At 53.9% G+C, this 69,620-nt stretch overlaps 2 protein-coding genes and 2 non-coding genes across 7 annotated transcripts in view; 2 read left to right on the forward strand and 2 right to left on the reverse strand.

The window, feature by feature from the left end:
* Positions 1-12,551: 12,551 nt before the first annotated feature.
* Positions 12,552-17,408, reverse strand: NR4A2 (nuclear receptor subfamily 4 group A member 2). The gene is made up of 6 exons (XM_030952350.1): positions 16,524-17,408; positions 15,571-15,700; positions 15,319-15,482; positions 14,726-14,928; positions 14,131-14,309; positions 12,552-14,051 (listed from the first exon to the last, which is right to left on the reverse strand). The coding sequence occupies exons 1-6, from the start codon at positions 17,385-17,387 to the stop codon at positions 13,795-13,797; spliced, it is 1,797 nt and encodes a 598-aa protein (XP_030808210.1). The 5' UTR covers positions 17,388-17,408; the 3' UTR covers positions 12,552-13,794.
* A 21,872-nt stretch (positions 17,409-39,280) lies between these two features.
* Positions 39,281-39,352, forward strand: TRNAA-CGC. Its single transcript has one exon. It is a non-coding gene; the product is annotated as a tRNA-Ala (tRNA).
* Positions 39,353-39,565: 213 nt separating this feature from the next.
* On the reverse strand, positions 39,566-39,636 carry TRNAG-GCC. Its single transcript has one exon. It is a non-coding gene; the product is annotated as a tRNA-Gly (tRNA).
* A 7,757-nt stretch (positions 39,637-47,393) lies between these two features.
* Positions 47,394-69,620, forward strand: part of GPD2 (glycerol-3-phosphate dehydrogenase 2) — a 47,946-nt gene continuing 25,719 nt past the window's right edge. For 2 of the 4 annotated variants that reach the window (XM_030952740.1, XM_030952742.1), the window contains exons 1-6: positions 47,394-47,564; positions 57,428-57,535; positions 62,198-62,366; positions 64,187-64,311; positions 65,524-65,621; positions 66,519-66,682. In XM_030952740.1, coding sequence (XP_030808600.1) covers positions 57,434-57,535; positions 62,198-62,366; positions 64,187-64,311; positions 65,524-65,621; positions 66,519-66,682 — 658 coding nt within the window. In that variant the 5' untranslated portion in view covers positions 47,394-47,564; positions 57,428-57,433. Of the gene's footprint in view, positions 47,565-51,397; positions 51,489-57,427; positions 57,536-62,197; positions 62,367-64,186; positions 64,312-65,523; positions 65,622-66,518; positions 66,683-69,620 lie in introns of those variants that run through there. The other 2 variants (XM_030952743.1, XM_030952744.1) reach the window with 2 other exon arrangements.

The following is a 69,620-nucleotide window of genomic DNA, read 5'->3' on the forward strand; positions in this document are numbered from 1 at the left end:
TTTACATTTTTTAAAAAAGTTAGAAAAAAGAGCCCCATTCCTATTAATAAACGCAATTAAACTGCAAGCTAGAATGTTAATTCGGGCTCTTTGTGCTTCTTTATCTGGTTTTTCCCCTCCAAAAGCAGCTCCAGGATGAGGCTCTGTCCTTCTGGGGGTGTCTGAGGCCCCACAGACGCCACCAGGCGTGTCCTTTATCCCCACACGCGTCCCTGGGGGTGCCACTCTCGAGGACCAAACAGGGAAATGACCATTAACAAGATCCCTAATTGCATTTTGGGTGTGAGCATGGCTGTGCCAGGAGGGAGGCAGCAGAGGGGGGGACTCATTCTGTGTGCCCCAGTGTCACAGACATCCTTTCATGAAAAATCCTTTCTTTAGGATTTTTTCTTCTTGAGAAGCTGAGAAGCCTAAAGAACAAAATGTAACCAATGGTTATCTGCTGCTGTGGGATGCAACAGGTAAATCTTTGATCAGCCTATCTTAGATGTTTGTGATTAACAGCTAATCACAGCCCAGCTGGCTCGGACAGAGAGTCTGGGACAGCTGCCTTTGTTATCATTCTTTTCCATTCTTAACTTAGCGAGCCTTCTGATGAAACCTTTTCTTCTATTCTTTTAGTATCGTTTTAATGTAATATATATCATAAAATAATCAATCAGCCTTCTGAAACATGGAGTCAACATTCTCATCTCTTCCCAAATCTGAAAACCCCTGTAAGCACCGCCACACCCCAGCCCTCCTGTCCGTGTCCCCAGGACACACATCCCATTTCTATCCCATTTCTATCCCGTTCCCATCCCGTTTCCCGGCTCCGGTGCCCCCCGGGGCTGCTCTCCGATGCGGCTGTGGAGCTGCCGGAGCCCGGGGAGCGGCTCAGCCCGATCTGCAGTGACAGGTAAAGGGCACCGTGCGGGCCCGGAGCTCCTGCTGCCGCAGGGGGATGTGCTGGGATGTGCTGCACCCTTTGTGTGCCGGCACAGAGCGGGGGAATCACTGGTGATGGCTGGTGAGGCTCCCCTTGCCCTGCCTGGGCTCTGCTCCTGCCCGGTGCCGGCAGAGCCAGGCATGGAAACCGGGAACGGGGAGAGCACGCACACCACGGACTGCGTGCAGCAGGGGAATGATGCACTTTAACAAACCCCTCTGCGTGAAACCCAAACACCCCTAGCAACTGCAGCACAGCCTAAATCACGGGGACATCCTAAAACCCCTTCTGGTTTTGCACTGATCCAGCCTAAACCATGGGGACATCTTCAAAACCCTTCTGGTTTTGCATTGGTGCAGCCTAAATCATGGGGACATCCTAAAACCCCTTCTGATTTTGCACTGATCCAGCCTAAATTGTGGGGGCATCTTAAAAACCCTTCTGGTTTTGTCTTGATCCATCCTAAATCATGGGGACATCTTAAAAAGCCTTCTGATTTTGCACTGATCCAGCCTAAACCATGGGGACATCTTCAAAACCCTTTTGGTTTTGCACTGATCCAGCCTAAATCGTGGGGGCATCCTAAAACCCCTTCTGGTTTTGCACTGATCCAGCCCGGAGGAAAAGTTTCTCTTTTGCTGGAGCACAAGCATAATTCCAAAGTTCAGAATGCCTTCGGGCTCTGTGTGTCACAGAGGGGCTGGGGCGGGAGGGACCATGAAGCTCCTGTGTTCCAGAGCCCTGCCCCGAGCAGGAGCATCCCCTCCTGGAGCCCAGGCACCTCCTGGCCACGGGCACCGGCAGCTCTGCTCGCTTCTGAAGGAAAAGGCTCCAATCTCTTCCTTTAAAAGTTGCATTTTGATCCATCTAATGGGCTCTGTACTGGATAAAACTCCCAGACAATGCCACTGGGCTCAGCAGGGCTCCTGCAGCCACACTCCCAGGAAGAAAAACGCTGTAAATAGTGCGGTACAGGCCTCTATTTCAGGATGCACGAGGTTGGAAAGTACAAAAATCTATTGCTGCACTAATTCCTGCTTCTCCGGTTCCGTCTGAAAAATCCCCGCGCTCGCTGCCCGGCCTTTGCGAGGCTCGTGCTCGTGTTCCAACTTTTCCCACATATTTGATGACGACTGTTTGCACCAGCAGAGCGGCCAGACTACCTCCCTCACAGAGCAATTACACAATGAATTAATTATAGCAGGAGCAGATGAGAGCAGCACCGAAAATAACTCCGGGTCAGATGGATGCCGTGGGTCGAATTTATGTAATCAGAATGGGCACCCCCAAAACTGAGCACCCCAAAACTGGCCACCCCCAAAACTGGCCACCCCCAAAAACTGAGCACCCCCAAAACTGGCCACCCCCAAACACTGAGCACCTGTGACCATGTTCACAGGGGTCCCAGGCTGAGGGAAGAGACGAGGATCTGACTCCATGGTTCAGAAGGCTGATTGATTATTTTATGATATATATTACATTAAAACTATACTAAAAGAATAGAAGAAAGGATTTCATCAGAAGGCTGGCTAAGAATAGAAAAGGAAAGAATGATAACAAAGGTTTGTGTCTCGGACTCTATCTGAACCAGCTGACTGTGATTGGCCATTAATTAGCAAGAACCACATGAGACCAATCACAGATGCACCTGTTGCATCCCACAGCAGCAGATAACCATTGGTTACATTTTGTTCCTGAGGCCTCTCAGCTTCTCAGGAGGAAAGATCCTAAGGGAAGGATTGTTCATAAAAGATGTCTGCGACACACATCCCCCAAAAACTGTCCAAACACCTCAGGGAAGGGAGGGAAGGGCTGAGGGACTCAGCAGGAGCTGCAGCCAGGGCAGGGCAACCTGCACAGGAATCCTGCAGATATTCCAAACAGCCACATGGAAATTAAACTAAAGATAAGAAATTTGCCTGTTGGAGAGCCCAGAGGAGCCATGGAGCTGTTCCAGGGCTGGAGCCCCTCTGGAGCCAGGCTGGGAGAGCTGGGAATGTTCCCCTGGAGAAGGGAAGGCTCCAGGCAGAGCTCAGAGCCCCTGGCAGGGCCTGAAGGGGCTCCAGGAGAGCTGCAGAGGGACTGGGGACAAGGGATGGAGGAACAGGAGCCAGGGAATGGCTCCCACTGCCAGAGGGCAGGGATGGGTGGGACACTGGGAATTCCTGGCTGGGCTGGGATTGCCAGAGCAGCTGCATTTTTTGGAATTTTGTTTGGTTTTTTTGGTTTTTTGGTTTGTTTTGTTTGTTTGTTTGTTTGTTTGGGTTTTTTGTTGTTGGTTTGTTTGTTTTTTTTTTAATTTAGTCTCCTTTAGCATTTTGAGTTCACTTGTGCCCAAATCCAGAGGCATTCAGAGCTCAGCTCAGCCCCAAAGCCAGAGCAGCTGGGTTTGATAATCATTTGCTGCCGACACTTATGTTGATAAGGATGTTCTCCCTCTACAGCTTTACTTCCACTAAAAAGTTGATATTTTGCACTGCTCTAAGCCAGAAAAATTTAAGGGCTTTTTTGGAGATATTTGGCGGGTTTTATTTTCCCCCACACCGCTGTCTGGTGGGAATCTCTCATTTTCCCTGTGGAAATCAGGCACAGCTAGAGGCAAGGCAGAGGAATGGCACATGGTAAACTCAAATACAGATGTGCTCTCCCAACACCCGAAATTAAGGCATTGTTATTGCACCATTCAGGAATCCAATGGCTCCTAACCATAATTTAGCTAAGATCAAGTGTAAAATCTGTTTAATAATACCCAGTACATCCTCTGTCCTGGAGATCATATCCTGCATTTGCAGGGCATTGACTCCATAATCTAACAGGTCTTTTCCATCTCTGACTTCTATTAGCCTATGAATTATAACAAAAGGACCATTAGGCAAACCATAATTGTGGAAACAGCCTCTGACACGTGAGACTAACTCCTGCCATGGCAGGAAAACTAAAATTAAAACACAGACCACTGAAGGGAGAGCATTCCCTTTATCCAAGAGGTAAGTCACTCGATTAAAATCAGGAAACAAAACTCAGCAAAACTCACAGAAAAGGCTTTTTCTCCCCATCTCTCTAGAGAAAAGACTTTGGGCAGCACAGCAGGTGCTGGTTTGTCCCTGCAGGAGGGACGGGACTGGGATAATTTGGGATGTTTTCCTTATCTGCTGCCTCTGCCCAGCCCAGCCTGCACCCCGGAGCCAGTCCTGCCAGGAGAAGTCACATCTTCCACTGAGCCCCACCTGGGCAGCTCAGAGGGCTGGGCAGGGCAGGAGCAGCCAGCCTGTGACCGTGCTCACGGGGGCTTTGGGATTGGGGAAAGATGGGATCTGACTCCATGGTTCAGAAGGCTGATTGATTATTATTATATACATTACATTGAAACTATACTAAAAGAATAGAAGAAAGGATTTCATCAGAAGGCTGGCTAAGAATAGAAAAAGAAAGAATGATAACAAAGGTTTGTGTCTCGGACTCTGTCTGAACCAGCTGGACTGTGATTGGCCATTAATTAGCAAGAACCACATGAGACCAATCACAGATGCACCTGTTGCATCCCACAGCAGCAGATAACCATTGGTTACATTTTGTTCCTGAGGCCTCTCAGCTTCTCAGGAGGAAAAATCCCAAGGAAAGGGTTTTCCATAAGAGATGTCTGCGACAGCCAGCCCAGCAGTTGGGCAGGCAGGGAGCTCAGGCACCCACCCTGCAGCAGCTCTGGCTGCAGCTCCCTGCTGCAGAGGTCAGCAGCGCTGCAAACACCCCCGGGGAGAGGGGCTGGCAGAGGGGGCGCGGGCTGCACACAGCATGGGCAGCGGTGCAGGAGCCAGGCAGAGCCACCCCAGCTCCCTGAGCAGGGCTGGTCAGCGCTCCCAGCCCCTCTGGGCTCTGCCCTGCCCCGGCCAGGAGGCTCCTTCCTCCCCAGCATCATCCTCCTGCAGCACTGCACCCCACAGCTCTGCCCAAAGGGGCAGGATGCCCATCAGGGCTGGGGCAGCTCCAGCCCTGCTCCCTGGGCACCAGGGCTCCTCACCCTGAGCCCAGGCCCTGGTGCCCAGCACGGGCTGAGCCCCACAGCTGAGGCAGGGACAGCCCATGGGGTCCCACCCCAGCAGGATGGCACTGACCCTGTGCTGGGAGCAGCACTTGGAGCACCTGGCATGGTTTGGGAGCAGCAGAGCCCCCCAGCACTGGAGTGAGCCATTCCCAACACCTTCCTGACAAAACCCAGCTTTCAGGGCTCCAGGACACTTCTCCAGCTTAATTAAGAAACACTTTCCACATGCCCAACTGCCCCTTTTCCCCATTACTCCTAACAGGGCTGTTTTTGCAAAACACTTGTCAGAGACAGTTCTGCAGGCTCATCACCTGCACAGACAGAGAGGGAGCATCCCTTTCCTCTGCACATCCCACTGCTGCTGAGGAGCTGCAGGCTGAGCCCAGCCTGGCTGCATGTGCTGCAGCATGCTTGCAGCACAGCTGCTCGGCGCTCCCAGCCGTGCCAAACCGTGTTACAGAGAGGGCTGGTTGTTATTTATGGAGCAGAGGGACATCCAGGAGGGATTAGGAGGACTCTCAAGATCACTTCTGTTGGCAGCTGGAGCAGGGTTTGAGAACAGATCTTTTCAAACGAGTAAAATGGGTGTTTTCAGTGAGTAAAATTCTGCATTTCTGCCCCGGTGTGCTCAGAGCCACGTTAACCCTTCCATTTAAAATCAGCTCTGCGAGGGGCTCAGGACTTTGCAGCAAATGCTCTCCATGGGCTACAGGTGGCCACACCTGAGCTGCATCTCTGATTGCAATCACATCCTGAGGAATATCCACACAAAGGGCTGTGGGCCAAGCAGAGCCCATGGAGAAGCACTCGGCAAAGCCCCCTCGAGTTCAGCAGGGCAGGGTCACCCTCCCTGCCAGCCCTGCTGCGCTCCAGAGCCCCTGGCTCGGGCAAACAGCACGAAAGGGTCCTGCAGGGCCAGGAGAGACGGGGGGCTCGCCAGAGAGTGAGCAGGGGGCTCGCCAGGGCAGGGGGCTCACCAGGGCAGGGGGCTCACCAGGGCAGGGGCTCACCAGGGCAGGGGGCAGGGGGCTCACCAGGGCAGTGCCTCTGTCCCAGGCACAGGCAGCCCAGAGCCGCCCAGCCCCGGTTCTGCAGTCGCTGCCTCACCCAGAGCACGTCCCCACTTCTCATTGCACACTGTCCCTGAGGTTGCAAAGGACTCTCAAGGGTCGGAAAAGTGCCCCCAGCCTGCCCCTGTTTAGTTCCTCTTTCAGAGAGGACTTGGTGGGACCCTGCCTTGGGATTTGCAGCCTGCTCCCCCTGCACTCCCAGCTCAGGGCTGGAATTCAGCCTGGAGCACACGGTGCCGCGCCGTGGCATCTTCTGCACCAAAAGAAGCAGCTCCTGGTTTACTACTCCCTCTCCCTAGAGGAAGACCTCCACAGTATTAATCCCCATTAAACATTATTAATAACCTGGGGAGGAGCTGGGGCCGGATGCACAAAGCCAGGATTCCCTGCTGGAAGCACAGAGTCCAGCACAGACCCGTGGGAGTGCTCCCAGGCTGGCACAGCCTCTGATCCCTGCAGAAATGAGCTGCTCCAGCTCTCCATGGCACAGGCACTGCTGGCATTGCAGTGCCAAGGGCTTCTCTGCAGCCCCTGGCTCACTGAACCCACAGCTTTCTCCCCCAAGACATCTCCAAAGGCAGAGAGCAGAGGGTTCTAGCATCCTGCATGGCCAGGATGCTAAAATGAATTCATTCCAGCACCACCTCACCAATAGCAGGGGCTTTCTCCTGGTAACTTTGTCATTAAATCATATTATTTGCAAATCTGTTAAGAATACAACCCTAACCCAAATGTATTTTATGGAATATGCATTTCTCATCGTGGCCCTGCTGCTCACAGATGAAGAAAGCATTGTGAACACATGAGCTGTAATTGTTTGTTTCAGGAAATGCAAGGAAGTAGAACTGAAAGAACTGTTACACTTTTATAAGTTGTGTCTCCAGGAATTAGCACAAAGAATCCTTTTTACAGAGGTTTTCAGGAGAAAAGACATCAGCATGTGACTTCAAATAAATTTGTAATAGGCCCAAGTGTGTTTTGTTGTCCTTCTTTGTGCTCTCTGTTACACAGGAGATTTTTCATGACATAAATACCATGAATATATGAACTTGGGGTGCTGTTCTTTGGGACTCTCCATCATTTACATTTTACAAATATTTATATAAAATGTTGTGATGCTGTGCTGAGCAGCCCCGAGTTCCAGCAGTTTGTTGGTGCCATATACTCACATGCCCATGGCTGCAAAATCCACGACCAGATACTGGAAATCACATCCCTCAAAAACCCCATCCCTGCTCTTTGGACACATCCAGGGAAATACCCAATTTTGCAGAAAAAAAATGGAAAAAAATGTACAGTGAGAGTCACTTAATGCAGCTTTAGGGAAAGGTTGTGCTCTGAGAGCCCTGAGGCTTCCCTGGCTGCAGAGACAAACCCCAAACGCCCTGAGCCAGGAGCAGCCAGCCCTGACCCAGGGACCCCGCAGGCTCCTGCTCTCCACTGCTGTGTTTGCCATCCCCGACAGCAGCAGGGAAACTGTCCCAGCTGAGCGTCCCAAACGGCTCTGCAAGAATCACCCAGCCACGGGATGAGAGCACAGCTCCCACAGAAAGCACCTGGAGCACGATGGAGTCACAAAACCCCGGGGTGCCTGGGGCTGGAAGGGACCTCACCCCATTCGCCCTCCCAGACCGCCCCAAGCCCGGCCTGAGCCCTGCCAGGGATGGGGCAGCGCCTCTGCAGGCTGGCAGCGAGGGAGCAGAGGGCAGCTGGCACCAACACCTGGGGCTGTGCGGAGGCAGCGAGGGCTGGGCAGGGCAGGCTCAGGGCAATCCTGGAGGAGCACTGTGCCCATGCTCAGGAGGGCAGGGCTGTGCAGAGACAGGCTCAGGGCAATCCTGCAGGAGCACCGTGCCCATGCTCAGGAGGGCAGGGCTGTGCAGAGCCAGGCTCAGGGCAGTCCTGGAGGAGCACTGTGCCCATGCTCAGGAGCACCGTGCCCATGCTCAGGAGCACTGTGCCCATGCTCAGGAGGGCAGGGCTGTGCAGAGACAGGCTCAGGGCAATCCTGGAGGAATGCTGTGCCCATGCTCAGGAGGGCAGGGCTGTGCCTGGCAGGCACCAAACCCTGCCCCGAGGAGGTGCCCCCTGCCCCTGTGTGCTCAGGGAGTGGCCCTGGGGGGGCTCAGGATGTTCCTGGGGTGCAGCATCCCTGCCCAGCACACCACTGCTGCTCTGCAGGGTGGGAGCACACAGAGAAGAGTTCTGGCTGTTTGTGTTATCCCTGCGGCACAGCAGTTCTGGCTGGGGCGCTGCAGCTCGCCCTTGCATTTGTATGGAACATCAAAATGAAATAATAGTTAAAACTTTGGGGTTTTCTTTGTAGCAAACCAAATTAGTCAAGGAAAATGAGCTCAGTAATGTTACGTGGTGTTTATTAGCACATGCAAGTCCCTGTGCCCTCAGTGAGGCACACAACAGGCATGAAAAGCTGGGTTTGCCAGTGCTGTGGAGCAGAGCCATCCTATCAAAAGCATGAATTAATTCAGCCAGAGCACCAGCCCAGCACACACAGAACAGCCAGGGCCTGCCAAAGCCACCCCAGAGACCCCACAGCTGGGCAGGGCACCGGGCTGCAGCCCCCGAGGGCTCACACAGAAAAGCTGAGTGCCCACACACAAAACCTGCTCCAACACCACTTCCCCTCAGCAGGAGCAGTCATCTGAATTCAACTGCTCCAGCTCACCAAAGCAGCTCAGCCGTGAGTGAGGGGCTGAGGAGGAAAGGCTGAAGTGACCAAAACACCTGAGGTTTGCTGTGGAAATTCTCATCCTAATGGTGGTCTCAAAATTACAAGTGAGGTTTGGTTTCTGACAGGGAATTATAAAGATTTGAATAAAAGTTGGAAATTCTCTGACCAGACAAGAGGCCTGTTCAAAGAAAGGTGCTGCTCACAGTGGTCCAAAGGCAGATTTGTCCCGAGTCCCTCCGCCTGGCACCTGCCCTGGTGCAGCAAAGAGCAGGCAGGAGCTGGAGCCAGCAGCGCTGCCCTGCTCGTGTTCCATCCTGCTGCAGCTGCAGCAGCTCCAGCTGCGCTGGCATCCCCCAGGGTCTGCAGCCCGGACAGGCTGCCTTGGGAGCAGAGCACAAATCACCTTTTTGTCTAACCCAGCTCTCCCGGCCAGCCCAGCCCGGAGATTGTTGTGTTTAACCCCGTTAAAATGCAGCAATCCCACCGAAATGCAATAATGCCACTGTTTTGATAGGCATGTACTTTTAGATAAGATAAATTAAGAAAACAAACAAACCCACGAAGCTCCAGCTTCTCTACGTTGTGCCACAGCACCAGAGTGGGAAACTCTTCACTGCTCAGCCAGGGGAGCGGAGGCAGGAGGAAATCAGGAAAACAGAGGAAGCACACCATATAGGAAATGTCAAATATGTCAAAACATTCATGAATACCAACATCTCCCTCTGCACCATCCCCAGCTGCAGAGGTTACTCAGGGCTAACGTTTCACAAGTGCAGATTATGCAGCGCGGGGTTTACTTATACATAAAAAATCAGCTACAGGTGCATGCGAGGTGCTTTTTGCATGCAGCCAGCCCGGGGATTTCTCCCGCTACAGAGAAGCCAGGAGGGTAAAACCACATAAAACACGAATTTCACAGCCCTGGCCGCGAGTTCTGCTGGCTGCTCGTGGCACACGGGTGAGGATGATGAGGCAGGGACCCGCGGGTGAGGATGATGAGGCAGGGATACACAGGTGAGGATGATGAGGCAGGGATACACAGGTGAGGATGATGAGGCAGGGACCGAGTGCCGCATTCCCAAAGCAGCAAAGCTCCCGCCGGGAGCAGGAGCAGCACACACATCCCGTCCCGAGCCACCAGCTGGCAATTCTGCCAGCCCGCGTTGGTGGCACTCGGAGCCCAACACAGCCAGGGCATCATCGCATCGTCCAGAGCCTCCGGAAAACGCGGCTGAGATTGAGGAACGCGGCGGGCAGGGCGAGCAGCACGCACCTGGCCTGAACCAGCCCCCGTTCCTTTGCCAGGTTTGGAAATCTCGGCGTGGTTGGGAGAATTGGGCCTTGGTGCAACCTCCTCAGCCGGCCACAGCAGGAGGAGGAAGGCGGCCAGCCCTGGAGAGGAGCAGGGAGCCTGCTGTGTGTGCACGGATGTGACTCCAGACAAAGCAAACACACTCCACCCTCACACCTCGGTGCACCCGAGGGGTAACTCCGCGGAAAACAGCGTGAGCAGAACAGAAAGTTGGGTTCAAACCAGCCCAGCGGGTTGGGAAGGAGCTACAAAACCTGGAATGGCGAGGGAGCAAACCAGGATGGGTCTGGCTGCTCCTCACACGAGCCCGGCGGAACGAGCAGTAACAAATTCCAGCAGCAGCAGCGCACAGCTAAAATAATTAAGATAGCTATTGATCTGGAATATTGCAAGCCCGGAGAAGTGAAACCGTTTAATAAATCCTCCCATTGATACCACCAGTTAAAAAATCATTCCTTCAGCTCCACATTCTGCCTTGAGCTCCCGCTCTGAACGTTTTCCCCAACGTCTCTACACAGTGCTCAGCATTCCCTGCTCGCTCTCCTGCCTCGCCGGAGCCCGAAGAAGGGGAAAGGCAGGGAGGCAGGGAGCACGGAGCTGTGCCCCCTCTGCAGCCCTCACAGTGCTGTGCCCCCCTCACGGAGCTGTGCCCCCTCTGCAGCCCGCCCCCAGCCCCTGCCCACCTCGGTGTCCGTGTCCGCTCCGGGCTCGGCTGCTCCGCTCCTCCCGCAGGGGCCACGGCCGGAGGGAACTGCGGACCCGGGGGAGCTGCGGGGGAAAAGCCGAGGCAGGTGTGGAATGGCCGCCTGGGAAGGATAAATTCTGCTCTGCCCAGGTGCAGAGGGTTAAACCTGTTAGAAAAGTTACTGCGAAGGGCGCTGATTAAAGTGGTGGAAGCAGCTGATTTCTGGGAGGGTTTGGGAGCAGCTGGGGGATATTTAGAGGGGGATCGAGACGTTAAATTCTTTCTATAAACAGGTTCTTGTCTTTCTTTTGCATTTTAAACCTTTCTGGAGCATAGACATTTACACTTCCATATTTATTTACGCATATTGAAGGAACGTCTGTATTCTCTCTATATATTTAGGGCATGTCTGTATTCCATGCGCACTGTTCAGGTTGAACCCACAAGCATTCCAGCTCCGTGGCGATCCCAAGCTCCAGACCCCCTCGGGATGAGTTAGGCAACTCCCGCATCTGCCCCGGCCCCGCTCCTTGTCCCCCCACAGCACCCGCCAGCCATGGCACCGACTTTTATTCTTCCTTACAACGCTTTATTCTCGGGAATTTTCGCCTGACCGAGCCGCGAAGCCCCTTCCCCGGCAAACCGGGTACCCGGGGCTCGCCCGCACCGGGGGCTGCAGAGCCACGGATCGCAGGTCCCCGGCACCCCGGGATGGGGACAGGGATGCTGCTCCGGGATGGGGTTACAGCACCGGGATGGGGTTACAGCACCGGGATGGGGACAGGGATGCTGCTCCGGGATGGGGTTACAGCACCGGGATGGGGATGGGGATGCGGCTCCGGGACGAGAGTACAGCACCGGGACGAGGAGGCGGCTCCGGGATGCGGCTCCGGGATGCTGCCCGCCAGCCGCGGGGAGAGGCTGCCCCTCACCCGTGTCCCTGGGGTTTTGGGCACCGCGGGACGCGCGGCACAGAGGAGCAAAAGCGATCCCGGTCGTGCCTCCCTCGCCCTCCCACGGGCGCTATATTGTCTCCCGAGGCGAGAGGCTGAAGTTCCCTCTCCCCGCGACGAACCGGCGGAGTTTGGGTTCCTCCTCCCTCTCCACGCGCGGGACTCCCGTGAGCGCATCCCGGTCCCGGGCCCCGCGGGCGCGGTGCCGGTGCCCCGGGCGCGGTGCCCGTGCCCCGGGCGCGGTGTTGGTACCCCCGGGCGCGGTGTCCGTGCCCCGAGCGCGGTGCCGGTGCCCAGAACGCGGTGCCGGTGCCCCGAGCGCGGTGCCGGTGCCGCGGGGCTCCGAGAGCCGCCCCCGACCCAAAGCTCGGCAGGACCCGGGGCTTGGCAGGACCCCGGGTCCCGCAGCCCGCCGCGCTGCCCGTCCTGCCCCCCGAGGCTTTGGGAATGAAACTCCTCCACGAAAGGTGTTTTCCTGCGAAATTAGCCCCCCGGCGAAGGGATGCGTCTGAGCGAACGCCGGCGCGGGAGGAGGGAGGGAGGGAGGGAGGGAGGGAGGGAGGGATGGCGCAGGATGCGGGGTCTGGATGCGGCGGGGACCGAGCGTGCTAAAACGCGGGGAAGGACCAACCTCCGAGCCGCGGCTCTTCCTCCTCTTCCTCCCGCGGAGCCGGCGGCGCCGAGCGGGAGCGGCCCCGGCCATCGCCGCTCCGGGATCGCCGCACGGGCAGAGGCTTTTGTCCCCTGGGTGCGGCGGGGCTGGCGGAGCAGCTTCGCACTTCGGCAGAAAGGAGACGAAATTCGATTCGTTTACATGTTTTATTGTTGTAAACATTAAAATTGTCTTTCTCAAAGAAAGAGCTCTCGGGAGAAAAAATAATAATAATAATAATTATAATAATAATAATAATCCGCGTTTCTTACTGTCGTACACCATATTAAAAAAAGGCAGCGACTTTCCCGTGTGCCAAACCGGGGTATACAAAGAAAAATACTACAGAATATGGCAATATTAAAAATATTACTCGAACATAAAATAATATATTAACCGACAATTTTTAGACATAAAAAAACAAATGGAACAAAACAAACCAAGAATTCAAAGTGCTCAGTAATTTCCAGGGAGTTATGTATAGTATAAGCACTCTGGAAACAGTCAAAAGCTGCTGCATGCAAGATCTGTTTAGCTTTAGACAACAAAATAATCAAGATATAAACTTCTTCTTTAATCAACATCAACAGTACATACAACACTTACAAACAAGGGGTGTCGGGCGGTGTTTACAAACACTATGTGTCCCTTTGGGGGGGATTCCGGGGGTAACACTTGTGCCCACCTATTTTACAATTGAGAAAATGTTTGAAGCTTAGATAACTACCAGTCTTTATAAAAGCTACCAGACTACATAGTGTCTGAAATACTATTTATAGAATATAGACATTACTGAAATAGCAAGTGCCTATAACATTGTCACCCTGGAATCATCATGCTTCCCTGGTATGGACAGATTGGGTTTTTTTTTTTTTTTAATTCTCCTTTTTTTTTTTTTAATTATTTTTCTCCCAAACACATTTAGCTTTTATTTTTGATTTTTTTTAGAATTATTTTCCACGTTTCATCATAAATAGGCACAGAAGAATTTTTTTTTTTTCTTTAAAAAGCCAAACTGCATCTGATAAATTTACAAGCCTTCGCCTTCATGAATGCCACGCCACCCACGCAAGGTTTGGGGTCTGGGTATATTACAGCTTTCTTTTGCTGCAGAAAACTTTAGTCTTTAGGAGGGAGAGGCTTGCGGGTCGCCCCGGCGCTGGGCTTGGCACAGCGTGAGCCGGCGCCGCCAGGCAGGCTTGTCTTTGCACCAGAAGTCCTTAATCATAAACTCATTTAGAAGCCGAGAATAAAAAGTTTATACCATGGTATTTGTGTAGTCCATGAGCTGCATCCATGATGGCCCAGAGCCAAAATGCCCATCGCGTTCTGCCTGCAGGAGTTGGCAGCACCGGCCGGGTGGGAGCTGGCACCCAGGGGTGCTGCTCTGGGCCCACACCAGCTCCCCTTCAGGCAGGTGGAGCTTCTCCTCGGGTCAGCGGAAGCGTGCGGGAAGAGTCTTAAAAAGGTAAAGTGTCCAGGAAAAGTTTGTCAATTATTGCTGGCGGTGGCACCAAATCCTCCAGTTTCAGGTAGAAAATGCGCTGCAGCCCCTGCGTGCAAAGCGTGCGCAGTTCGGGGAGCTTCCCCAAGAGTTTGGACAAATAGTTGGGGCGATTCAGCCCCCCGTTATTGAAAGTCACGTGGTCTTTGAGACAATTTACAATCTTGTTCTGAAGCTCTTCCACCCTCTTGGGTTCCTTGAGGCCGTGCCTCTCTGCAAAGAGAAGGGTGCGGGACGTTAGGGGTCTGGCTCCGAGCAGGGCGGGCAGGGGAGCAGCAGGGGGAACACTCACCTGTCACCATGGCCAGGGCAGCGATGCACGAGAAGGCAGAGATGTCGATGTTCATGTTCTGCAAGTTGGAGGAAAACTCCACGATGGAATCGATCCACTCCCCAAAGCCACGGATGCACTGCAACCGGTGCAGGACCACCCCGTTGCAGAAGATCAGCTTCCCCTCCACGGGGTTGGACCTGGAAGGAAGGGGACAACCCCAGAATGAACTGATGGATGGATGGATGGATGGATGGATGAGAGAGGGAGGAAAATTAGATAGGAGGAAAGGAAAGAAAAAGACAAAAGATAAGAGAAAGACAAAATATAAGAGTAAAAAAGAGAGAATGAGCGAAAGGAAGAAAGCAAGACAGAGAGGGAGAGAAAGATAAAATAGAGAAGAGAAAATGAAAGAGAAAAAACAACAAGAGCAAGCAGGAAAGAAATAAAATAATAAGAAAGGAGATGATGGGGGAGAAAATCTAAACAACTAATTACTTGAGGAGCAATAAATGAAGGATTTAAGAGGCACCTAATTACCGAGGAGTTAATAAAACGCAGACCAGTGAACCCTGAAAGGGTCTGACTCCCTGGCCGTGCCCCGACCCCCGCTCACCTGTACGCCAGCCGCAGCACGAACAGCTCCAGGAAGGCGGACTCGAAGAGCAGGTCCTGGTCCGTCTTGGGCAGCTCGGTGAAGCCGGGGATTTTTTCCGCCCACCCTCGGATGATCTCCATGGAGCCGGTCAGGAGATCGTAGAACTGCTGGATGTGCTGGGTGTCGTCACCGCTCAGCTGGTAGTCGGGGTTAGCCTGGAACTGGAAATTCATTTTAAAAAGCACTTAATGAGGTTCTCTAAAGTCTATAACCCGTGAAATTGCTCACCCCGTCGCTGGCCGGGGAGCGGGCTGGGATAACAATTAAAGCTCTCTCTGACCGGTGAGGAAATTAGATGTTCCGGGGCAATTAATTCGATTAGGAACGGCGCTCCGAGGCCGCCGCTCTCCGTGCGCGGGGGGCCCGATCCCGGGCGGGGCCGAGCCGAGCCCCCGGTGCCGGCGGGGCCGAGCCGAGCCCCGGGCGGGCGGGCCGGGCAGGGCCGGGCCGAGCCCCGGCGGCCTCGCCTCTCCCCCGCAGCGGCCGCGGGGCCGGACCCCCCTCCCCGGGCGGCGGCGGCGGGGTCCCTCCGCGAGCTCGGTGCCGCTTACCCGGGAATAGTCCAGGCTGGTCATAGCCGGGTTGGAGTCGACATGGGCTCTCACCAGCGCACTGATCAGACTCACCGGGGGAGAGGGGGGAGAAGGCTCCTGGGGGCTCTTCGGTTTGGACGGCAAGCGGCCCCGCCGGCCTTTTAGGCTGTCTGTGCGCACCACTGCAAGAGACGGGGGTCAGCCCGGCGCCGGCCCGCGGGGCGCGCCCGACACGCGGACACACGGACGCGCGGACACACGGACACTCACCCTCCTTGACCATGCCGACGGCCAGGCACTTCTGGAAGCGGCAGTACTGGCAGCGGTTGCGGCGGCGCTTGTCCACCGGGCAGTTCTTGTTGGCCAGACACACGTACTTGGCGTTCTTCTGCACCGTGCGCTGCAGCGGGCGGGCAGCGGCGTCAGCGCCGGACGGGGAGCGCCCCGCGCCGCCGCCCGCCCGCCCCTGCCCGCAGCTGCTTTCACCGCCTTTTCCCCTTGTTTCTCTTTTTCTTTCCCCCTCCTTCATTTTTTTTCCGTTTTTCCGCTTTGTTTCGTTCCCTTTCCCCTTCGTTTTCTGTTCCCGCTTTCATTTTCCCCCTTTATTTTCTTTTCTTTTTTTAATCTTTACTTCTCCTCTTTTTAACCTTTATATCCCTTCCCCTTTTTTTTCCTTTGTTCTCTTCTCTCTTTTAAATTTTTCCTTTCTATAATTTCCTTTTTCCCTTTTCTTCTTCTACCTTTTAGATTTATTTTCTTTTCCCTTTATTTCCTTTCCCTCTTTATTTTTATTTCCTTTCCCCCTTTATTTAGTTTCCCTTTTTTTCCCCTTTTATTTCCTTTTCCTTCCCCCCCCCCTTCATTTATTTTTTTTCCCAGGGCATTTAACAGGAGAAAATTGACAGCGTTAACATCCAAGCTAACCTCGCAGCTCCTAGCCGTGTTTTATATGCCAAGAGGAGGAAAAGAGACGCTCGGTAAATACAAATCCGTGGGCATTCATATTATTTACATTCCTTGGAGACCTCCTCTATTTAAAATGATAAGATTATTCAATCAGGATGGTGAAATAAAGAGATCACTTAATTTTACCACGGGGAATTCCGTTCCGCATGGTTAGCTCAGACGCACTCCTCTGTCCTAACCGATTTCCATCCGCGGGCCCCGCGGGCTCCCCCGCCGCCGCCCGCAGCCCCCGCACGGCCCCGCACGGCCCCGCTCACCTTGAAGAAGCCCTTGCAGCCCTCGCAGGTGCGCACGCCGTAGTGCTGGCAGGCCGCGTTGTCGCCGCACACGGCGCAGAGCCCCTCGTTGGACGGCGAGCCGCGGGAGGGCGGCGAGGGCACCTGGCTGTCCAGCAGCTGCGGCGCGGGGCCCAGCGGCAGCCCGGGGAACGCCATGGAGCCCTGCTTGCGGATGCCGCCCGGCACGGCGAAGGGCTGCCCGTCCACGCCGTGGTGCGGCCCCGCCGGCTCGGCGCCCATGGGGACGTGCAGGGGCCCCTCGAAGCGCATCTGGCAGCTGGACACGGGCGTGCCGGGCGGCGACTGCTTGAAGGAGAACAGCGACAGGCGGGACACGGGCGTTTTGCGCTGCTCGATCATGTGCGTGGTGGCCACGTAGTTGGGGTGGAAGTTGTGCAGGGAGCCGGGCTCGTCCCACACGGGGCCGTGCTGCACCTGGAAGCCGGGCGTGGACGGGGTCGGGGGCGACGAGGGCTTGTAGTAGACGGAGCCCGAGTGGGACATCATCTCCTCGGACTGGGGGGGCAGGTGGCCGTGCTGCTGGTAGCCGTGCATCTGAATGTCTTCCACCTTAATGGAGGACTGCTGTCCGGACAGGGGCATTTGGTACAAGCAGGGCGGCTTCACGTCGTAGCTCGTGTTGTAGCTGTCCATAAAGGTACTGAAGCTGGGCAGAGAAGTGGTGGCGGTGATTTCGGTGTTGGTGAGGTCCATGCTAAACTTGACGAACTCCGGAGTCAGGAAATCGGAGCTGTATTCTCCCGACGAGTGGTAGCTGTAGCTCTGGGAGGCCGGGCTGGCTCCTTGAGGCGAGGACCCATACTGAGCCTGAACGCAGGGCATGGCTGCGAACGAAACAGCGGCAGGTAGGCTCGGCCCGCGCCGCCCCGCGCCGGCCACCGCGGCCGAGCGCCGGGAGCCCCGGGAGCGCCCTGCCCCGCCGGGGCCGCCGCCGGGGCCGCGGGGACGGAGCGCACCAACCTTCAGCCGGGGGAGCGGCGGCTTCGGGGCAGCCGAGGGCGGACAGCGTCGGAGCGCGGCGGGGAGCGAGGTGTCCGCGGGTTCAGAGCGCGGCGGCGGCTCCAGCCTGCCCGGCGCGACGGCTGCGAGAGACACACGGACCCGCCGGTGAGCGGACGGACACATGGACCGACACGCGGACCCGCCGGTGAGCGGACGGACACACCGACCGACACACGGACCCGCCAGTGAGCGGACCGACACGCGGACCGACACACGGACCCACACACACGGACCCGCCGGTGAGCGGACGGACACACGGACCGGCCAGTGAGCAGACGGACACACGGACCGACACACGGACCCGCCGGTGAACGGACGGACACACTGACACACGGACCCGCCGATCGGGCAGCAGAGGCGGGGGACTGACGCACAAACCCGCTGGTGCAGGGACAGACACAGGGACCCGGAGCGGAGAACAGGCATACGGATCTACCGGTCAGACAGCCCCGGCGGGGAACTGACACACGGACGCGCCGGTGGAGGGACAGACACACGAGGCTGCCTGAACGGCGACAGAAACACGGAGCCGCCGGCGCGGGGACAGACACACGGAGCCGCCGGCGCGGGGACAGACACACGGAGCCGCCGGCGCTCCGCCCGGCTCGGGGGAGCCCCGGGTCTGCGGGAGCGGTGCCGGGCAGGGCCGCCCCGCGCCCCTCGAGGAGCCGGTCGGGGCTCGGTTTGGTTATTTCTCGGTAAGCGGGCAGGCGGCTCCCCGCGGGCGGGCTGTCACCGGCGCCGGCTGCCGGGCTCCCTTCTGCACGCCCTCCGGGAGCCGCGGCGCGTCCCTGGGGAGAGCGGGCGCGGCGCGGGGCTCCCGGCTCGGCGGCGGTGCCGGCACCGGAGCGGGGCGCGGGTGACAGCCAGCCAGCCCGGGCGGACCCGGCTCGGCTCGGCTCGGCGCGGCAGCTCCGCGGGTGACACGCGCCCTCGGGCAGCGCCACCCGTCCCGTCCGGGGACCGACCCGAGCGGGACCCGCCAGCAGCTGGCACGGCGCGGCACGGGACGGGACAGGGGCGCACCCGCGCCTCGCGCGGGAGGGGCCGCGGGAGGCGGGCCGGGCCGGGCACTCACCGGGGAGCGGAGCGCGGGGCGCGCATCCAAGAGCGGGCAGCGGGCGGCGGGCGGAGCGGCGGCGGCGGCGGCGCGGGCGGCCGGACTGTGCCCGCCCGCAATGTGCCTTTGTTTATGTGGCCGCGGCCGCCGCCGACCAACGTGCGCCGCGAGCCCCCGCGCGTCACCGCGCGTCAGCGCCGCCCGCCAATCCGCGCCGCCCGCGCCCCGCCCCGGACACGCCCCCCCCGCGCGCCAGCGCGCCCTTTTGGTAAGTTTCCGAGCGGTGACGTCACGCGGAGGGACGCGCCCCGGCCACGCGCCGAGGCGGGGGCGTGGCCTCATTTGCATAGAGGGCGGTGCCGCCCCCGCCCCCCCGCGCGCGTCACCGTGACGCGAACCCCGGAATAGCGCGCGCGACCGCGACCCCGGCCGGGGACAGAGCCGGGAACGGGACAGAACCGGGGCAGAACCGGGAACGGGACAGAACCGGGACAGGGACAGAACCGGGACAGAACCGGGGCAGAACCGGGGCAGGGACAGAGCCGGGACAGGGACAGAACCGGGACAGAACCGGGACAGGGACAGAACCGGGACAGAACCGGGGCAGGGACAGAGCCGGGAACGGGACAGAACCGGGACAGGGACAGAACCGGGACAGAGACAGAGCCGGGACAGGGACAGGACAGGGACAGAGCCGGGAACGGGACAGAGCCGGGAACGGGACAGAGCCGGGACAGAGCCGGGACAGAGCCGGGAACGGGACAGAGCCGGGACAGGGACAGAGCCGGGACAGGGACAGGACAGGGACAGAGCCGGGAACGGGACAGAGCCGGGACAGGGACAGAGCCGGGACAGAACCGGGAATGGGACAGAGCAGGGAATGGGACAGACCCGGGACAGAACCGGGACAGGGACAGAACCGGGAATGGGACAGAACCAAGAATGGGGACAGAGCAGGGCCTGGACAGAGCCAGGCCAAGACTACAAAAGGAGCACAACGCGCCCCTGCTTCCACTGCCCACCTGGAATTGAGTCTATTTTATTTTATTAGTATTTTGCTTTTATTTCATTATTAACTTTATTTTCATTTTATTTTATTTTACTATTGTCTTTCTTTTATATGTTGCACTGATTTTATTTTATTTTGGATTTATTTATTGTATATTTTTTCATTTTAGTTATTTCTGGTTTTTTATTATTATTTTATTATTTTCTATATTATTGGCTTTTATTTTTATTTATTTCATTGCTTAATTCAATTCATTATTTTCGGGGCTTTATCTTTTATTTTATTTGCTTTTTTTTGTGTTATTTAATTTATTAATAAATTTATTAATAAATTTATTAATAAATTTATTAATACACTTATTAATAAACTTATTTATTAATAAATAGTTTATTTATTTTAGACTTATTCATTTAAATGGCTGATGTTGATTTACGTGAATGCACATCGTTGTTTTACAATTGTTATTTTATTTAGTTGTGCGTGTGCCCAGAGGCGGCCGGTTCCCCGTTCGCAGCGCGGGTGCCTGCGCTGGGAGGGCGCAGGGCAGAGCGGGGCCGGTGCAGGTGGAGGCGCCGCCTTCGTTCCAGGCCAGCCCGCGGTCCCGGCTCAGCGGGGCTGGGGGGACACGGCCCCCCCGGCTGGGCTCTGCCCTCCGGCCCTGCGTTTGCACCGCCGTGTTCCGCCCTGGAAAATAGCACACAGTGGCATCAGGGCTGGAGGGAGCACGGCCCGCGGCCAGAACCAGCTCCTGGCCCGGGATAAATGCCCACAGCCCAGCCCGGGATAAATGTCCTTAGCTAAGCCCGGGATAAATGCCCACAGCCCAGCCGGGATAAAACCCTCCAGCCTAGCCTGGGATAAGACCCCATAGCCCAATGCAGGATAAAACCCCCCAGCCTAGCCCGGGATAAATGCCCACAGCTCAGCCCAGGATAAATCCCCTTAGCTAAGCCCGGGATAAATGCCCACAGCCCAGCCCAGGATAAACCCCCCAGCCCAGCCCGGGATAAAACCCTCCAGCCTAGCCTGGGATAAGACCCCATAGCCCAATGCAGGATAAAACCCCACAGCCCAGCCTGGGATAAAACCCCATAGCCCAAGCCAGCCCGGGATAAACCTCCCAGCCTAGCCCGGGATAAATGCCCATAGCCCAGTGCAGGATAAAACCCCACAGCCCAGCCCGCGATAAAACCCCCCAGCCTGGCCCGGGATAAAACCCCATAGCCCAGCCCAGCCCAGGCTAAATGCCCCCAGCCCAGCCCAGCCCAGCAGCCAGCGCTGGCTCCCACAGCCCTTGCAAGATTTCCTGGGAAACCAAGGAAAGGGCTCCTTCCCAACCCACTCCTGCCACTGGGGCCACCCCACAAACTGCAGGGAAACCCCACAAACAGCAGGGAAACCCCACAAACAGCAGGGAAACCCCACAAACAGAAGAGAAACCCCACAAACAGCAGGGAAACCCAAAGTGCTCCCACCCGGAGACACCACGGTCCCACACTGTGCTCTCCTGATCCTACAGAGCTCCCGCAGAAGGAACATCCCAGGGCTGAGACACCTCAGGGCTGCCCAGAACGGCATTTTGGGGTCAGTAATGAACACCCCAGGGCTCTGAGACACCTCAGGGCTGTCCAGAATGTTCTGGGATCACTAAAGGAACACCCTAAGGCTGCCCAGAATGGCATTTCTGGGGTCAGTAATGAAACCCCAAAGCTGTGAGACACCTCAGAGCTGCCCAGAATGGCATTTTTGGGGTCACTAAGGAACACCCCAGGGCTGAGACACCTCAGGGCTGCCCAGAATGGCATTTTCGGGGTCAGTAATGAACACCCCAAAGCTGTGACACATCCGGGCTGTCCAGAATGGCATTTTCGGGGTCAGTAATGAACACCCCAAAGCTGTGACACCTCCGGGCTGTCCAGAATGGCATTTTCGGGGTTGTCTCCATGGGGTTCCCCAAGGAGGAGCTCGGCCAGCCTCCCTGAGCTGCAGCACCTCGGAGCCGTCTCCGTCAGTCACAGCCCAACCCGTCCACACCACGGCAGCTCCCAGCCAAGGCCCCTATAGGGCTAAGTGACACATCTAATTACCATATCCTTAGAATAGATGCAATATAAATTTCATTACTCACTTAAAAGTTCTAAAGTTAACAGCATAAACTTGAAGTTGAGTAATTAAGTAATCCTTATATAGACACTTATTAAAGTATTTATACATATTATCTTAAATCTACATCTATCATTTTGCCAATTAAAATTAGGACTTTAATTGCAATTAAGTAATTTAATTGCCAATTGAACAGCAAAATTGCTAAGTGACTAATTTTAATGCCTATTTTAATTACCAATCATGACTGGGGAGGGAGCTAATCAAGCAGTATCAGAGTAATGATGTGAAAAAAAGCGGAGAACAAACATTCCAGACTCGGCGCTTTTTTGAAAAGAACTCCAAATTAAACAAGCGCAAACACAGTCGCAGCCGTGCGGGGAAATGCTGGGTTTGGGAGCACAGAGGACGAGTTTAATTACAGACACCTCGCCCTGGCCCAGGTGCTGCACGAGGGGAGCTGGGGATGCCCCTCGGGAAGCAGCACCTGCAGCGCAGCCCCAGCACAGGGAACGGGCACAGCGCAGGCCACAGGGGAGCAGGACAGCTCCGGGCTGCCCGTGCGAGGAACGGCCCCACCCGCGCTCCCTGAGGTGCAGGCCCACCCTCCTGACAGGCTCTGGGTGCCACGGGGCAGCTTCTGCAGCCCACGGCTCCTGCGGGGTCAGGCCAGCCCAGCTGGTCCCACAGGCACAGGGGGAAGTGCCTCTGGTGCTGCCATTTCCCGTAAAAACCCCAAATCCCATAGAAACCCCAAAGCCCATAAAAACCCCAAAGCCCATAGAAACCCCAAAGCCATGGCAGCCCTGGCTGCCATTTCCCATAAAAGACCCCAAATCCCATAAAAACCCCAAAGCCCATAGAAACCCCAAAGCCATGGCAGCCCTGGCTGCCATTTCCCATAAAAACCCCAAATCCCATAAAAAGCCCAAACCCATGTCAAGCCTGGCTGTCATTTCCCATAAAAGCCCCCAAATCCCATAGAAACCCCAAATCCCATAAAAACCCCAAACCCATACAAACCCCAAACCCATAGAAGCCCCAAATCCATGTCAGCCCCGGCTGCCATTTCCCATAAAAACCTCAAATCCCATAAAAACCCCCAAACCCATGTCAGGCCTGGCTGCCATTTCCCATAAAAACACCAAATCCATGGCAGCCCTGGTTGCCATTTCCCATAAAAACCCCCAGTCCCATAAAAGCCCCAAACCCATGTCAGGCCTGGCTGTCATTTCCCATAAAAGCCCCCAGTCCCATAGAAACCCCAAATCCCATAAAAACCCCAAACCCATAGAAACCCCAAACCCATAGAACCCCCAACCCGTGGCAGCCCTGGCTGCCATTTCCCATAAAAACCCCAAATCCCATAGAAGCCCCAAAGCCCATAGAAACCCCAAAGCCCATAGAAACCCCAAATCCATGTCAGCCCTGGCTGCCATTTCCCATAAAAGACCCCAAATCCCATAAAAGCCCCAAACCCATGTCAGGTCTGGCTGTCATTTCCCATAAAAGCCCCCAAATCCCATAGAAACCCCAAATCCCATAAAAACCCCAAACCCATACAAACCCCAAACCCATAGAACCCCCAACCCGTGGCAGCCCTGGCTGCCATTTCCCATAAAAACCCCAAATCCCATAAAAACCCCAAACCCATAAAACCCCCAAACCCATAGAAGCCCCAAATCCATGTCAGCCCCGGCTGCCATTTCCCATAAAAACCTCAAATCCCATAAAAGCCCCAAACCCATGGCAGGCCCGGCTGTGCGGTCCCCCCCCCCGGCTCCTGTTTGGGGTGAGGGGCGCTGGGGCCGCTGCTCTCCACGGGAATGGGCGCTGGGCACCCCTGCAGCCCCGAGGCGGCACTGGGCTGTGGCCTGGCAGTGCTGGGGGCACTGGGGGCACTGGGAGGCTCTGGGGGGCAGTGGGAGGCACTGGGGGCACTGGGAGGCACTGGGAGCACTGGGAGCACTGGGAGGCACTGGGAGGCACTGGGAGCACTGGGAGCACTGGGAGGCACTGGGAGCATTGGGGGGCAGCACTGGGAGGCACTGGGGGGCACTGGGAGCATTGGGAGGCACTGGGAGCAATGGGAGGCACTGGGAGCATTGGGGGGCACTGGGGCACTGGGGGCACTGGGAGGCTCTGGGAGCACTGGGAGGCTCTGGGAGGCACTGGGAGCACTGGGAGGCACTGGGAGCACTGGGAGGCTCTGGGAGGCACTGGGGAGGCACTGGGAGGCACTGGGAGGCTCTGGGAGGCACTGGGGGCACTGGGGGCACTGGGGGGTACTGGGAGCACTGGGAGGCACTGGGAGGCACTGGGGCATTGGGGGGCACTGGGAGGGCACTGGGAGGCACTGGGAGGCACTGGGAGGCACTGGGAGGCACTGGGAGCACTGGGAGGCACTGGGGGGCACTGGGAGGCACTGGGAGCACTGGGAGGCACTGGGAGGCACTGGGAGGCACTGGGGGGGGGCACTGGGAGGCACTGGGAGGCACTGGGAGGCTCTGGGAGCACTGGGGGGCACTGGGAGGCACTGGGAGGCACTGGGAGCGGGAGCACTGGGAGCACTGGGAGGCACTGGGAGGCACTGGGGGGCACTGGGAGGGGCACTGGGAGGCACTGGGGGCACTGGGAGGCACTGGGAGCACTGGGAGGCACTGGGAGGCACTGGGAGGCACTGGGAGCACTGGGAGCACTGGAGGGAGCACTGGAAGCATTGGGGGCACTGGGAGCATTGGGAGGGGGCACTGGGGCACTGGGGGGCACTGGGGGGCACTGGGGGGCACTGGGGGGCACTGGGAGGCTCTGGGAGGCACTGGGAGGCACTGGGAGCACTGGGAGGCACTGGGGGTCACTGGGGGACCCTGTCAGCAAGGGGTGCCATGTCAGCGTGGTGGCAGCAGGGCCGGGCAGGGTCAGTGCTGCCCCAGCTCCCTCCAACACCCCCTGGCCGGGCCTGTGGCAATCCATGGATCAGAGGGGTTGGGAAAGCTGCAAAAGGCCCCAGAGACAGCAGAGCTGGGACTGGAGCTACGCAGCAGCCATGGGATTGTCAGCAGAAAAACTATGTAAGAAATAGAAAAGCAAGGACAAATAGAACAATGGTCTGTGTATTAATGCTTGTCTGGAATAACTCTTTCAGCTGCAGAAAAGCTTATCTAACGAGATATCAAGGTGTTCTAAGCTTAATAATGGAGTTGGATCTGCTGCCTGGGATGTGAGCTGATGACATCTTCCCATTGTCGTAAGCATGGAATGAGACTGATTGGAAATAGAACAGCTCGAGGCAGTTCCACTGCAGGCCCGTCCCGTTTGGGATTTGTCAGAGCCCCCAGCCAGCGACAGGGCTTGGGGGGCACGGCAGGGCCGAGCTTGTGCAGCATCCCCAAGAGGCTCCTGCAGCACCCGTGCAGCTCCTGCAGCACCAGTGCACTCCTGCAGCACCCGTGCTCCTGCAGCACCAGAGCAGCTCCTGCAGCACCCGTGTAGCTCCTGCAGCACCAGTGCAGCTCCTGCAGCACCCGTGCAGCTCCTGCAGCACCAGTGCACTCCTGCAGCACCAGAGCGGCTCCTGCAGCACCCGTGCAGCTCCTGCAGCACCCGTGCACTCCTGCAGCACCAGAGCAGCCCCTGCATCAGGCCCTTCCCTACACTTCACTGCTCGCACGCTGGCTAACCTGCTGCCTGTCTCAGCAGACAGTTTTGGCAGGGAAGGCATTTCTTGCCTCTCCGACAGCCCAACGTTTCAGACCAGCGGAGAGGTGCTGACACAAAAGGACAGTTGTGTACCAGGGGCTGGGTGCCCTGCCAGGCCCGGGGGTGGCGGGGGCAGTGCCAGGCCCCCAGCAGCCCCCCCTGTCCCCAGGGCAGGGACACACTGCGCAGGGACAGCTGTGCTGGTGCCACCACCCGGATCCAAGGGTCTGTCACTCCAGGGAGCCTTCCAGAGGGAAGGAGGGTGCAGTGTCCTTCTGTCCAGCGTCACACGGGGTGTGGAGCCCCCAAACGGAGAACGAGGCACAGCCTGGAGCTGGTGTTGGCCCCAGGGCAGCGGAGTTCGGTGTCTCAGGGCTGCAGCAGCAGCAGCAGCAGCAGCAGCAGCTCCCTGGCAGCCCCAGCCCCGGGCACTCGGCCCCAGAGCTCACACTCGTGTTCCAGAGCCCATCGGGCACACAGCAGCTCTGGCACAGCTCTGATGTCCGTGGGGGGCTGGAGGCACACATTGAAGCTGGATGTCCTGATGTGAGTCAGGGCGCGGGGCTCTCCCTGCCGGGCTGGGGTGTGAACCACAAGCAGCACTCCGTCATCCCTCTCAGATTTCCCACAAACTTCAGTGGAGCGTTATTCTCCCTTTCCTCCCGCTCCCGGCGCGCTCCTGGAGCTCAGCCGCGCAGGCGGTGTCCGCTGACGCTCGGTGTTCATCGCAGCAGTGCCCATTTCCCGGGGTCCTTGCCGGCCCGCGATAGTCCCGTGGAAGCCCCGAAGCCGCGCTGTCCCCGTGTCGCCGCCGGCCACTGGCAGCGCCTGCCGGGCCCCAGAACGCAGAGATGTTCTCGGTGTTGGGTGTCCGGCTGCGCCGCCGCGGGAGCGCTGCGCGCTGCGGGGCCGGCTGCGGCTGATATCGCGGGCTGAGAGGCTGAACGGGCCATATGGCGCCCGCTGCCGCCCATCTGCTCCCTGCCCCGCCGCGCCGCCGCAACATCTGCCCGCCCGCAGCCAGCTGTGCGGAGCCGCGCCGCCCCGAGCCCGCGCCTGCCTGCGGGGAACGAGTCCCGGACCCTCCATCCCATCCTATCCTATCCTATCCCACCCTATCCTATCCTATCCTATCCTATCCTATCCTATCCTATCCTATCCTATCCTATCCTATCCCATCCCATCCCATCCCATCCCATCCCATCCCATCCCATCCTATCCTATCCTATCCTATCATATCCTATCCTATCCCCACCCCCATCATCTCCATCCCCACCCCCGTCCTCATCCCCATCCCGTCCCCATCCCCATCCCGTCCCTATCCCCGTCCCCATTCCCATTCCCATTCCCATTCCCACTCCCATTCCCGTCCCCGTCCCTATCCCCATCCCATCCCATCCCATCTCATCCCATCCCATCCATCCCATCCCATCCATCCCATCCCATCCCATCCCATCCCATCCCATCCCATCCCATCCCATCCCATCCCATCCCATCCCATCCCATCCCATCCCCGCCCGCTGTACCTGCCTCCGCCGCGGGCGCGGAGCGGGCGGAGCGGCCGGGCCCGGGAGCGCAGCCCGGTGCCGGGGCCGCCGCGCCCCCTCGCAGCCGCCGCCGCGCGTCAGCGCCCGTCACGGCCCGTCAGCGGCGGCGGGTGACGGCAGCGCCGGGGAGCGGCCCGGGGCCGCCGGGGGGCTGCCGGCGGCGGGGGCGGCCCCGGGCTGCCCCGCTCCCTCCCGGGCTGCCCCGCTCCCTCCCGGGCTGCCCCGCTCCCTCCCGGGCTGCCCCGCTCCCTCCCGGGCTGCCCCGCTCCCTCCCGGGCTGCCCCGCTCCCTCCCGGGCTGCCCCGCTCCTACCCGGGCTGCCCCGCTCCCTCCCGGGCTGCCCCGCTCCCTCCCGGGCTGCCCCGCTCCCTCTCGGGCTGTCCCTCTGTCCCCTCTGCACTGCCCCGCTCCTACCCAGGCTGACACACTCCCAGCCCTGGGCTGTCCCTCTGTCCCCTCTGCGCTGCCCTCTCATCCCGGGCTGTCCCTCTGTCCCCACCGGGCTCTCCCCCGCCGCCGCTCAGCGCTCCCGCATAGCCGAGGACTGGGGAGCGGTCTGTGTTTTGATTTGAGGGGGGTTCCATTTGTTTTTTCTTTTGTTTGGTTGGTTTGGGCTCAGTTTGGTTTTTCCCACCCACCACGCAGCCCCGATGTTCCAGCTCCGCACTGGTTCAGGGAGCATTCCTGCTGGAAGTGTTGCACCGGCTCCAGCCCTGGCTCTGGGGGCTCAGCCCGGAGCAAAGGAGGCTCAGGGGGCCCTTGTGGCTCTGCACAGCTCCTGCCAGGAGGGGCACAGCCGGGAGGTCGGGCTGGGAACAGGGAACAGGGACAGGAGCAGAGGGAACGGCCCCAGGCTGGGCCAGGGCAAGTTCCTTTCTGATATTGTGGAAAATTTCTTCCCTGAAAGTGCTGTCCAGCCCTGGCACAGCTGCCCGGGGCAGCGATGGAGTCCCCATCCTCGAATGGATTTAAATTCCCATCCTCGAATGGATTTAAATTCCCATCCTCGAATGGATTTAAAATCTGTGTGCATGTGGCACCTGGGGACCGGGGTCAGTGGTGACCTCAGCAGTGCTTGGGGACTGGTTGGACTCGATGGTCTCAGAGAGCTTTTCCAAGCCCTACAATTCTGTGATTTTAGGATCCCACGGGCCCAGCCCTGCCCGGGGTGCAGCTGCTCCCCTCTGTGACGAGGAGCGCATCGCGCGTTTGATGTCAGACACGCGTCCCCTGCATGCAACTGATCCCAGCAAACAGACTATTTCAAGTGCCTGCTGAAGTTCTCTTACATAAAACATCTCCAGACTCACCCCCACGCACACACGCTCGCACAGGCGTCGGTTGGGTTCTTAACTTGGCAGAGCTCTCCTAAAAGGCTCGGCAATGCCAAAAGCAGTAACTACGCCGCAGAGTCTGTTACAGCTCCTCATGCTGAGCTCCTGCTCGCTGACAGGCTGCCAGCCGGGCTGCAAGAACGGAAAACCAGCCCCCGACTGTCCCAGGCACGGCACAGAGCCCCTGGCTGCAGGTGGGCTGGGGAAGGACGGGGACAGGCAGCCCAGCCCCGCAGGGACAGACGGACACAGCTGCCCCATTCCCGCTCCTCCAGCGGGGACACAGCTGCACTGTCCCCTCCGGATTCACCTGCAGGGCCCCGGAGCTGCCCCGGGATGCCCTCGAGCCCCACAGCAGCACTGGGAGGGGTGTCCCAGGGCCAGCTCCGGCCACGGGCTGTCCGTCTGTCCCCAGTGTCCAGGGTCCACTGGCCATCCCCTGCTGCTTTGGGAACGCACTCAGGGACTGTCTCAGCCCCAGGCTGTTCTGCCAGCTCTGGAAACCCCCAAAACACAGCGCTTGACTGGTGTATTTGTGCCACAAACGGCCAAAAATAGCATAATTGCCCATTGTTTTCCCTGTATTTTGGGAATTACTGACACAAGACATAGAAATCTGGAATAATTAACTGCTTTCGTCAAGTGAAATGTATTTTGTTGTTTTGAGTGAAATCCTTCCTCGGTTTGGGAAGGATTTGCTTAGCATATCTGGTATCCTTCCCCTCAGAAGCACATTCCCTGGCAGACACTGCCAAGCAGGAAAACCAGCGCGCACAGAAGCAGGGCAAAGGGGCAGGTCTGCAGTGCCTGGTCACAGAGGGAGGTGCTGCCGGCCCTGCTCCAGGTGGACAAGGCTGTCCAGGGGTCCTTGCACTCACAGACGGGTCAGTGATGAGCTCCAAAAGTGCCCCAGGGGAGACACTCGACACAAAGCCCAGGGTTCTTCCTCCAAGGTGTTCCTCACTGCAGGGGCCTGTGTGAGGTCTCTGGGGCTCGTATCAGGAGCCACATCCCCGGTACCAAAGCCCCCTGTGCAGAGCGGGGACACCAGGGCAGCGCTGTCACCCGTCCCGCTGCGCAGTGCAGGTGTGGCAGTGCCCGAGGGGTGTCTGCTCCCACCCAGCCACCCCGGGCTGCTCTGCGAGCCCGGCCCCAAACCACAGGCTGCAGCGCTCCCCATTTGCTGTGGGATTTATGGCTCAAAGGAAACCCAGGGGCTGCAGGGAACAGGGAACAGGAACACTCAAGGGCTGCAGGGAACGGGGAACGGGCACACCCTGGAACGGGCACAGCCAGGGGCTACAGGGAATGAGGAATGGGCACACCCTGGAACGGGCACACCCTGGAACGGGCACACCAGAGGCTAGAGAGAATGGGAAAGGGACACACCCTGGAACGGGCACACCCTGGAACGGGCACACCCTGGAACGGGCACACCCGGGAACGGGCACACCAGAGGCTAGAGGGAATGGGGAAGGGGCACAGCCTGGAACGGGCACACCCGGGGGCTGCGGGGAATGAGGAACGGGCACACCCTGGAACGGGCACAGCTTGGTACGGGCACAGCCTGGAACCAGCACACCCGGGGGCTGCGGGGAACGGAGCCCACGGCACCACCAGTGAGCGCCTGGCCCGCCCTGCCCCGGGGCTGGAGGGGCCCGTCCTTCCCCTTCGCCCACAGCTTAACAAAGGCATTTTCCACCGGGGCTGCGAGGCTCCCGAAGCAGAGCTATTCTGAGTATTTTCCACAGCATCTCTGAGCACTGCTGCGCTCATGGCTGGCGAGTGGGAGATGCACGCACGCACATCTCGGGAGTGTGCCAGCCCAGCCTCCTCCTTCTCCTCCTCCCTGCAGCGGAGCCGGGGCTGAGGTCGCGGCTCAAGCAGAGCCCCGCCTGTGCCAGGCTGTCCCGGGCTGTCCCTGCAGGTCACACGGTGCCTGTCAGAGGCTGTGTCCCCTCCCCAGGACATGTCCCAGCAAGGGGCTGCTCCAGGGATGGAGGGTTTGCGTCTCTCTGTTGCCCCAGACAGGACAGCCTGGTTTGCACAACACGGGGTTAATCTCTAGAGGGGACCCAGCATGAATTCATGCTGTGAACCAAGGCCCTGGCAGTGTCCCAGCCAGGTTGGACACTGGGGCTTGGAGCAGCCCGGGGCAGTGCAAGGTGGCCCTGCCATGGCAGGGTGGGACACAATGACCCGTGAGGTCCCTTCCATCACAAACCATCCTGCCGTCCTGGGTTTGTTGCTGCTGAAATGGCTCCCGAGGTATCAAAAATTCCTTTTTCCCCAGCCCCGTGACTGAAGAAGAAGTCGAGATTCCTCGGCTCTGGTTCTCAAGGTTGTTTGTTTTTCCTTATCTGTTCCATTCTCTCTCTGACCTGCTGAGATCTGTCCAGCAGGTCGGGTTGTGGTACAGGCCCTGCCCTTGGGATGGTGTTGGCTTTTTATACTAAAAACTACGTGTACTTTATTTACAATAACTTTCCAATCCCTATCACCTGTGTTAGACACTCTGTCTCTAAACCAATCCAGAAGTGTCACCATCACAGCAGAAGATGGAGGACAAGAAGGAGGACAGGACATGCCCAGATTCCTCCATCTTGCCTCTTGAACCCCCATTCTAAAACCCCAAAATTCTCCATTTTCACCCTGTGACAAATTCACTATCATTCTACTCAAACCCTTGTGGCTTGTAACTCCTCACACAAAGTTGGTGATTGTTTCCATGGGTTAAAATCAAAGGCACAGGTGTCTGTGACTCTGTGCCAAGGACTCTGAGCCCCTGCCAGGGTCTGGAGTGCTCCAGGGCAGCCAGAGCAATGTCCTGGGTTCTGACACTGCGGCTCTGTGATGCTGAGCCCAAGCTGTGAAGTACAATCTCCTCTGGGCGGGGGCTGCTGGAGCTTTCCATCGCTGCTGCAGGTCCCAATGGCCACGGGCAGAGTGCAAGAGCCCCAGGCTGCACCGTGAGCCCAGGCAGGCCTTGCCCAGGCTGCAGACACCTCCTCCATGGGGCAGGAGCTGCTGCTGCCTCCCTGCAGGGACGGCTCAGGGCTGGGCTTGGCAGCAGCCATGGCTTAACCTTTGGGCGCCGTGTCTCAGAGGGCTTTTGCACCCCAAACCCTCCTGTGGCTCCGAGACAGCCCCAGGGATGGAGCTCAGTACTGTGTTTGTTTGTCCTGCCACCCGTGTGACAATGCTGCCTCCTGCTAAAAGGCTCACACTGCGCTGCAGGCCCCAGGAAAGAGAGGGAAAACAGAGAGAAAACAGCTCCTGAGAGTCATGAGTTTGCACAACTCTCCGTGTCTGCGATGGCTGCTGCCATTAGGGGGAAATGGCAGGGACAACAAACCCGTTAGCGCAGCTGTTAATTGGAAACAGGACCGTGTGGAGAATGGCGTCTGTAAGGATGAGAATAGTTGCTAAAATACCATTTTTGCTTTTTTTAAAATGCCTGACTTCAGTACGGAGTATGGAGGAATTATGTTTTGAAAAGTTAATTATTTCCAGGGGCCGGGAGGGGTCGGGAGGAACCGGGAGGGGTCGGGAGGGTTCGGGAGGAGGAACTTGGAGGGTTCGGGAGGAGCCGTCCCGGCCCCGCTCCTGCGCCCGGCGGGGCTGAAGGCGGCGGGCGGCTTTGGGGACAGACAGACAGACAGACAGCGGGCTGAGAGAGCGCTGGGCTCCGGCTGCTGGGACAGTGATTGATTCCTGCAGGTGCCAGCGATTCCTGCAGGTGCCAGTGATTCCTGCAGGTGTCAGTGATTCCTGCAGTGCCAGTGATTGCTGCAGTGCCAGTGATTCCTGCAGTGCCAGTGATTGCTGCAGTGCCAGTGATTCCTGCAGTGCCAGTGATTCCTGCAGGTGTCAGTGATTCCTGCAGTGCCAGTGATTCCTGCAGGTGTCAGTGATTCCTGCAGTGCCAGTGATTGCTGCAGTGCCAGTGATTGCTGCAGGTGTCAGTGATTCCTGCAGGTGCCAGTGATTCCTGCAGTGCCAATGATTCCTGCAGTGCCAGTGATTGCTGCAGTGCCAGTGATTGCTGCAGGTGCCAGTGATTCCTGCAGGTGTCAGTGATTCCTGCAGGTGTCAGTGATTCCTGCAGGTGTCAGTGATTCCTGCAGTGCCAGTGATTCCTGCAGGTGCCAGTGATTCCTGCAGGTGTCAGTGATTCCTGCAGTGCCAGTGATTCCTGCAGTGCCAGTGATTGCTGCAGTGCCAGTGATTCCTGCAGTGTCAGTGATTGCTGCCGGTGTCAGTGATTCCTGCAGTGTCAGTGATTGCTGCAGGTGTCAGTGATTCCTGCAGGTGCCCGCTGCAGGGAGCAGTGTGTGCAGGTGTAACACCTCGTGCTGCACACTCCACCTGTGCCTGGAGCTGCTCCCCAGGGGATTCTGCCCCTCTGCCCCTGTGCTCAGGTGAGACCCACCTGCAGAGCTGCCCCAGCCCTCGGCTCCCACAGCAGAGGGACCTGGAGCTGCTGGAGAGAGCCCAGAGGAGCCAGGAGCTGCTGCAGGGCTGGAGCCAGGCTGGGAGAGCTGGGAATGTTCCCCTGGAGAAGGGAAGGCTCCAGGCAGAGCTCAGAGCCCCTGGCAGGGCCTGAAGGGCTCCAGGAGAGCTGCAGAGGGACTGGGGACAAGGCCTGGAGGGACAGGAGCCAGGGAATGGCTTCCACTGCCAGAGGGCAGGGATGGATGGGATGTTGAGAAGGAATTCCTGGCTGGGCTGGGATTCCCAGAGCAGCTGGGGCTGCCCCTGGATCCCTGGCAGTGCCCAAGGCCAGGCTGGAGCAGCCTGGGACAGTGGGAGGTGTCCCTACCATGGATGGGATGGGATGGCATGGCATGGCATGGCATGGCATGGCATGGCATGGCATGGCATGGCATGGCATGGCATGGCATGGCATGGCATGGCATGGGCTCTAAGGTCCCTTCCAGCCCAACCCATTTAGGGGTTCCCTGATCCTACCACCAACGAGGGTCTCCAAGCTTCCGCTCCTCTTTCCTTCTCTCAGCACTTGTTTGCTTCCAGCCAAGCTCAGCTGGAATTCAGCACAAGTGTAGGATGGACACACACCCAGTGGTACAAAAATGCACACTCACCCTTTCCCAACAATGGAATGATCATGGACAAACACGCAATTAATCATGCAAAGTAAATCATTTAGTCTTTTTTTGCAACACATGAAGCGCAGTGAGTAAAAAACCACTGATTTGACAAGAGTAGTATTAAATAAAACTGTGCAAAATGAAGCTCAGCCTGCACACTGAATGGAGGAAAAACTGGGGTTTTATTCAATTTTAATTAAATGGGATCTGGTTCTTCAATATGGAAAAACTAGATTAAAACTGAGGCAAAAATTGAATCCCATTAATATTACCAGTAAATAAAAATACATTATTTTTTGGTTGAGGGAGCTGTAATAATAAGAGGCATCATAAAGAGAGAAATCAAAACTGGATTGTACATTCACCAGACTGTTCAATACAAAAGCCAACAAAATTAGCCCATATTGATGTGACAAGCAAGAAGAAATATATTAGTTTCCAGCTCACAACACTCCACTACAAGGTATCATTGGAAAACCCAGTCAATTTTGCTATCAGTCAGATCCCGATTAAATGAGGGCAATCCCACAGGCCTGGCCCTGCAGGAGAGGGAAGGGGATTTATTGCAGCCCCTCCCTGCTCTCCAGCAGGGCAAGGGCTGCCAGGCTCGGGGTGGCCAGCACAGCCACTGCCATGCCCGGGGGCAGGAAAGCCCAGGAAAAGTCTTTTTTTAATATTTGCAGTGAGACTGAGGTCTCCATGTTTGAAATGATGCTGTGGGTCAGCCTGGATAATGAGGGCTGTCTGGTGCTTCTCATGGAAGGTGACGTGTTCCACAGATATAAGTATGTATTTCCAAGGCTGTTCCAGGAAAAGAAAAAAAAAAATTGGGTCCAGGAGAGAGATTTCCTAATATCCATACCTTAAAAATGTGATACTAAGCAAACAAATTGAAAAACAAATGTTTCTTACCTAAAGTGTTTCTTCTGGCTGGGGACAGAACGAGAGCTGCAAATGGAGAATGAGGTTCAGGGAGTAAGTCAACATTGAAGGAAATATGGTAATATCAACAACAATATGAACTATATTTGTAACAATAATAATAATAATAATAATAATAATAATAATAATAATAATAATAATAATAATAATAATAATAATAATAATAATAACGTGTACTTTTTAAGGGTTAGGGTGAAATATTTTAATCAGGCATTCTCTAAGCAAATGGAAAGTGCCCTGTTGAGTGATCTGGCTAACGAGGCTCCACGTGGGTTTCCAGAGCAGCTCAGGCCTTGCTCTCCCACGAAGGGCAGAGAATTAGAGGCCTGTGAGGAGGCAGGAGCACCCCGCTGCCTGGACAGCTTCCTTGCCAGTGTAACCTGGTAATTGTGCTGGAGCCCGGCCTCCTCCTTTTGCCTCGAATCCTGAAATGTTAATTTTCATCTCTGATTAAGCTGCAGACCAGTCGAGGCTCCTTTTATTAAGTCAGGCAGACTCCTACCTGCTTCCCGAGGGCTAAATTTAGCTGGCAAAGCCATTGTAATATTGTGTAATTAATTTGCCAGTCAAATAATTTCTGCAGGGCTCTAATTTACTTATCTGTCTGCAACACTAATGAATCTCCCAGCTCAGTACTTTAATCATGTTTTCTGCCTTTTTATCTCCTTTTTTAACTCCAACTTTCCTAATTGTTCACTATGGGCTCATCTGTCACCTGTATTTTGGGGCTGTGTTTGTTCTCACAACAAAAGGCAGCCAAGCATGGGGACTCTGTAGTTCTCCTTCATGGCTGGGAGCTGCTGAAAGCCTTCCTTGCTTTATTCTTCAATTCCAACCAGCAAGAGAGCTGAGTTAGTAAAAATCAAGATGCAAAATTCCAGGAGAAAAAGCCATTTGTATTTGGAGGACTTCAGGTGGTAACTTCATTCCAGCTTGTGTAACCAGTGTGCAGAACTTCCTAAAGGTGATTTTGAGCACTCTATTCCCTGATTAGTGCCAGTGGGAAATATGTTTCAAACAATGGCAATATGACACCTGAGGACACCATTGGTGGCCATGGTGGTGGTGGGTTGCTGCTTGGACTAATTATCTGAAAGCTCTTTCCCAACTTTAATGATTCTTTGATTCTTTGAAATGTAACATTGGCAAGTTTTTGCTTGCTTAACTTTGCAAATCACGAATCTGTAGTAATTTTTTGTTTTTCTAATGCATTTATTACATAAAATGCTGTGGTAAGTGGCACATTTCTGTAGTGCTGAGTACTTCGGTGTCATTCCAACCCACCAACTCTGATGTTTGTCACTTCACAGTTTTCCTGGTCTCTAATGGGAGTGTTTTGTGAAGGAGAACAGGGATGCTCAATGAAAGATAAATAATCATACAGAATCCCGGCATCCCTGAGGCTGGGAAAGCCCTCCCAGCCCATGGAGTGCCAGCTGTGCCCAATGCCCACCCTGTCCCCAGCCCAGAGCCCCGAGTGCCACCTCCAGAATTCCTGGGACACCTCCAGGGATGGGCACTGCAAACCTCCCTGGGCAGTTCCAATCCCTGAGCCCCCTTTCCATGGGGAAATTCCTGCTGTGCCCACCCTGAGCTGCCCTGGGCCAGCCTGAGGCCGTTCCCTCTGCTCCTGCCCCTGTTCCCTGGGATGATCCCAAACCCCCCTGGCTGTGCCCTCCTGGCAGGAGCTGTGCAGAGTCACAAGGGCCCCCTGAGCCTCCTTCGCTCCAGGCTGAGAGGCTGGAATTCAGGCTGGAATTCTGCAGCCCCTCATTTGGATACCTCAAACAAATGGATGATATGGCCATGTGAGGAAAGAAAAATAAATTGGTGTATTTAAGTGTAAATGGCTGGTGCCAGGTGGGCTCAGGTGTTACAGGAGGTGTCAGACACACCTGGGAGCAGAGACCCGCAGGGCTGGCGTTGCTCCAGGGCTGGATGCACCACATCAGTCCTCCTCACCCGTTTGCTTTACACCACTGGGCTTTGCTGCTGCACTCTACACAACGGGAGCGCTGGTTTCCAGGAGGAACTTTGAGTGTTAACATTTAATCCTGGGAACAAGTGCCGTGGGAGGAAGCTGTGCTGGAAGGAAACACGGACTTGTCCATCTGTCTCAGAGCCCTGCTGAGATCCCTGTTCCCATGCAGCCCGGGGCCTTTGGAACAGAGCTCTTGTGGGCTCCACCAGCGTGCAGAAGAGTCGCTTGGAAAACAGCGAGTTTATGCTTGGAGAACTCGAGTTTGTGCGTGTATCTGACGAGAATTGACGAAAAATCGGAAACTTGAGTAGATCAAAGAGAAGCCATCCCTGAAAGGCTGAGGGCCCCTCCCGAGGTACCAGGAATGAGTTAATCCCGGCAAGGAATGCAGAGGGGCTGCCAGATAACAGAGTGACATTGTTTTTCCCTGATGTCAGCACAGAAACCCAAACACAAAGAGGTGAATGTAGTCCTTGGAGGCAGCTGAATGTGGAGCTTGTGTCGGCATCCAGCCGCATTGAAACAAGATGACAAAGTGTTTCCTGGAAGCAGGGGCTGGCTGCGGCCGGCTGGGCCGGCCACCGAGCTGGGGACGGTCAGGGATGTGCCCTGGTGGGAAGGATCAGGGATGTGAGTGTGCCTGGAGCAGGATAGAGCCCCATCCTGCTCCCTGCTGTTTATTAACATGCTCTGCTAGGGCTGGGGCTTCACTCCGTAATTCACATCCATCCATGGGCATTTCATTTTCCTTCTCAGTCACTTTACGGCAGCTTATTTTCTCCCGTAGCATCCTAGTGCTGTGTCTTGCCTGCATAATTCACCTTTCCCGTGTTTGGTAGGTGATGAGGTCTAGAGGATGTTTAGACCAGGCTGGAAAGAAGGCTTGTTTCACTTCAGTATAGGCAGAACTAGTATTGCTGCCACAGGAACAGGAATTAAACAGGAATTAAACAGGAATTACACAGGAATTAAAGAAACAGGAATTAAGCACTTGCTGATAGGCTCTGGATGTGGAGCTGCTCTTCTCAACAGGCAGAATGTGCTCTGCCTCCATCCACCTCCCAGAGGGGAAGCTCCACAGCTGGGTGACTGTCCATCACAGCTGACAAATCCATAGCACCACAGTAATATCTGTATTATTCATTTTCAGGTATTCTGAACTCTACAGGAAAGTAAACAAAAGGAGAAAAAACTGAAGAGAAAAACTTAAATTGCTTTGTGTTTTTATTGCAAGGTTGGTATTAGCACCCTTGGCTCAGCCCGGTGAGGAGCCACAGCCACTCTGCACCTTAGGTTATATACAAACCAGAGTTTGGGTGTTGATTGGGAAAACCAGATCCAGTAACTCCCAGAAAGCAGCTTCTTAAAATCTGGCTGGAAGAAAGTCAAGCCATAAGTGCTGTTTTCTGACAGGTTATGGATGTCAAAATGGGAATGGCTGGGGGGGAAGGGCCCTGAGGGAGTGGTATTGCTGCTTGTGGGAGATTCAATTAAATTAATTTATTTAATAAATTAAATATAGTATCGAGTATTCTCCCCTGTTAGGTAGGTGAGGCCCTGGCACAGAGCAGCTTGGCTGCCCTGGATCCCTGGCAGTGCCCCAGGCCAGGCCGGACACTGGGGCTGGGAGCACCTGGGGCAGAGGAAGGTGTCCCTGCCATGGCAGGGTGGATGGGACGGCATTTAGGGTTTCACACCCCCCGGCTGTGAGCTGTGGGGCGGCTGGGCTGCACACCCGCATGGGATGAGATTTAGGGTTTCACACCCCCCAGGCTGTGAGCTGTGGGGCGGCTGGGCTGCACACCCGCATGGGATGGCATTTAGGGTTTCACACCCCCCGGCTGTGAGCTGTGGGGCAGCTGGGCTGCACACCCGCATGGGATGAGATTTAGGGTTTCACACCCCCCGGCTGTGAGCTGTGGGGCGGCTGGGCTGCACACCCGCATGGGATGGCATTTAGGGTTTACACACCCCCGGCTGTGAGCTGTGGGCTGTGCGCATGGGATGGGTTAGGTTTCACACCCCCAGGCTGTGAGCTGTGGGGGGTTGGGCTAATTCATGGGATGAGATTTGGGCTTTCAAACCCCCAGGCTGTGAGCTGTGGGGCGGCTGGGCTGCACACCCGCATGGGATGGCATTTAGGGTTTCACACCCCCGGCTGTGAGCTGTGGGGCGGCTGGGCTGCACACCCGCATGGGATGGCATTTAGGGTTTCACACCCCCAGGCTGTGAGCTGTGGGGCGGCTGGGCTGCACACCCGCATGGGATGGCATTTAGGGTTTCACACCCCCCGGCTGTGAGCTGTGGGGCGGCTGGGCTGCACACCCAGATGGGATGGCATTTAGGGTTTCACACCCCCCAGGCTGTGAGCTGTGGGGCGGCTGGGCTGCACACCCGCATGGGATGGCATTTAGGGTTTCACACCCCCCGGCTGTGAGCTGTGGGCTGGCTGGGCTGCACCGAGGGCACGCAGCGCTGCCATGGAAATGGGGTTTGGGTTCTGACACCGGCGGGCACCGCGCAGCTCCGGTAAAGGCAATGGACGGCGCTGGCTCTGCTGGGTCTCCGCATCGGAAGAACGTGTTTGGGCTCCGCTCCGCCAGCACCAGGGCTCCAAACCCGCCGGGTCCTGTCCCCCTGGGGGATCAGCACCGCGGGCTGCCCCAGGCCCGGGGCTCTGCCTGCGGCTCCCCGCACACGGACGGGCCGCTGCTGCCCTCAGGGCTCCGTGTCCCGCTGCCGGGGCTCCATGGCCGTGTCCCGCTCGGTGCCCGTGTCCCGCTGCCGCCGGCGGGGCTCCGTTGCCGTGTCCCGAGCGCGGTGCCGGCAGAGGGAGTTGTGTGGGGACGGAACGGGGCAGGACGGGGACGGCACAGGCCGCGGCTCGCGCTCCATTTGGGGGCGCCCGGCGCAAAACCATCACAGCCGGGGATGTAGCTCAGTGGTAGAGCGCGCGCTTCGCATGTGTGAGGTCCCGGGTTCAATCCCCGGCATCTCCAGGCGTGTTTCTTTTTTAATTTCCTTTTTTTTTTTTTTCCATTTCCCCGCGCGGCCGCTAGTTCCGCCGGGCAAAGCCAGCCCCGCGCCTCCGGCACGGCCCAGCCCGGTCCGGCTGTCCCGGTGCCGCTTCCTCCCGCCCGGGAACCCCGCGGGGAAAATGAAAGCGCGGCGGCCGCAAAACGCGGCGGCTCCTCCGCCGGCAAAACGGAAGTTGCATTGGCCGGGAATCGAACCCGGGCCTCCCGCGTGGCAGGCGAGAATTCTACCACTGAACCACCAATGCGCGCTCGACTACTGCTCCCCGCCCCTGGCTGAACCAGCTCACCAACGGTGCCGGTGGCACCGATGGCATCACACCCACTTGCTTCATTCTGTTTCTCAGCCTCACGCAGCTCTTCTCAGCCATCATTTCCAGGGGGGAAAAAGTTTTTAAAAAGTCAGCACTAGCCGTTATACATTGTTCCTGTAAAGGATTAAAAAAAACCCGGGAAAGTGTATAATGCACCAATCATACACACCACAGAGTCTGGCCTGGCTGTTGGTCTTGTTCATCTCTCACAGATGCAAGATGTCACTAATCATTATTTCTGTGATCATTTTAAAAACTTTTTTTTTTCTCAGCATATTCCTTGAAAACTTCTTTCATTTCTAAGCATTCTGTTTGTATCAGGGATAAACTAATAAGCAAGGAGTGATTTAATGGAAGAACTTCAGGAGATTACAGGTGAAGGTTTCCAAGATTCTTTACCCCAAGCACTATGGTTGGAGTCAATCTTAAAGGTCTTCTCCAACCTAAATGGTGCTGTGATCATTCTTTACATTTAAAAGCTTTCAGATCAAGTCACAAATGCATATTTTTGTTCCGTTTCCATCCTGGAAGGACTTTGCCAGGGGATGCCAACAGTTAAGGGCTCAGAGGCTCAGGTGACCCACAAAGGAGTCATCAGAGTGTGCTCATGATGGTCTCTGTGACTTGCCAGGTGATGACATTTCAGCACACTGTGCCTGTGTGTGGTGATATCAGCAGTGAGTCCCAGATTGTGCTGTGGCATGGCCATGCTGTGTCCCAAAATAAACGATCAATTTGCCTTGGACACGCTCCCACAAAGGGCCACACATGAGCCAGAGTCCAAGGAAAGGCTGCAACGAGTGCTTCACGTCAAGGGAACATGGAGATTTACGTACAAAAGTGCTGGAGAACACAGCCCGGGCAGGAGGAACAGCTACAATCATTCACCTCAGCACAGGTCAGAAGCAAGCAGGTGTTTTCTGGTTCAACCTTCTGGCACTGCGGATCATGTTCAGTGTCCTGTGTTTGGATGTGCATGGACACCACAAGGTACAACCCAGCACAGCTCCCTTTCCTTCTCAGCTTCCGCTGCCAGAAGGCAATAATAAAAACTGTAAGTAATAATTATCACTTAGGCTGTGGCTTACGGTTGGATTAGTCAGCCTAGCAAAACTGTTTTCTCAGACAAGCCCAGGACCAAAACCCCCCAGGCACTCAGGTAAAAGATATTCATATTGAGAAGCCCTAATTCCCTGTTTTACTGTGTCTGGGAGTCAGCCAGACAGAGGTTTCCCCTACTTTTGTTCTCCACCTCCTCTCATTGCTGGTGAGCTGGGGCTCTGCCAGGCAGGGACACCTGGCAACGTGTGTGCCCAGCCAGCTGGGAGCAGCAGCGTGCCCTCGGAGAGGGGCACGGGGCCAAAGAAGCGGGGCTGGCTGAGGCTGGAGAAGCCCTGTGAGATCACCGGGTCCAAGGGGTCACTCAGCGCTGGCAGGGCACCTCTGATCCCTGTCCCCAGGTGCCCCTCTGCTCTGTGGGGCAGGCAGAGCAGAACGTGCTGTCTGTGCCACAGCCTGGAGATCATTGCACAGAGGGTCCCACAGTGACAGACTTTGTGCTACCTGTTCCCAGAGCACAAATGGGACCTGTCCTTGCACTCTAACAGCTCACAGAGCAGTTTCTCATGTCCCTTGGACTGTTCTGCAAACGCTCAGAACATCTGGGAGTGTTGGCTGACGTCCTGCAGGGAATTGTGTCACCAGGAGGAGTGTGGTGACTCCCAGGCCTCCCTGGGGCCCAAATGTCACCCCAGAACATGCTCTAGGAACCCGTTCCCAAGCTGTGTGAGCCAGGCTCACATTTGGCTTCCCTCAGAGCTGACTGGGAGTAGGAGGGTGCTGAACGGGGCAGAAATCCAGACCTGCAATATGAGAAATGGTGCTCCAGAGCCTCAGAACTGCTGAAAATCTCACAGGGTCAGTTCAGCTGAGTAGGAATCAGAACCCTACTCCAACAGAACAAGGAATTGCAAGGGGTTCCTTGCCTTAGTTGTCACAATGGCTGGGAGGACATTCCCTGCCAAGCTGCAGCGCAGAGGGATCTGTTCCGTGTGCCCCCATGGACACAGCAGTGTTGCAGCAAGCCCAGAGCAGGTTACAGAGCTGGTGAGGGGAGTGGAGCTCCCTGTGAGCCTGAGACACTGGGCCTGGTCAGCCTGGAGGGGAGCAGGCTCTGGGGACACCCCAACCCCTAACCCTAAACCCCGAGGGACACCTCACAGCCCCTTCCAGTGTCTGAAGGGGTGTGCAGCAGAGCCAGAGAGGGACCCTTCACCAGGAGCTGCAGGGAGGGCAACGGGGAATGGCTCCACACCGACAGAGGGGAAATTTAGGTTGATATGTGGAATAAATCCTTCCCTGGCACAGGGTGCCCAGAGCAGCTGGGGCTGCCCCTGGATCCCTGGCAGTATCCCAGGCCAGGCTGGACATTGGGGCTGGAGCACCTGGGACAGTGGGAGGTGTCCCTGCTTCTGGCTGAGGCCTGACAGAGCAGAGCCCAGGAGCTTCAGGTGTTTCTGCTGTGCCCCTCGGAGGAGGATGCTGCAGCTCAGGGCCACCTGCAGCCTCTCTCCCCAAGTTCAGCTGGTGCACTGTGACAGGAACAAGGTTGGGTTGACAGGCAGTGGTAAATCCGCTCAAATCAAGCCTAAAAGTGCAGGTGTGGCTTACCTGGGGTGTGGCAGTGGGTATCATTGCTTCCCTCCTGCCTGCTGCCTTGGACATGTGCTTCCCTGTCTCGTGGAGGGACTGTGCAGTCAGCTCATATAAAATGGGTGTTGCACTGATCTTTGTCCTGGCACATGAAAATGGGAAGTGTGATGGCACAGCTGTACCTGTACTGCTGGCTCTGGTCCACGTCCTCACATGGAGCTGTATGAAACCATGGACAGCCTGAAGGAGCAGCTGAGGGAGCCGGGCAGGGGCTCACCTGGAGCAAAGGAGGATCCCCAGGGATCTTTTCCCTCTCTGGAATTCCCTGCCAGGAGGGCACAGCCGGGGGGGTCGGGCTCTGCTCCCAGGGAACAGGGACAGGAGCAGAGGGAACGGCCTCAGGCTGGCCCAGGGCAGCTCAGGGTGGGCACAGCAGGAATTTCCCCATGGAAAGGGGGCTCAGGCATTGGAACTGCCCAGGGAGGTTTGCAGTGCCCATCCCTGGAGGTGTCCCAGGAATTCTGGAGGTGGCACTCAGGGCTCTGGGCTGGGGACAAGGCAGGCATCAGGCACAGCTGGGATTTGGTGGTCTTGGAGGGTTTTCCAACCTCGGGGATTCTGTGATTCTGTAAATGGAGATCTTAGAAACAAAGCCCAATGAGTAAATCAGAGCACCACGAAAGACAGCAAACCTCTGTGTAAGAACCAGCTGGTGTTTCACTAAGTCACACACCAGGCAAGCCCAGTCAAGACTTCCAAAGCACTGAAGATAACAAGAGGCCTTGCAAAATGGCTTCTCAAAGCCTCTCCATAGAGGTTTCCCAAGCGTGTTCCTGTCTCCTCTTCCGCAGTGCAGAGAAATTGCTCCATCCCCGGTGAGTTCTCCGCTGAGTGGAGCACATGCACATCAACTCGATTTTAACAGGTCACGGAATAAGCTGGGCATTTAAAAATATCCACCTACCCAAAAGGACAAATGAATCTGTACTGTGGAGCCCTCAGCAAAGATGGTTGGAACAAAACAAACAAAACAATCCTGGTAATCTTTTAGGGGAGACTTATAATGTAGAACAACTTGTCAGTGCGGGTTAAAGTTTTAAGGCCTAGCAATTTTGACAGCGTCCCTTTGAGCACAGCGAGCGCGCGGGGACGAGCAGGACAGCAAAAGGTCACTTGGTCACACATATCTGCTGCCTCTCTGAAGTTTAGCTCAAGACCCACCAGGCACGTCCCAATTAATTATTTAAATCTGCAGGGAGAAATATTTCAGGAGATGAAAAAGCATAATCTGAAATTCCGGGGAAGGTACAGGACGGCTGGCGTGGTCAAAATGGTGCTGAGGGAAAATGGGGCGAGATATCCCTGCCACTCCCATCCAGGAATGCTGATTGCTCCAGATACCAGCCTCTCAGGGATTTTCCAATATCCTTTCTTTTTCAATGGAATCGTTCTGGATCACAAAAGGTCACTGAAACCAAATTGACAATGATACATGTGGTTATTTAAAATAACTTTTCCCAGCACAATTATTGATGATGTTGTTGGCAATCTGTAAGTTCTTTCTAAATGCATGAACACCCTGAAACTGTTCATCCCAGATCCTGCCTAAAGTGTCCCAAAGGAAAGCCATCAGGCAGGCAATGCCAGGGAAATGGGCATTGGAAGCAAACAGGAGACTCAAATCCTGGATTTATTCATTACGGGATACCAGGCTGGGAATTTTCAAAAGTCACTGTATATGTCTTTGAACAGGTTTTGTAAGCTTTTCCTAATCAATTCAATGGAGAAAATACCTGGATAAACAGCAGACATGTACAGTCACCAGGGTTGGTTTTCATCTGTCATTGTCTGAGAGAAAAAAATAATACAGCACAAATTCTGAAGAGCCTTTTGCCTTGCTTTTGCTGAATACAGTTTCTCACTCCAGCACATGTACAGAAAATAAATTTAATAGGTTTTTCTTTTCATATTTCCTGCCACAACAAAGCTCCTTAAACGTTTAAAGAGAAAATAACTACTCTTGACTAGTCCAAGCAGTCTTGCTTTCTAAAAGGTACAGTCCTTCTTCTTTTCTTTACCAATGAATTCATGTTGTCCATCAGACCTAGCTGGGCCATTTGCCCCAGAAAAACACGGATGCTCCACATCCCTTCCCTCCATTCCCTCCTGTGCTGCCATTGCAGGGAGAGGCCAATTAATTACGGTGTTTGTTCTGCCACCAATAACGTGACCCGTGACCTTCTTCTTTTAAAGCTGCAATTTCTGCATTTGTTTCTGCGGCTGAGCCCTGGTGCGGGATCTCGATGGGACAGCCAACAATCAGACATAATTACAGTGATAACACACCATAACAGACAAACCAGCCCCTTTCTCTCCCTCAGAGCGCTGGATTTCTCTGCTGCAGGGCAGGGGGAACACCTGAGCAGCAGCAGCAGCAGCAGCAGCAGCAGCAGCAGCAGCAGCAGCAGCAGCAGCAGCAGCAGCACACGCTGCTGGGCGGTAAGCTGAGCACGGGGAAAGCCATGGGCTGTACCCGCAGTGACACCCGACACCCCCGGGCCGAGATGGGAATGATTTCACACCTAACCACAGCCACCACCAGGCACTTGCATTTCCCATCGGCAGGACCTACCCTGGATCCTGCTGGAAAAATCCCAGCAGACGAATTCTGCATCTCTTTCTGTCCCTTTGTCTCAGCTCTCCTGCAACTGTCACCACCCTTGCTCCTCACAAAGACATTTTCCTCAAGACAGATTAGCAGAAAACATATTTGTGAACGTATGAACAGATTTTCTTCTTATGATACATAACTTTGGCATGCAGTCAGGAAACGATGATGATCTTTTTCCCCATCTTCCCTTGCTAATGAAGAGAAACTGCCTCTGGGGTTGAGGACAAAAGGTGAACTCTCCCTGCACACAATTTACACCTGCTGAGCACATGATTTCGGGCATCTGAAATTCCTGTCTTGGCAGGTGTCCCGGGGACCAAGCCACACGCACGGAGAGCTACTCTGGAGGTAATATTTTCATCCAGGCATTAAATAAAAAACAGACTTGAGAGGGATGAATTTTGCAATACTTTCAGGCATCTCATTTTTTTACTTAACCTTGTAAAACTCTTTCACTCTTCGAACTCATGAAGCCCAATGTTAAACAATCAGTAACTAAGATAAAAAGACTGTAGTAGTTGAACAGAAGCCTAAAGTAGGGGAGAGAGCAGCCCATCCCTGTTTATTGGTGGCTGCACTGTGAAGGTGGGGAGAGCCTCCCCTAGAAAGTGAAATTGCTCAGGAAATGTGATTCTTATGAAGTTTTCACATTCCCTTTATGAGGAGAGTAGTACAACACTCTCATTTTCTACCCCCTTCAAGATTTTGCAGGTTGGAAAAAGCTGATGAGACACAGCAGTGCTAGGGTGCAGAAAATGCTCACTTGGAAACCAGTCATAGATACATTTTGCACTCATAAACTGCCCTCTATCAACCAAAATTTGTCATACATGAACACAGTGCAGCTACATGTGGGCAGACAACCACTTTGAGGGGTGGGAGGAAAGGGCATTCTCCTAGCTCTAACGAAGATTTGTTAGAGATGGATGAAACAACACCTAGTGCCATCTTGGAACACATAGACGGGGTAGGCATCCACATCCAGAACTTGTGTGTTGGGTCATGCTGAAATTATTTGCCAAAAAAAAGCATTTTAATACTGTGGTAAATAGGTATGATTCGTGCTGATAAAATTGAGGCAGTAATCAATATTGATACAGTAATTAAGATTTGGAAATAATAAAACAGGTAAAAGTTGAAATGCCAAAAAAGAAAGGGAGAGGAGGGGCTCCACCCCCCCTCCCTGCAGATGTTCAAGGACAGGAGGAAAAGCAAGAGATAACAGTTACTAAAAATTAACAGAAAGAAGGGAAAATCTGGTTGGGTCCCAGGAAAATGCCAGCTATAAGAGATTTATTGCTTTGATGCTTAGATGTAGTAATATGTTAGTTTTGGCTTACATTGCACTGGCTTGGTGCGCATGTGTAACCCAAAGGTGAATTAAAGGACATCAAGGAAGAGAGGCCTTCATCAGTGACGACCCCCAAAGACTGGTGCGACCACCAAAAGAATGCTGGAGCGTGCGCGGTAAAGGCGGTGATGAGGGCGGAGGTAGAAGTGCGATGAATTGAAAATGGGAGGAGATGACATCGACACCTGGCTTATAAGGGGGGAATCTTCACTTGGCAAGCTCGTACGTGAGGTGGCCGGGGTCCAAGAGCCCTGCACTCCATACCCTGCGGTTATCTTTTGCTTATGCACTATTATTTGAACCAAATTATCCCTTATTTTAATCAAATTATATTGTCAATATTTCAAGTGTATCCAATTTTATACATTTTCTAAACTATTCAATTAAAATTGCTACTACCTCTAATATCATTTGGGTTTTTTTTTATGATGGGATAATTGGACAAACATAACAATACTTTTTTAAAAATTTAATTTTATTTGTATCCCAATTATTCTTCCTTTGTGCTCCAAACACCACACGCCCTAAAACCATATCCTTAGAAAACAATGAATCATTGCCTGGTCTTTTCCCTTTTATTTTCAATTCTTTCTCTTCAGTTGACAGCTTCTAAGCTGGAGTGTCTACTAATTCCGGCTGCCACTAGAGATCTTAGCCCCTTTTAAGAGCATTAATGTTCCTGGGATAAACACTGCTCCCATCACCAGAGACTGAATATCACTGACTTTGCAGAACTCACGAAATCCAATCCTTGCAGTTGTTTATTGACTGGAAATGACACCCGACAGCTGAAGACTACGATCAGCTGCGCGGGCCGTGGAGCCAGGCCCCACGCGTGGGCCGCAGGCCTCCGGTACCGCCTCCGGTACCGCCACGGGCGCGGCCCCGGGGAGGGGCCGCCATGGGCGGCGACCCCCATCACGCAAGGCCGGGGATGAGGAGGCCGCAGCGGGCCCCTCCCCGCGGGCCCAGGCCGCAGCGGCGGCGCTCCCGCGGCCTTGGCGGGGCAGCCGCGGCCCCGGGCGGGAAGCAGGGCGGGGAGGCGCCGGCGGTGTTCGAGGCGGAGCTCGGGGGAGCCCGGCTGGCTGCTGCAGGCGGAGGGCGGGCAGGGAGAGAGCCGCCCTCGCTGATCTCCTCCCGCGGCCGGCGAGCAGCCCGCAGAGGGACGCGGGCTCCCGGCGCTCCGCAGTAAGTGCCTCTCGGGTCTGGCTCAGCGGGGTCCGAGCCGCGGCGGGCGGGATGAGGGAGCGGGGCCGGCCCGGACGCGCGGGTGGAGCGCCTTGAACACCGCAGTGCTTTTATTATAAACGCGTGTCGAACGCATCCTGCCTGCCTCTCCTCCACATCCTGCCCTGCTGCCCAGAGCAGCTGCCCTGGATCCCTGGCAGCGCCTAAGGCCAGGCGGGGCACTGGGGCTGGGAGCACCTGGGGCAGGGGAAGGTGTCCCTGCCATGGCAGGGTGGGACCGGAGCATTTTTAAGGTTCCTTCCCACCCGAACCATTCTGGGATTTTACTGTTCCCTGTGGAAGGCTCAAGAACAGCACGGGTGGATGGGATATTGGGAAGAAATCCTTCCTGTGAGGGTGGGCAGCCCTGGCACAGGGTGCCCAGAGCAGCTGCCCTGGATCCCTGGCAGTGCCCCAGACCAGGCTGGGCACTGGGGCTGGGAGCACCTGGGACAGGGGAAGGTGTCCCTGCCATGGCAAGGGTGGGATGGGATGGGCTTTAAAGGTCCCTTCCAACCTAAACCATTCCATCATTCTATGATCTTACACAGCAGTTTTCACTACCAAGTGCTCCGCCTCCTCCCCCTGTTTTATTTAAGCTTTTGGATGGGAAAAAGAAAATACCAAAAAAAAGGGAGAGTGTGGCAGTTTACAGAAGTGGTGCAGAGCCCCTGGCAGCTGTCCTGGGTGTGGGTCGTCCCTAAGAATGTCCCACAACAAGAGGTCCAGCCTCTGTGTCTCCCTGTCCAGGACAGCTGCTGTGTGCCTGTAGGTATCTATATATAATAAATAAGGAGGTTGCCGAGCTCATTAACTATTTTTTTTCTTGGATGGAGCTGGTAGAAATAATATCTCCCATTATAAAAAAACCCCAGAGTTCTTGATAAAAAATAGCACAGCTGTAATTACACTGAACTTTGTAAAATGAAAGTAAGTTATTACTTCCGCTGAATGTACTCATGGGACCATTGCTTGGTGTCCTAAACTTCTCTGAGTTCTTACCTCTGTTAAGCAGTCAGTAAATATTTGTAAGCCTGATTCTACAGGAAAAGGTGTAAATGGGTGTGTGGAGAGCTTGGGCTCCAAAGCAGCCAGATTTACTCCCTCCTTGACTTCCTCTGGTGAGCAGGTAGTACAGGTGTGCTGAGAGCAGCTCCTTTCACCTGCTAGGAAGCAAGGGCTCTCCTCCTCTCCAAAGAATTTATATTTTCTTCTATTCCCTGCTCCTTTCCTTCTTTTCTTTTCCTCGCTTATTCTTGGTTACAGTTCTTCAGGAATTTTCAGTGATGAGCAGTGACTGATTAGCCAGTAAAGACTTGGTCTGATAGTTCAGGATCTTTCTGTGTTAATATGTAAAGCAAAGTCCAGTATTGCCCCTTCAATAGCAATAACCAGAATATTATTCATTTTAACATTAGGCATTCGGAGCTTACTTAGTCTGAAGTTGGATGGAAGTTTTGAGTAGGCACAAGTGTGCATAAAAAATGATTCACACCCCTTGTATCTAACTGGTAGCATTACTTTGGTTGTGTATATATATGGATTTACACTTTGTTTTGCTTAATTATGTGTGTGCACAGGAGCACAGTAATAATAACAACGTTGTGAGCTAGACTTTGCTGCATAATGTAGTATTTTCTCTAGAGAACCATCTCTGCCTGCTGGCTGTCCCTGACAGGAATTTCGGAAGCTGGCAGGCTGTGGTCAGTGCAGAGGCCATTCATGCAGAGCAGTTTTCCAAAGGACAGCTCCTGCAGGTTCCTTGCTGCTGCCTGCTTTGTCTCCACACAAGTCTCTGCAAGCTTTAGCAAACATTTGAAAGAAATGTGGGTTTTCTGCTGTCAGTCTGCAGTTGTGACTTTCACCTTCCACTCGCAGCTGATGGTTTTAAGACAGGGCTTGGCATTTGCAAGTAGCTCAGTTAGGCAACATCTTCCTTGTGCTGGTGCTTGTTTGTGTGCTGGCAAATGGGACCCGGGGAGTTATTTTGCCTTTTTATGGGCTGGGTACCCTCAGTCTCAGCCAGAGCTCTGCCAGCCTGGCTGTACAGATTAACCAAGCCACTGCATGTTCTTGGCCTGGTGGCTGTAGTTGGCAGCTGGGTCTTTGCAGGGATTAGCTGTGCCATGATGGGTGTGCTCCTGGGAGCACCAGGGTGCTGATCCCTGTCCCTGCCACCCTCCTGGGACCTGCTGGGCAAGGGACACCACGGCCAAGGTGGGAAACGGGAACAGGCTGGGCTCTGCTCCAGGGAACAGGGACAGGAGCAGAGGGAACGGCCTCAGGCTGGCCCAGGGCAGCTCAGGGTGGGCACAGCAGGAATTTCCCCATGGAAAGGGGGCTCAGGGATTGGAACTGCCCAGGGAGGTTTGCAGTGCCCATCCCTGGAGGTGTCCCAGGAATTCTGGAGGTGGCACTCGGGGCTCTGGGCATGGGCACAGCTGGGACTCCATGGGCTGGGAGGGCTTTTCCCAACCTCAGTAATCCTGGGGATCCTGTGAAATAAAAATTAAAGGGTGCAGAAAGAAAGCTGAAGCAAGTGGGACAGAAGTAGATCACCCTTTAAGGAAGGAAGGATTCCTGCACTTCCACTGCTCCATGGGTGCTTGTGGATCACTGGAGCCACTTGGGGTAAACACTGCAGGGCACAGAGACCACAGAGCTGTTTGCAGCAGCAGCTGTTGGGCTCTAGAGCTCCACTAATTAGCTCTAATGTAGATGCAGCCCATTTCTTCCAAAAAGCTTCACTTTAGGAAATAGCTTTTGTTACGTAAGTAACAGACAGTTTGTAATCAGAGCTCTTCCACAACATCACAGTATTGATTTTGGAAACATTCCATATCCCTAAAAGGCTCTCTCTGGGCCAGGTTCCCGAGCCAGCGTGTAGCTCTGTCTCCAGGGGTTTCCAGGTGAACTCACCCCGAATCACAGCCAGATCCTGTGGATGGAGTCCAAAGTCTTGGACTGGGTTGTTTTTATTTGCTTTGCAAAGCTTCTCAAACGAAGCGTTGGTTCTGATTTCAGAGCGATTCTGAACGCAGGCCCCTCCTCCAGGATTTGATTTGCATGTGCTATCAGGTCTCAATCTGTATCCCAGGATATAAAACTAGGCTACTTCCTTGCCACACCTAAGTATTCACCTAGTTAGTAGCTATTTTTTGAGCAGGTTCCTGATTGTGTGTGCAGGTATATGTCCAGTCTTGTAAAAAGCAAACACCTTCTTTTCTAACCCTTGCTGCTTCGCTCTTTGGCTAGGGAGCGGAAGGAAGAGCATGGATAAAGTGCCAGCCTTGGGATCAAGTTGAACTGGCAGACTGTCTATTCCAATATCCACATTAAAAATGAGGGGAATGAAGAATATATAAAAAAAAGGGGAAACAGCTATAAATTAACTGTATCTGACAAGCGCATTTCTTTCTAGTGGCAGTTATTGGCTCACAGTCATTGTGCTGTGTGCGTGGTTGATGGCTGATATTAACCCCCACCAACAGTGAAAGCAAGAATGACTGCGTGAGAAGTTTAAGTTAAAACAACATTGGCACAAGAACACAAAAGTATGGAAATCATCCTGCACACATTAGTCAGTGATCAGGCTGGAGACCAGGCTTCCCGCTCCTTCCCATGGGACAGGAGGGAATTGAAATACTTTCATCTAGAACTTGATAAATATATTGTGGTGTGTGTATGCTGGGAAAGCTCAAAATACCTGTTGACATTGGAATTTCTTTGTATTCCTGTTAGTTTTTAGATACAATTTTTGGGATTACAGCCGTCCCTGTCTGCAGTGTTGCCTCATTCCCAGAGACCTGCTACTGTCTGTGGCAAGACTATTGCTATTGAAATTCCAAGAGGGATTTACACAGAGGACTTCTCCGCTCATCATCTGTAAGTGGGAGGGTTATGAAGCAGCAGAAAAAGAAGTGGTTAGGCTAAAATCGGAACACCAGATGACAGAAAGAGGAGCTAAAAAAGTTTGTTCCTTGTGGGACAGAGTTCACAGCAGTGGTTCCGTCATCTAAAGCAGGGTGGGAATATCTTGGTGTCTGACTACAGAAGGCAGATGAAGCAGTTGGAAGCAGTAGGACCAAGAGGAGGAATGAGGATAGGATACCTATTTTCTGCTTTGTTTCTCCTTTATTTTTGTGCCTGACAAGTGCTACAGCCACTTTTGGGCATGGGAGCCGAGCTGGTTGCCTGTGCTGGAGCGTGGGAAGGACTTTCCCCATATGGTGAAGTGCTGCTTGGCTTCCACTTATGGCACAGGGTGGCCAGGGGGGTTGGGGGTTTAAATCCTGCATGCAGGATCTTACATGGCTGTGGGCTGACCCTGTGAGCTGGATGGGTATCGCAGGCTGTGTTCCTGTGCTTGGCTGGAGAAGTGGTCTCGGATAATGACTTCAATTGCAATGTCTACCTTGTTTTTGAGAGCCCAGAGTGACCGGGGAGGCTCCAGGGCAGGCTCTGGAGGGTGGCTGTGGCCGTGCTGTGTCAGCCCTGGTGGGACCCTCTGGAACCCTTCCTTGGGGTGTTTGGGCTGTGCCTCACCAGACATCTGCCTTGCTTGGCTTGGGTAAAGCTTTAATCAGTTCCTTTCCAGCTACTTCAGTTGCTCTGACATCCCGTGTAACATTAACCACTCCCAGCTTCTCAAAGGCACACGAGAGACAGCTTGCTAGATGACCTGGTTAAGAGGGTGCTAATTGGGCTCTTTTCTGGTTACATCCCCTTTTCTGGTTAGTTGGCCGCTTCCTGCATTGGCACACCCTGAAACTGCGTGTAACAGACCAGTAGGGCTTTAAAGGCTGAAAGTACCCGCAGTCAGAATTGAACTTGCTGGCCTTGCTGCTAGGCCGCCGTGGCCACCTTGAGTAGTCCTGAGAGGGATGAGAGCTGGGCTGCAGGCAGCCGAGGGTAGGACTGCAGCTCTTTGGAGAGGCAGGAGCAGAGCAGGACTCAGCTCAGCCCGAGGGACGTCAGTCTGCTCCTCTCATTGTCCCAAACTCACCTGAGGAGCTTTGGGAAGGAAGGAATTAGACAATGCTCCTGCGCCAATGGCAGGTTATGCAAACCGTAGTGGAGATGATTATAAGTTTTCTATTTTTAAGCCCTGCATGGAGTGACTCACTTTATTAGACGTGTTCGTTTGCAATGGAATGCGAAGCGCCCGGATTCCATGGTAATGGCCTCGTAAGGCACACGGCTATCCAACAGAACAGATTGGGTTTCTCCTCCCAGTTTCCCGGGCTGTGTGTCTCGGAGCCTGTCTGATGGCAGCGCGGGGCAGCTCACGCTGCTGCAGCACAGCTCTGCGGCCTCCATCCATCTGTCCCCCTGCTTCTGCTGCAGTACCCATCCTGCTTCATCCTCCTGGCCCTGGGGCTGAGCTCCCTGCCACTCCCCTTCCCTCACTCCTTTCATTCTTTGCCCCAGCTTTGGCCATGGGTGCTCAGACCCAGCCCTGAACCCAAGCAGAGAAGCGCTGGCGGTTGTGGTGCTCCCATTTTAGCCCCCGGCTGCCTCAGGTGGGAGTGGGTTGCACAAGTCCCAGGAACATCCAGACAATAGTCTGGCAGCTGGCCGGGCCGGGCATTACGGGAAGTGAGGAAGGCAAGCCGCTCCCAGGAGCTGTGCCAGCCTGGTGAGGGCTGCGGGTGGCAGAGGTTTGTCATGTGGGACGCGCTGTGCAGAGGCATCTGCTGAGGATGGCTGTTGAGATCCCTTCTTTAAAACCCAGGCTGTAAGTGGTGCCTTGTGGGGTTTTGGGGTTGGAGCAGTGTCAGGAGTGCATTGACTGCCAAAGTGGAGCCCTTGCCTTTGACACAGCAGGTCCAGGGTCGGATACCTGGGGAGGGTCCCCTGGGCACCTCACCGAGGCGGGGAGCTGCTCACCAGCCTGGGTCTGGAGTGGGACACTTCTCTGCAAGTGGCTGTTCCATGCTGCTGTAGTCCAAGTGAGTGTGACTGATGGGTAAGGAATGCACCAAGGACTTCCTACTGTGACTAGGGTTTGTATTAACTTTTGGAAATTGAAAGCAGGAACTTGTGCTGATAAATCTTTTGTGTAGTTTCCATTTTCTGTAGACTGCTCTCCCCGCCCCTTTGTGTCCTTTCAAGTTTAAAGTCTATTTCTTCTTATCATGAATCCTTTAATAGCAGTTTGAGCTCATGTCCCTCTGAATCTTCACCAGTGCTCAGCTGTTCCTGGGAACTGTTCCCTGGGGATATTGAACTCCTTGGACAGATCACTCTATGCAGTAGCTACTCCTTGTGACGTGCTCCTGGCTCTTCCCACGCCAGCCAGGGGCTCCTGCTCCTGCCACAGCTTGTTCTAGAGCCTGTCAGGGACCTCAGCCCACCCTCCAGGTGAGGCCATGGGTCCAAAGGTGCCATTTATGGCTTCTATTGAAATCAAGGGTAAGGCTTAACATGCAGATTTACTGTGTCAGATGGCACTGACAGCACTGAAACACTCTGAGCTGCTTTTAAAGGTGATTCAGAATATTTACGTGATGGAAAGATGACATTTCTGACTGTAGTGCTTCTCATGCTGGTTGCTATTATAATTTTCATTAAAGTAAAATCCCATTTCTGTCACAAGCTATTGATCTCAGCTTGAAGAGAGGCAGGTTTCAGTACCTGCTCCCAGAAGAGGAGGGATTTATGAGCGTGGGCTCTTCCCTGGTACAGCCTCTGTAGGAACCACATGGGCTGCATTCCTTCCCCTTTCATCTGCACTGGGGTGGATCCTGCCCAGTGCTGGCAGCAGCCTTCCTCAGCCGTCTGGGACAGAGCTGGGGGAAGCCCACCAGCGTCTGTTCAGAGCCTCTCCTTTCCCTGTGGCTTGGGGCCACCAGGCAGTGTTCAGGTCATCCTCTCCAGAGGAGGTCTTGTGAGCCATTTGCTGCCTGCAGAGCCGTTCCTTTGGGAAGAACCAGAGCTGTGCTGTGCCCTGGCAGAGCCCGGGGCAGCCTGGTGCCAGCGGTGCCCGGGCTCTGCCCACCTGCAGTGCCCTGAGCTCACCCAGCCTCATCCAAACACATCCTCAGCAATGCGGGCTCGTGTTTCCTGGGATGCAATTGAGCTGTTCCAGGTGTACAAGCACCGTCTGGCTGGAATGCCTGTCTGGCTTTGTGCTAGAGTGGCTTATGCTAAGGCCTATTTTCCTTTCTCTCCTGGATAAGCTTCTCTTAGGGATGGTGAGCAAGATTGATGTGGCAATTTGAGCAGCTGGTCTGCTGGGAGAGTTCCTTTCTCAGGAGAATTGCCTGTAATCGGCTCCCAGCTCTGAGGAGAGCTAATGCAACATGCCCAGGGGCCAGGCAAGGAGTGGGGAGCCCTGAGGCCAGAAATCCTCTGCACAGGGCCATCGAGTCCTTTCTGGGTGCTAGAGATGAAAGTGGGAAAGCTGCGCCCCGTGGCATGTCTAATGTCACTTCAGCTGGAACAGCTGTACCTGGCTGGGCTCAGGTGACAATCACTGAGCTTCTTAGTCAGTGGTTAGTGTACCTTGTGCAAATTCCATGGAAAGGAATGCTGGAACTGGCAGGTGTGTCCCTGGTGTCCCAAATGAAGTCTCAGGAGAGGTCCAAGGCAGGGGACGAGAAGCAGGGCTGAGTGGTGTCTGCGCTTGCAGGAACCCTGGTTCTGAGCAGGGATTGTGCTTCAGCCATCACCCTTCCTCCTGAGCTCATACAGCACGGAAAGGGCGCGCTTCCCTTTGTCTTCCTGCCAGCCAGCATCTCTGCAGATGTGTGCCACGGCTCCTTGGAAGATGCTGATTTGTTCCTTTTCAGCTCCCTGGATTTTGTGTTCTGGCACAGGCGCTTGGAGGGCTCCAGGCTCTCAGAGACTCCTTTGCTGCTGCATGAGGGGTGTGGAACCACTGCAGTACTGCCACCAGCCTTCCTTGGGCAGCAGAGCTGTCATTCCTGCCTCCTGGCAGCCTCGGGCACAGGTGTGTGTCCCGCAGTGCTGGCTGGGGTGTGCAGTGCTCCTGTCACCGTCTGTGTGCCATGGCAGCGGATGGGTGGGAGCGACGCCTGCCTGAGCTCCTTCAGTGTGGGGATGGCCACGGGACTGTTCCAGCTGCTCTTCAACTCCTGTGCTCTCCTCCTGTGCCCTCCTGGACGTTCCAGCTGCTCCTCAACTCCTGTGCTCTCCTGGATATTCCCGCTGCTCTTCCAGTTCCTATGCTCTCCTGGATTCCACCTTGTGATCCAACTTTGTGACTGTGCATAGTCTTCCTCTCTGTTTTCACAGAGGTGCTGTAGTGTTTGAGGCCAGATGTCCACAGTAACTTCCCTCCCAGGAGCTTTCTTTGCTGGGGTTTGTCTGTCACTTTTCTCTTTCACTCCCTGTCATGGCACAAAGGAAAGATGAAGCTGATCTTTTTTTTGCAGCCATGGTAAGAAGTAAATGGAAATATGATGCAGGAAAGGCAGTCATGGTGGAAGTCTCCAAGAGCATAAATGCTCCTCTTTGGAAAAACCTGTGGGAAGCCGCAAGTCTTGGCCTTCTGTACACGATCCCTTACACAGTTTGTACACACAGCAGCTCTGCATCGAATGCCTGCCCCAGAAATGGTGTGGGGGATTTCCCCCACGCTCAGTGTGCTGCTGCAGGCAAATGCTCAGGGAATTAGGTCAAGCTTTGCCTTGGGAGGGACTTCAGAACTCCTCTTGTTCCGTGGGCAGGGACACCTTCCCCTGTCCCAGGTGCTCCAAGCCCCAATGTCTTACCTGGACTGGGACACTCCAGGGATCCAGGGGCAGCCACAGCTGCTCTGGGTACCTGTGCCAGGGCTGCCCACCCTCCCAGCCAGGGATTCCTTCCTTTGAGGCATTCCAGCCTGGGAACATGTTTCCATGCCCAGCCTGGCATGGGGAGCTGGCTCCCTGCTGCTGGCCCAGGGCTGCTCCCCGCGCCTGGTGAGAGCGCTGGTGCTGCAGGGCTGGCACAGGGCTGCACACACAGTCTGGCCCTGCTTTGAGCCCTGTTGGTGCTAAATCACTGTCTGGGCACTGCTGGGGAGTGCGGCCAGTCCAGGGGGGCACGGGGTGCACGGGGTGCTGATGGGATTCCCAGGTGGGAGGTATGCTGTCCCTGACACGCTCCAGCCCCACATGCTGGGGAGGACAGTGCAGGCTGGGCCTGCTTAGCATTCCGGTCAGCCCCGTGCACGTTTGTCATTCAGGACCCGAACACTGGGTCTATTAAGAATTTGCCTGACCCACATAGGGCTGGTTTCAAGCCCTCTGAGCTGGGTGCAAAGTGCCACTCAGCGCTGTCCCTGTGCGTGCTGCTGCTTCTCGCTGCGGGCCCTGCTCCTGCTGCAGCCCGGGTAGGACGGGCTGGCTCTGGGCAGCTCTGCCTGCACGGCAGCAGGGACTGAGCAGGGCTGGGATGGGATGGGATGGGCAGGCAGCTGCAGGAGGTGGTGAGGAGCTCATCACGTCCGCTTTGCTGTTGGGGTGAGGGCTGGTGGCACTGTCACTGCAGACAGGCTGGTCCTGGTCTGCCTTTCCGTGGGATTGGCAGTGCCTGTCACACTCAGGGTCGCTGTGGGTGTGTCTGTCTACTCTGATCTAAATACTCTTTCATCCTTCAGCTTCCTCAGCAGACACCAGAGCACTCTGGCTTGCCTCTGTCTGGACTTTGTTTAGAAGTTACTAATATTGCAGTGAAAATCTCTAATTAAGATATTGCTACCCTAAATTTCAACTTGTCACAACATTGTTATTAGTTTCTTCAAATGGTTTATTCTGCGTGTACCAGATCCTGACATGGTAAAACTGCCAATTAATTTTTATCTTCTTTTCTTCCAGTAAAAAATGGCATTTCAGAAGGCAGTGAAAGGAACTGCTCTCATTGGAGGAGGTGCCATAGCAACAGTTTTTGGCCTCTCTCAATTTTCTCAGCATAGAAACAAACACGTAAGTATTAATTACAATTTTTGATAAAATAGGAAACTTAAAATCTGTCACAGCATATGTCAGGCTTGTACAATTAGTTTTAAAAAATGACCTTTGGCTGCCACTGGGGGCTTTACTTAGTTGCAGCAGGGGTGGAAAAGACCTGACTGAAGGAAAAGTACTGTCTGCACAGTGTTTTCAAGCTGAGAAGGTGGAATTGAAACCACCAGCACTACCTGTGAACATCCCAGGCTCAGCGCAGCGCTGGTGCCAGCTCTCGCTGGGTTCCTAGGGCTGGGGACAGGATGTGTGCCAGGGCAGGGGTAGGGCAGGCTCCTGCTGCCTCTGGTGGGCACAGCCCAGCCCTGGGGTCCCTGCAGGGCTGTGCCCCAGCTGAGGGGCATGGCCAGGGTCAGCTCCCCCAGCAGGACAGGCTGGTGCTGGAGCCACCAGCTAAAGCTAAAGCAGCACATCCCATGTCAGTCTGTGCACTGCATCCTGCTGCTGGAGAACACAGATTTCCCTGGATATCTGCTCCTCCCAGCAGGGCTGGAGTGCCTGTGCTCTTGAGCTCCTTTCTTCACCATTGCCCCATGGACTTGCTAGGGCTGGCAGGTTCCTCTGAGACTCCCAGTCCAACCATTCCCCCAACACTGCCAAGGCCACCATGACCCCACATCCACAATGGTCTTTAAATCCCTTTTCTGGCTGTTTCTATGGGGAGGAGGAGGAGCAGCTGGGAATGAGATGAGTCATGTCTGGGGAGCCAGGCTGGGAAGTGGATAAGGCAGGATTCTTATGGCTTCAGATACTGTTGCAGAAAATAAACCCCAGCATTTCAAGTGAGCTCCCCATCGTGCTGCCTGCCTTGCTCCAAGCTGGAAATGTTCTCTGCAGAGTCTCTATCCCAGGGTTTTACAGCCTGGCTTCATTACTGTTAGAAATTGCAGCTGCAGCTTTTAGGACTGCTAAATAAGAGGAGCTGGAAGGGAAAAGTCACCTGGAGAGCTCACTTGTTGCATGTTGTCTGCAGCACTCCAGAATTCAGGGAATTCTTCCTTTTCTGGGGATGGATGGCTACTCAGAGACAGATTAAACCCCAGGGTTTTACAGAGCATGATCATGGAGTCAAAATCACAGAGCCACTCGTGCTTTTATCCCAGCTAATTTTTCTGTACACACACATCTGCTGGCATTTTGGGTCACATCTATGCAACTGGAATTGGGTCACCGAATCCCAGAACAGTAGGGATTGGAAGGAACCTTAAAGCCCATCCCTGGAGGTGCCCCAGGCCAGGCTGGACAGGGCTTGGAGCACCCTGGACAGTGGGAGATGTCCCTGCCATGGCACTGGATGAGCTTTAAGGTCCCTTCCCACCCCAGCCATTCTGGAGTTCTGTGATTTGGCCTCGAACACTCAGACACCTGCACGGCCCAGGTGGCACAGTGAGCCTTTGCTGGCTGCTTCACCAGCACTTCCAGCACTGGTGGGGACACAGAGCTGGACACAGACCCTCCTCCTTCCTGACTGCATTGCTACGTTCTGGTTTTGGGCCTTTATTTAATGCATCAGCCTCAGCAGGCTGGTGCCAGGTGTGAGATGGGGTGTTCTTGGACATGCCAGGTTCAACTGGAGACCACTGGTGGCTTTTCCTTCCCCTCTCCCCTCGTGATCACTGAGGGGAAAGGCAGTGCTTTGGTTTGGAGTTGCAGGATTCTGCTGTCCTTTCCCAACCCTGCTCTTCCTGGTGTGTGAGTGTGTTGTTGGTCAGTAGGAATTGCTCAGCAAGGTGAATCCAATAGTGTGATAATATGATAGTGCATCAGGGCCTGCTTTGGGGAGTTCTAATTACTGTATTTTTTTGTGTAAATGAATAAGGATGATGAATTTGACTCTGCAAACCTACCTGGAGATTTACAGTAGCAAATTAACGAGAGCACTGGATTATGGATTACTAGATCACTTTATAACTTGATGATTAAATTCAAACTGCCAAACTAAATTCCTCTCACTAAGAGCGTAATCAAAACCATTCAGGGAACTCTTGCCTGAGAAATTGTAGATATAAACAGCAATTGCTTATTTCAGTAAACACACTTGTTCACTGCCAAACTAATCACGTTACTGCAGATGGAATCCCTGTGTGCAGCTTTTCTTCACTTCCCCATTTAATTGACAGCAAGATGCATCATATCTATATCAATTCCTAGTACTAATCACTCTGCTTATATTCCAGGGCTAATCTCCACACTCTGGCTATACCAGGGGCTGGATGCTGGGGACTCTGCTCTGGGCTCTGCTAGGAGCCATTTGTTGTAAATAATGGGTTTAAAAGCAAACCTAGACATGGAGTCAAACCCACCTGATGCCAGTATTTCTGGAACTCCAAATCTCTCTTTTCTGCTGTTCTGTTATTTTCCTGAAGTTGAGTAGCATGCTTGGAAATTTCTCAGGAAATGTAGTGCACAGTAAATTTGGAGGTGGGGATTTTCCTTCTCCAGAGCTCGTGGAAGTTGATCACGTGTCACTGAGCTTGATCAGCCAAAACCCATGCAAGATAGGGTGTTTTTAGTGTTCCCAATTTCCTGCTTGTCACTGCTGTCTGGCAGTGCCAGGGTGGCCTTTAAGGTCCCTTCCAAGCCAAGTCCTTCTGGGATTCTGTTATATGCTTTTATTGTACTTGGGGGATATAAAAGTTTTATGGCAGTGCTGGAGCCGACAGGGCCGCTGAGAGAGCAAGGCAAGAGGCAGGAGGACGTGGGGATGGGCAGAATTCCGTGCCCAGGAGAATAACGTGGCAGCTGAGTTTCTTTGAAGCTCTCGAACTTTGTCCCTGCTGCAGTGATCTGTGCCAGCAGGCACATGTCAGTGTGTCAGCACCAAGCCCATCAGGATCCAGCTGTCCTCCCAGCCCCGGGGTGCCTCAGGAGCTGCAGGCGGTGTTTGAGGGCTCTGTGTGAGGGCTGCTGTGCCTGTGAGCAGAGTTTGCTGCCTTTGCAGCTGGGCACAGCTGGGCACTGCAGCTCCTGGGTGCCCTGCATGGGCTGGGGGACAGAGCTGATCCCACAGGGATCACTGCACTTGGGAAAAAACAGGATTTCTTATAAATCTTATTTTTTATTTCTTATCCCCAGTCGCTCTCCAGCTCTCCTGAGACCCTTTGGGCCCTGGAGGGGCTCTGAGCTCTGCCTGGAGCCTTCCCTTCTGCAGGGGAGCATTCATTCCCAGCTCTGCCAGCCTGGCCCCAGAGCAGAGGGGCTGCAGCCCTGCAGCAGCTCCAGCACCTCAGTAGATGCTCAGCATGGAGTGGAGGAGTCTGTGTCCAGCCCCCCTGTCCCCAGGGACTGCATTGTACCACAGGGGCAGTGACGGTGGCTGCTGCTGTCCTGAGGGATTTTCATCAGCTGCTTGCATTACAGTCAATATCATCCCTGACTGCAGGATGAACCTGCCCATTAATTATCCTTGGAGTATGCACTTCCTTGAGTCATGGCTACTAGTTTTTAGATTTTATTTTCAGCTCCATAGCAGAGAGAGGGACACAGAACTAATGCATTTAAATCATGATACTGCCGAGGAATGAGCAAATAATTCTGAACAAAAATATTTAGGCTGCATGCACCATATAATCTGAACTGAGGCTTTTTGTGCTTGGCTGGAAAGGAGTTTCTGTGGTTTGTCACTTGAATTTTTATTAGTCTGCTCTTTCCTGTCTGGGAGATCTGGGCAGAAGCTATTCTGCATAGTTAAGTCTGCCATTTGGCCTGGAGACTGCACCTAAATTAGGTCTTAAATTAGGGTTAAACAGGTTTTTCTGGTGTTCAAAGTGTTTATAATTTTCAGGAAAGTCTGGAAACGTTTAGAAGTCAGTTTAAGTTGATGTTAAGAGCAGAGAGCCTTCAGAGACTGCTCAAACCCTTCCCGCTTGAGCCACGGTCCCTGGTAGGTGACTGAGCATCAGCCCTTCTCTCCCCTGGTCACTGCACAGACAGCAGCATTGGCTCTGGGAATATCAGCCCAAAGAGATCCCCAGGGCCATTCCAGGAAAATGGGAACTTGTCTGGAAGCTGCCACGTTGTTGAGCTTTGTCACTTTAAAGCTGTATTTTAACATGCTGTAGGACATCAACTGCATTGCTTAGAAGTTTCTCAAAAAGGAGGTGAAATCAGAGTTTCTTTGGTGTTTCAGGGCACTACGTTTGACAGTCACACCACCCCTGAACCTCATTAAACTTGAGCTTGGATTAATTCACTGCATGACATGTAAAATGTACCCTCAGCTCTGCGTCCTTTGCTGTGGTGAATTTTTTGGTGGAGAGCCCAGAGCCCAGCCATGTGTCTGTTTATTAAAATGCTTCCTTTGTAGTGTTTATTAAAATAATAACAGCATCCTGTTACATTTGAGAGTTCCCAGAAGTAATGAATACAGGTAGTAACACTTGAGTGCAGTGTTACATTGAGGTGGGCAAGGTGAAGTAGAGGTGTGGTAGCATTTTATGCTTTTGGTACTGTTTGCTCCTCAGTGTTTAATACAATATGACTGTTAAAAGTGGGGGCAGTGGCTGGGAAGAAGTGAGTTTACCTTTGTGGCTGTAGAAGGGGCTGTGTTTGGGGGTGTGTGTCCCCGCAGGTGTGTGTGCAGAACACAGCCGGGGCCTCATGGGCCGTGTTCCACCTTTGCAGGGTGCCTTGGTGCAGGTGCAGGCTGCAGAAGCTGTTCCGGCGAGGAAGGAGCATCTCCCCACGAGGGAGCAGCAGCTCGTGGCGCTGCAGTGCCGCGGGGAGTTCGACGTGCTCGTCATCGGCGGGGGAGCCACGGGCTGTGGCTGTGCCCTGGACGCAGCCACCCGAGGTGAGGGCTGGCCTTCCCCTGCGGGCTCCCTGGGGGCACCTGGGCTGCAGCAGGCTTCTCTGGGGGCTTGTCTAAAGTACCCCGAGGTAGAGGCTTGGCTATCCTGGCTGGGAAACCTGTGCTCTCAGAAGGCAGAAGGACCTGGGGAAGGTCCTGTGGCCATGGTATTTTCTGAAAAAGCCTTCCTTTAGGATTTTTTCTCCTCAGAAGCCAAGAAGCTTCAGGAACAAAATGTAAACAATGATTATCTGCTGCTGTGGATGCAACAGGTGGATCTGCGATTGGTCTTGTGTGGTTGTTTCTAATTAATGGCCAATCACAGCCCAGCTGGCTCACACTCTGTCCAAGACACAAGCCTTTGTTATCATTCCTTCCTTTTCTATTCTTAGCCAGCCTTGTGATGAAATCCTTTCTTCTATTCTTTTAGTATAGTTTAATATAATATATATCATAAAATAATCAATCAGCCTTCTGAACCATGGAGTCAGATCCTCGTCTCTTCCCTCATCCTGGGACCCCTGTGAGCACCATCACAAGGTCATGCAGCACAGTCTCCCCACCTTTGGAAAACTGGCCACAGCACAGAGCCCTGAAGCTCTCAGGCTCTTTAACCTGGACATGCACCTCAGGAACAGAGGCAAAACCCCAGGAGAGCCTTTCAGTTTGAGCTGGGAAACGCTCATCCAGCAGGTGTGGTAGTATGAAATGGATAAAGCAGTAGGGACTGAGCACAGGAGAGAAGTCCAAACTCCGGCCTGGTTGTTATATTTAATAACACAGGACAAAGATCTCACTTCTGCCTCTGCTGTGCTTTGGCAGAAAATGCAGTTGTAAAGCAGACAGAAATTATTACAGTTAATCTCTGTTTATCCTTTTCTTGGGTGTACTGGTTATATCAGTAGGTCTCTGAGGTGTGAAATATTCACGGGCATTTGGTTAATGAGTTGTGTCTCGTTGCTGTTCATTCATGGAACTTGCTCTTTTATCGTGTTTGCTTCGCTTAACAACAAATTTTGCTTTTGTGTGTTTGATAAATCTTCACCAAATTATTTCTGATTGTGTCCATTAATCTTCAGTCACATTCGACAAAAATAAATTGCTCTGATCTTTCTAAGTTACCAGTAATAATTAGATTTTTTTAAGCACATAAAAGTTTTGGGAGACCCGTAGGTGTTAAAATCTCAGTGTTGGCGCTGCTGAGGCCCCTCGAGTGCTGTGTCCAGTTCTGGGTCCCTCAGGCAAAAGGACATTGAAGGGCTGGAGCATGGTTGGACTCAGTGATCCTGGAGGTCTTTTCCAGCCCCAGGGATTCAGTGGTTAAGGCTGATCTGGCTGTTTCCTGTGTATGTCAGAATTCCAAGCGTGCCCCACGGGTTTGGGCACCTCTGAGGCAAACTGCAAGTAAGCAGAGCTGCCAGTTGTCTCCCTCTCTGGAATGCCACTTAAATGGTTGCTGAAGAGGTGTAGAGCTCCCTGCTGCAAAGGGTTAAAAGTGTCCACAGAGCCCCTCTGTTCCTGCCATGCATCCAAGCTGTCATTTCCCTGGGGAGCATGCCCCCGTAATGTGCAGTAATGCTTTTCCATTGTGAAATACCCAGCTTTTAATGTGCTGCTGTTTAAGTTCTGCTTTGACTTTTCCCTCAGGAAGAAGGCTAAAATTTTTCATTACAATATAGACAGTGCACTACACTTTGAATACAAATTTATCCATGTACAGAGTAATTTTTCTTGTGATTGTCTCTACCCTAGAGAAGTGTCTTTAATGAATTACATACAAATTGTGTAATTTAAGAAGTTAATTTGGTTTTCTGGTAACACAGGACTAAAAACAGCCCTTCTAGAAAGAGATGATTTCTCATCGGGGACCAGCAGCAGGAGCACTAAATTGATCCATGGTGGAGTGAGGTACCTCCAGAAGGCCATCATGAAGTTGGATTTCGAGCAGGTAATTTTTTGTGCTGGTTGTTCAGCAAGAATTGCTGGTAGGCACTTCACTGTCCCAGTTAGAGCTGAGTCTCCTTTTGAGCTTTCCAGTGCTGGATTGCAGTGTTGTGTTCCACAGGCACTGGGCATGGGAAGTGTCTTCTCTGGGGGAGCTTTGATGGGCAGTGTCACTGCCATGCCTTGCAGGCTGTGGGTTTTGGGAAAGGCAGGCAGAGACAGGGCTGATGCCAGAACAAAAAGAGCTTGAAATAAAATAAAATTAAAAGAGACAGGCAATGTCATGAACTGGGGGGAGTGAGTGGCTGTCCTGTTCTGGAATTGTCTGGAGAGAGAAAAGATGGTAAATGAGTGATTTAATTTGGAATGGGGAAGAATACTGTAAATGAGCGACTTATTTTGGAATAAGGGGAAAAAAGATGGTAAATGAGTGATTTATTTTGGCATGGGGAAATAAAATATGGTAAATGAGTGAGAGTTTATAAATGCTTTTGTGCATTCTTGTGTGGGTGGAAGCCTGATATTCCTGTTTTGAGGAATCACATTGTCTTTCCATTGGAGCCTCTCAAAGTATGTTTTAGTGGTTGAAATGCTGCTGCAGGAGTGGTGACTTTTCAGGGGAAATATCCAAACCCTGCAGTTATCCACATAGAGAAACTCCCCTTTTCTGCCAAAGAACAGCTCCACATTGATGGACATTGATTGGTTTGGAGAACCCTTCTGCATTTGCAGCTTGGAGTTGGGATGGGGTTGAGCTGTGGGAATTGGCATGGAGCTGTGCTGTGGGATCAGTCGTCGCCCTCCTGAAGTGCCTCCTGCCCCTCGTTAGGGCAATGTGGCTTGTTGAGCTTTATGTTCAAATGAAAAATTATGAATTGTCCTGCCAGGACACCAAGATGAAACTACCAACGCTTTATTTTATCGGGGATCCTTTCCCTTAACCTTTGGATTTCTTGGCAGATCGCAGCGAGAAAGCCCAGTGACAGTGGTGGGAGGTGTTGATACTTGGGTAAAGTCTGGTATTGAGTGTTTGCCCTGCTGCCAGGGCTGGCTGCTGTGGCACTGACCCTGGCTGGGTTTGGCTGGTGTTTGGCACTCCAGGGTGGTGAGGGAGGGCTGGAGGAGGGTGGCACTGACCCTGGCTGGTGTTTTGCAGCACAGGATGGTGAGGGAGGGCTGGAGGAGGGTGGCACTGACCCTGGCTGGTGTTTTGCAGTACAGGATGGTGAAGGAGGCTCTGGAGGAGCGTGCACACCTGCTGCAGAGCGCGCCCCACCTCTCAGGTGCGCTGCCCATCATGCTCCCCATCTACAAGTAAGCTCTGCTGTGCCTTCTCTCCTTTACCTTGGCTTCTCACAAGCAAACCCTGGCCTGGGAGGGGTTTCTAAAAGCTGTTCTGGGGGAAGTTGCTGGGCTGCAGAAGCACAAAGTTCTCCTGTGCCCAGCCAGCAATTGCTGCTTCGGGGGGCACATGCTGGGGTGCAGCCCTTCAGTGCCCTCCAGCACCCCAACAGGGACAGCTGCCAAGAGCTCTCATTCCCAGGATGTATTTGCTATTCACCCCTGTCCCCCCAGTGTTCCCAGCAAGGTGCTGTTCAGTCCCTGTGGGCACAGGGCAGTTGGGTGTGCACAGAACAGATTCCTTCTCCTCTGAGGAAGGCACTCAGTGCTTTGGGTTGGGTTTTCAGCCTGCAAGAGCAGTTACTCACTGGAACAGGCTGCTCAGAGCAGGGAGGTTTTGCTGAAGGAACTTAATTTTATTAAGATCATTCCCTTTTTTATTATTCCTGTCTTAGTGGGAGGGGCTTGTAAGAGCTGGAGCTTGAGTAGGTCAGTGGCTGCCTGCATTTATTGTGGTCCTGTTTGTGCAGGAGGCCTTAAACCCTGCCTTGGGGGAATCCTCTCAGCTTGCACACAGCTCCAGTATCTCACACAGAGGCACAACAGCCCCGTTTAGATCCTGATTTTAGAGCAAATAAATCCTTGAATGTGCTTGACTCACTGCAGGGAGTAGCTCAGTTGAAAACAGTGGCAAACAACACCTAAGTCTGGAGTATTTACATTGTCTTGTTGCCACGAGCTTGCAATGCTGAGCAAGGAGGAACTGCTGTAAGAACATTCTGTGTTCTGTATTGCAGTAGCAGAGTGTGCACGCACTTGTAAATGCTTCATTTGTCTCTTTTCTCACTTGCCGGTGCTGTTTCCCCCCAGGTGGTGGCAGCTGCCATACTACTGGATTGGGATCAAGCTGTATGACCTGGTGGCAGGCAGCCAGTGCCTGAAGAGCAGCTATGTGCTGACCAAGAGCCGGGCCCTGGAGCTGTTCCCCATGCTGCGCAGGGACAAGCTGGTGGGAGCCATTGTCTACTATGATGGTGCGTGGCCTCTCTGCCTGCTCTGGGCTCCTGGGCTTTGGGCTTCAAACACGAGTGGGGGCCTGGAGATTGTACCCTGGCTCTCTGCAGCCTGCCTCTTAATTGTTAGTTTGGGAGAGAAGTCATGTTTTCACAGCAGCAACTTACTGGATGTAAGAGAAAATGCAATGGCTTTTCTTGGCTAGTGGGTGTAGAGCAATGTCAAAGTGGTCTGGTGGAGATGTGGTTTCTGACCTTTTGGCAGCAGAAAGGTCTTCACACAAGGTGGATTATAAAGGGAGTTCTTTTCCCTTTGTAGAACTGCCTTTAGAACAACTCATCAAAAGGGTTCTGCGTTGGGAAGAGCTCCGGAACCACACTGGACCCCAGTGGGGTTTGTGAGGCTTCTGGCTAAAGCTCATGTTGTTCATTGCAGGTGTCTCAGACAGAGCCCAGCAGCGTGGAAATCAATTAAAAATTCATATGTATGTGTGGGAATATGTATGTGCAGATTCTTGTTTGAGAGGAGGGTTGGATTTAAAGGATGGACTTGGTGTTTAGTTGATTTTACTACTGATAGAAGCAGCATTTTTTAATCTTATTTTTAAGGTCTGGAGGAAATGAGAGCAAAATTTGCAAATGTAGCAAAATTTGTTGTGGGATTATGTGGCGGGTTTTTACCCAGCACTAGGACCTGCCATACACAGCGCACAGAGAGGGAATTCAGGTTTATTTTTTCCATATCCTGAGCTATTCCTTAGCTTGTTTTAAGGGATCCCAGGAGCCTGCCAGAAGAACGAAGTGGTTCTCTTAACTGTAATTACACTTCTCATAAGAGCACTATAGCTTGAAATCTATTTATAATCTAGTGAAGTTTTTTCTGATTAAATAAATAATTTGGCTGTATCGTGGCTATTTACTACTCCAGCATCCCAAAGATACATCTTTCAGGATAGCCTTAAAATTGGTTTTCATGTTTCTTACATGAATAATTGTTTTAAACAGTGCTGTAAATCTGAAGATTCAACATCAAGATGCCAGGTGGGCTTTGATGGCAAACACAGGCAGGGCAGGGCTCCGAGTGACGGAGAGATGTCCCTGGAGGTTTAGTGCCATCCCAACAGAGGGAAACAAACCCACACTCAGTATTGGGAAGGAAGAGTAAAATAGAAAAAAAAGGGGGGGGAAGTCTGTCTTGCTTTATTTTGCTTTCTCGATAAGATACAGCTTAGTTATCCTCGGTTTTAGGCAGCACGGAAAGAAATGCTGTTTTGAATTAAAAGCTCTCCAAGCTCCACCAAGCCTCAGTTTCCCTGAAGAGTAAGATGGGTTTGAAGGACTCAGGGGTGAAATTTGTGAGTGGATAATGCACATGTGAGTGTTCTGAGGCTGCACCTAGTGCAGAATGAGGACTGCTGTCCAGCGGGAGCGCTAATTCAGTTGTGAACAGGCCACGTTTCAGCTCACTCCTGTCTGTGTCACTCTGCTCTGGGGTGGCCCCCGGGGCAGGCGGGCTCCCGTGGGGCTGGGGCACATGAACTGCTTTGTCCTGATCAATTAACCTGTGTTCTGGCCACAGGAAATGGGCTTTAAGTCACAGCATTTCAGCAAGTTCCCTTTAGGTCTTGTAAATTAATGTGCTTGAATTTTAATGATGTGCTCTCACACCCTAAATCCAGAGGGATGGAGCACAAAGGGAGAGGGAATGGAACTGAAAGTAGAGGAGGGGGTGATGAAATTAAACTTGTTTTAGTGCTTTCAGAAGGATTAGTCATAAAATAGAGTATTAAATAATGGCAAAGCAGAATACAAGTCTTAAAATAGGTGACATCTTTCTCTTCTCTGTCCATCCCTTCTCTCTCCCCCAAAGAATAAATCGATAAATTGGCCTTAAGGATGGAATGTCTTAACCGTAAGTGCAGTTCAATGCAGTTTTCCCCTATTTCCTCACTTTCCTTTATTCCTTGTCCCTGTAATTGTTGCAAAGAGAGCTGTTAATGATGACAGCTGTGGATCCCCAGCACCGAGGGGAAGAGGTGCAGACACTGCGTGTGCAGGTTGATTTTGGTGTGCTGCAGCCCTGCCCAGGGCTCCCTGTGTTTGTGTGGTCCCTGTGGGGCCGCTGGCACCTCCAGCCATCCATAATTCATGGGCACGCTGCGTTCCCAACCGCGCCGGGGTCGTCTTCATTACATCCTCTAAATTGTTTATACAGGCACAAAGAAATGGTACATCATAAACGTTGGAAGTACCAGCAAGAGCAAATCACAGCCTTGTCCAGAGGCTATTCTTGCTCTGCCTGAGCATCGGGAAGCCAAAGCATATGTTGGATGTTAGCCGGGGTGTACACAACGTGTCCTATTTATTCAAGGTTTGCTTTGAAGCCACAACTTACAAGTTTGTTTCTTAGGGGGACATGTCAGACTGCATTTAGCATTTGTTGGTATTAGGATACTCCTGAATAGCAAAAAGGCAACATTTTGGGGGGAGAAGGCGGCTGCTATCTGAGCAGGGATCTGTCAGATCCACTTAAGGGCTGCGGGAGAACTGGAGGGGAGGCACAGGGAGAGGCTGGGCTGAGCTCAGGATCTCGGGCAGGATTGTTCCAAAGCACTTTAAATGGAAGAATTAATCTCCATTTAAATTATATAGAGTTCATTATGATAAGAACTAGGAAAACCATTAAAGCAGGCATCCAGCTGGCCAGAGTGTGTCAATGTAAAGTGTTCAGCAATTCCAAGTGGCACGGTTCTCTGTATGATACATTATTTTTCTGTCTCTGGGTGCTTGCAGGCTTCTTTAACATATTTTGCCTTGTAAGAGCCCTTAGGTAGGTAAGAAAAATCTGTGTTCTGGAATCAATCCTGAATTTAAGATTCTAGGGCTCTGCTGACCGTGCTTTCTGAATTTGCTGTTATTTCCTGAAAGAAGAAATTAACATATGCTGTGTCTGGGACTC

The sequence above is a fragment of the Camarhynchus parvulus genome, chromosome 7 (genome assembly GCF_901933205.1).
Source record: "Camarhynchus parvulus chromosome 7, STF_HiC, whole genome shotgun sequence".
Taxonomy (NCBI): Eukaryota; Metazoa; Chordata; class Aves; order Passeriformes; family Thraupidae; genus Camarhynchus; species Camarhynchus parvulus.

Bases quoted from the DNA above. Each gene is read 5' to 3' on its own strand.
- NR4A2 (XM_030952350.1), bottom strand. From the start codon at position 17,387: ATGCCCTGCGTTCAGGCTCAGTATGGGTCCTCGCCTCAAGGAGCCAGC. The intron at 15,483-15,570 runs GTGAGTGTCCGT...CGTCTCTTGCAG, and splicing joins CGTCGGCATGGTCAAGGAGG to TGGTGCGCACAGACAGCCTA. The intron at 14,929-15,318 runs GTAAGCGGCACC...ATGAATTTCCAG, and splicing joins CCAGCCTGGACTATTCCCGG to TTCCAGGCTAACCCCGACTA.